This window comes from Bufo bufo, chromosome 5 (genome assembly GCF_905171765.1).
Source record: "Bufo bufo chromosome 5, aBufBuf1.1, whole genome shotgun sequence".
NCBI lineage: Eukaryota > Metazoa > Chordata > Amphibia > Anura > Bufonidae > Bufo > Bufo bufo.
This window is the reverse complement of record NC_053393.1, coordinates 96,450,411-96,522,499: the sequence shown is the minus strand read 5'-3', so window position 1 is coordinate 96,522,499 and position 72,089 is coordinate 96,450,411. Positions and strand designations below refer to the sequence as shown.

At 46.1% G+C, this 72,089-nt stretch overlaps 1 protein-coding gene across 1 annotated transcript; it reads right to left on the bottom strand.

The window, feature by feature from the left end:
* Positions 1-55,760: 55,760 nt before the first annotated feature.
* Positions 55,761-70,848, bottom strand: ZBTB10 (zinc finger and BTB domain containing 10). Its single transcript, XM_040432812.1, has 5 exons — positions 69,834-70,848; positions 66,994-67,885; positions 61,510-61,575; positions 59,486-59,658; positions 55,761-57,530 (listed from the first exon to the last, which is right to left on the bottom strand). The coding sequence occupies exons 1-5, from the start codon at positions 70,557-70,559 to the stop codon at positions 57,132-57,134; spliced, it is 2,256 nt and encodes a 751-aa protein (XP_040288746.1). The 5' UTR covers positions 70,560-70,848; the 3' UTR covers positions 55,761-57,131.
* Between the last annotated feature and the right edge of the window lie 1,241 nt (positions 70,849-72,089).

Here is a 72,089-nt window from a genome sequence, read left to right as displayed (position 1 = left end):
CATACATACATGCTACAGACATAATGTCACAACAATACTTAGTGCACCAATCAGTCATATGTAGTCAGACCTGCTAAAATGTGAAGTTGCACATATTGTGCAAAAATATGCGCATCATTAATTGCCGATAAGCGCAATCTCGAATATATTGGAGCACTCAATCTGCATATAAAGCTATTGTAGTGTTCTGCCGTGCCAGCCATTTTATCCAGTCTCAGGAAACTTCTAGCAGCTTGGAAAATGTAGCCACAGTGACCCACGGCTGTATTGCGCGCTCAATACGTGCATATTACATTGCCGATTTTCGCAATCAAGAAAATAATCGCAAATTCGCGAATATATGACGAATATTCGCCCAAATATTTGCAAAATATAACGAATTTGAATATTGCCCCTGCCGCTCATCACTATTAAGGAGGGATTTACCTTTTGTTTGAATAAACCCCATATTTTAAGTAATTAACAAAGGTTTTACTACCCACCCATAAATATCTACTGAATTTGGCCAAGACCACACAGAACATTGCAGATGTCAGCCCCTTGATTTCAGCAGCCTGTCACTTACATGTGAATATGTAGTAGTGGAGAACTTGTGTCCCCTTCATTACCAGGCCAGTTTTTCAGTTGTAGCAATGCGCCTATCTAACTGCAAATAATTGATTAATTTCTGAGCCAACCTACATGTATTTGATATTATTTTTCATGGGACACTTTAGACCTTTCTTTTGTGCCATTAGATGATGGATATAATATACATTTTTTTTTTCAATTTAAGTAAAAAATGAAAATTCTGAAAAATAATTTTTCTTTTCTTATCATTTTTTTTCATAAGCTCAGAGAACAGCTGTTGTACAGCGCCAAAACGTTACAAGCCCCTTCAAAGTGACGTTTTATGTTGTTTTCCTAAGGTATTCATCTTGGGGAAATTTGGACATTTTAAGTTGTTTTTTTTACATTTTCTTTTTAAATGAAAAATGTTAAATATGCCTGCATTTGTATATTTTAAGCCGAAAAAAAAATCTGCTATACAAAATATAGCTAAAACAAATATCTATATTTTTAAATTAAAAAAATTGTGTAGATTATTGCTAAAACTAATAAATATATATATAAATATAATCATTTTTTAATTTTTATTTTTTATGAACGGAAAATGGGGGCGGAGTTTGTATGGGCATGAATGTAGTCTTCTATACTATTGCTAATACTAGTAACTATTGCTATAACTTTTTTATTACTTATATTCTGTATTTCTCTTTTTATATATTTTTTTTAATTATTTTTATTAATAATTTTTTACTTTTTATTTAGGACAGGAAGGGGCTAATCCACAGCCTGCAGGCTGACTGTTAATTTTACAGCCACCAGGTGGTGCTCTTACATAAGAAAAAGCACTCCCTGGCGGCTTTTACATGTAATACTTTGATAGATCCTTGTAGCAGGGTGCTGCAGGGATCTGTCACAGCCTGACCGCTCGTGTCAACACTTCTCCCTGTGACTGCAGTTATCTAATGACAGCGCGGTCACAGCACGGCCTGGCAGCAGATCGTGATGTAACTGTCACGGATGTAGTAGGGGAGAACACCAAAAGACAACAAGAAGCAAGGGAAAAGACACTAGGCCTCACCGCTAGGGAAGGAAAAGGGTCACCACCTATAAAACCCTGATCCTGGCCCTAACTCCTATCCGTATGGGCACCTCCCGATGGTAGAGATGCCCATACACAGGAACCTAGAAAACCCTGGTGGCCCTCAGATACCCTAATGGTAATGACAGGGCAGAGACAACCCGCTCCTTCCCTGGTGAAGGAACCAGCGTCTCGCTGAGGCCTAGAAAACAACAAAGGTGGGGGGGAATACAAAATACAACAAGCGGAGCACTTAACTTCTGAGGCTGATGGATGATGGATGAACAGGACTTCAACTAGAACCACACTCCAGCTCTTTCAAAAACCAAATGAAGCTATCCAGAGCAAGGAGTGATGGGTAAAGTCAGACTAAATAGGGGGAGGTAAAGATCACATGATCCACACATGAACAGGAGGTGTGGACATACACTGCGTGCAGAATTATTAGGCAAATGAGTATTTTGACCACATCATCTTTATGCATGTTGTCTTACTCCAAGCTGTATAGGCTCGAAAGCCTACTACGAATTAAGCATATTAGGTGATGTGCATCTCTGTAATGAGAAGGGGTGTGGTCTAATGACATCAGCACCCTATATTAGGTGTGCATAATTATTAGGCAACTTCCTTTCCTTTGGCAAAATGGGTCAAAAGAAGGACTTGACAGGCTCAGAAAAGTCAAAAATAGTGAGATATCTTGCAGAGGGATGCAGCACTCTTAAAATTGCAAAGCTTCTGAAGCGTGATCATCGAACAATCAAGCGTTTCATTCAAAATAGTCAACAGGGTCGCAAGAAGCATGTGGAAAAACCAAGGCGCAAAATAACTGCCCATGAACTGAGAAAAGTCAAGCGTGCAGCTGCCAAGATGCCACTTGCCACCAGTTTGGCCATATTTCAGAGCTGCAACATCACTGGAGTGCCCAAAAGCACAGGGTGTGCAATACTCAGAGACATGGCCAAGGTAAGAAAGGCTGAAAGACGACCACCACTGAACAAGACACACAAGCTGAAACGTCAAGACTGGGCCAAGAAATATCTCAAGACTGATTTTTCTAAGGTTTTATGGACTGATGAAATGAGAGTGAGTCTTGATGGGCCAGATGGATGGGCCCGTGGCTGGATTGGTAAAGGGCAGAGAGCTCCAGTCCGACTCAGACGCCAGCAAGGTGGAGGTGGAGTACTGGTTTGGGCTGGTATCATTATAGATGAGCTTGTGGGGCCTTTTCGGGTTGAGGATGGAGTCAAGCTCAACTCCCAGTCCTACTGCCAGTTTCTGGAAGACACCTTCTTCAAGCAGTGGTACAGGAAGAAGTCTGCATCCTTCAAGAAAAACATGATTTTCATGCAGGACAATGCTCCATCACACGCGTCCAAGTACTCCACAGCGTGGCTGGCAAGAAAGGGTATAAAAGAAGAAAGTCTAATGACATGGCCTCCTTGTTCACCTGATCTGAACCCCATTGAGAACCTGTGGTCCATCATCAAATGTGAGATTTACAAGGAGGGAAAACAGTACACCTCTCTGAACAGTGTCTGGGAGGTTGTGGTTGCTGCTGCACGCAATGTTGATGGTGAACAGATCAAAACACTGACAGAATCCATGGATGGCAGGCTTTTGAGTGTCCTTGCAAAGAAAGGTGGCTATATTGGTCACTGATTTGTTTTTGTTTTGTTTTTGAATGTCAGAAATGTATATTTGTGAATGTTGAGATGCTATATTGGTTTCACTGGTAAAAATAAATAATTGAAATGGGTATATATTTGTTTTTTGTTAAGTTGCCTAATAATTATGCACAGTAATAGTCACCTGCACACACAGATATCCCCCTAAAATAGCTAAAACTAAAAACAAACTAAAAACTACTTCCAAAAATATTCAGCTTTGATATTAATGAGTTTTTTGGGTTCATTGAGAACATGGTTGTTGTTCAATAATAAAATTAATCCTCAAAAATACAACTTGCCTAATAATTCTGCACTCCCTGTACAAGCAACACACAGACAAAGTGAAACCAAAACCAAAAGAGGCTGTCAGATCACTAATGTGCAGATAATCTTTCAGACCTTCTAAAACCTGTCACCGGTGTGACAGTACCCCCCCCTTCCATGGGTGACCTCCGGGCACCCAGGACCGGCCTTATCAGGATGAGCTCTGTGGAATGCTCTCACCAGGCGACTAGCATTAACATCAGTCGCTGAAACCCACATCCTCTCCTCTGGTCCGTACCCTCTCCAATGAACGAGATACTGGAGGGATCTCCGGAGAACTCGGGAGTCCACAATCCTGCTGACGGCTAAACAGGTTCAACACATTTCTTTAACAGCGATTTATGAAAAACGTTATGGATTTTTAATGCCTGAGGAAGTTCAAGACGGAAGGCTACAGGGTTAACAATGGCAGTGATCTTATATGGACCAATAAATCTTGGTCCCAACTTCCAAGAAGGTACCTTAAGTTTAATGTTTCTTGTAGACAGCCACACAGAATCACCCACTCTCAGGTCCGGACCACTCATACGTTTCCTGTCAGCCGCACGCTTATACCTGTTGCCCATCTTTTCCAGGTTATTTTGGATTTTCTGCCAAATAGAAGACAAAGAAGAGCAAAATCGTTCCTCCTCAGGAATGCCAGAATTATGAGCACCAGAAAATGGACCAAACTGTGGATTGAACCCATATGCCCCAAAAAACTGCGACTTATCAGTGGATTCCTGTCTACGGTTATTTATAGCAAACTCAGCTAACGACAAAAATGAAGACCACTCTTCCTGATTCTCTGAAACAAAACATCTCAAGTAAGTCTCCAGATTCTGATTAGTGCGCTCCGTCTGTCCGTTCGACTGAGGAAGAAAGGCTGAAGAAAAGGACAATTGTACACCCAGACGAGTACAGAACGCTCTCCAGAATCTGGAAACAAACTGAGTCCCTCTATCGGACACCACATCAGAGGGAATGCCATGTAGTTTCACGATGTTGTCGACAAACACCTGCGCAAGAGTTTTAGCATTGGGTAGACTAGGTAATGCAATAAAGTGTGCCATTTTACTAAAACGATCGACAACCACCAGAATCATGGTCTTTCGGTAAATCCGTGATAAAATCCATGGACAAATGGGTCCAAGGTCTGGATGGGCAATGGAAGCAGAGATCCGGAAGGCCGAGTATGTGTCACCTTAGCACGTGCACAGGTACCACAGGCTGACACATAGTCCTCAATACACTTACGCAACCCCGGCCACCAGAATCTGCGAGAGATGAGATCGACAGTCGATCTACTCCCAGGGTGCCCAGCAAGCACCGTACAGTGATGTTCCTCGAACAACTTGTGACGTAATTCGGAGGGAACAAACAACTTCCCCTGAGGACAAGAGTCCGGAGCATCCTCCTGTGCCTCCAACACCCTGGCCTCGAGATCAGAATAAAGAGCGGATATAACCACCCCTTCAGATAAAATGGGACTAGGGTCATTAGACTCACCCCCCCCCAGGAAAGCTACGTGACAAAGCATCCGCCTTGACGTTCTTAACCCCAAGGCGGTAAGTGACGATTAAGTTAAATCTGGTGAAAAACAATGACCATCTGGCCTGCCTTGGGTTCAGTCGCTTAGCCGACTCCAAGTAGGCCAGATTCTTGTGATCCGTAATTACCGTAATAGGATGAATTGCTCCTTCCAACCAATGCTGCCATTCCTCGAACGCCAACTTAATGGCCAGCAATTCCCTATTCCCCACATCATAATTCTTTTGAGCAGTCGAGAGTTTTTTAGAGAAAAATGCACATAGGCGCCATTTACTGGGTGAAGGACCCTGCGACAATATTGCTCCTACCCCTAACTCAGACGCATCAACCTCAACAATAAATGGCTGAGGCACGTCCGGTTGCACCAGAATAGGAGCCGAAGCAAAACATTCTTTCACAGCAGAAAAGGCCTGTAATGCCGCATCAGACCAGACTAAAAATATCAGCACCCTTCCTAGTCATGTCTGTTAAAGGTTTAACCACCGATGAATAGTTCAAAATAAATTTACGGTAGTAGTTGTCAAACCCCAAAAACCGCATAAGCGCTTTCAGATTTTCGGGTCGATCCCAGTCCAACACGGCACAGACCTTCTAGGGATCCATACGAAAACCTGAGGATGAGAGCAGGTAACCCAGAAATTGCACTTTCTGTACAACAAATACACACTTAATCTCTCATAGGATCTCAAACACCTGTCTCACATGATCCTGATGAGTCTTCATATTACGCAAATAAATTAGTATGTCATCAAGGTATACAACGACAAACCTCCCCACCAGATGATGAAAGATGTTATTGACAAAGGGTTGAAAAACCGCAGGAGCATTGGTTGACCCAAAGGGCATGACCAGGTTTTCAAAAGACCCTCAGGGGTATTAAATGCGGTCTTCCACTCATCCCCCTCCTTGATCCTTACCAGATTATATGCCCCCCTCAGATCCAATTTAGAGAACACCTTGGCACCGACAATCTGAATAAACAAATCCAGAATCAAAGGAAGGGGGTAAGGATCACGGACGGTAATACGATTGAGCTCACGGAAGTCCAGACATGGTCTCAGGGTACCATCCTTTTTCTTTACAAAGAAATATCCAGCAGCCACTGGGGACTTGGATGGATTAATATGTCCCTTTGCCAAACTCTCTGTGATATATTCTTCTATAGCCTTTCTTTCGGGTTCCGAAAGATTATACAACCGAGATTTGGGCAATTTAGCTCCGGGAATAAGATTGACGGGACAGTCATACTCCCGGTGCGGAGGCAACTCCTGATTACCACTCTCAGAAAACACATCAGAAAATTCAGAAATGAACGAGGGTACAGTTTTAGTGGTAACCATAGAGAACGATGCATTAAGACAGTTGTCCATGCAAAAATCACTCCAATCGAGAATCTGTCTCGCTTGCCAATCGATGTTAGGGTTATGTTTGCTTAACCATGGTAAGCCCAATACAACAACGCAGCAGGCAGACCCTTCAACACATAACTGGAGATAGATTCCTGATGCAAATCACCCACTCTTAAATGAATGTCATTCACTACCTGCGACAGGAATTTTGGGGCGAGAGGTGCTGAGTCAATTGCAAAGACAAAATACTATTCTCTAATGCATTAGTAGTCAATCCGTAAATGCGTACAAACTGTCCATCAATCAAGTTAACTCCTGCCCCACTGTTGATAAATGCTTCGATTTTCACAGTTTTGGACTCTAGCGCCACCTCGGCAGACAGGAGAAAACGGGTACTACCAGTAAAAGACAAAAGTAGGTTTTCTTGCTCCCCACCCATACTACCAATAGTAATTTGGGAATTAAACTTTTTTTTCTTTTTGTTTACACCTTGATGCTGCAAGTACGGACAAATATTCACAAAATGTCCCTTCTTGCCACAACAAAAGCAGACTCCTTTCACATGACCCAAGCTTTTGCCAGTAGTTCCAGGAGTAGCTCCTCCTAACTGCATAGGCTCATCACAAGGCAAAACCACCCGTGTCTCTCCACCATAAGTGTCAAAGGAAGCAGTACCCTTATTGGACAGTACGTCCTGAAGGGGAGGACCCCTAGATCTCTCCCTCAGGCGTCTATCAAGACGTACAGCAAGGGACATAGCTGCTTCCAATGACTCAGGATTTTCATGAAAAGCCAATGCGTCCTGCAGTCTCTCAGAGAGACCCTGGCAGAATTGGCTACGGAGAGCAGAATCGTTCCACTCTGTATCCGTAGCCCATCTCCTAAATTCAGAGCAATAGGTCTCCGCAAAACGTTCTCCCTGCCGCCAATCCCGTAACTTGGTCTCGGCCTGAGAGATCCGATCCGGGTCATCATAGATAAGACACAAGGCTCTAAAGAATTAATCTACCGACCGGAGGGACAGTGATCCGGTCGGCAGAGAAAAAGCCCAAGATTGGGCGTCCTCTTTAAGCAATGAAATAATCATACCCACACGTTGACACTCATCACCAGAAGAGTATGGACGCAGCCTAAAGTATAATTTACATGACTCCTTGAACCGGATGAAATTGTCACTACCCCCGAAAAACCTGTCCGGGAGAGCTACCTTCGGTTCAGGGCAGGCCTGGAACCCACCACAGGAACCAGCAGCCTGTGGACTCTGAATCTGCAAAACCATCGCACGGAGGTCTGCTACCTCCAAAGTCAGATTCTGCAGCTGTTCGACCAGTGCAGTCATAGCATCCATAGCTGCACAGATCAGAACAAAAAATTGCGGTATGGGCTCTGGATAATGTCACGGATGTAGTAGGGGAGAACACCAAAAGTACATGTAATACTTTGATAGATCCTTGTAGCAGGGTGCTGCAGGGATCTGTCACAGCCTGACCGCTCGTGTCAACACTTCTCCCTGTGACTGCAGTTATCTAATGACAGCGCGGTCACAGCACGGCCTGGCAGCAGATCGTGATGTAACTGTCACGGATGTAGTAGGGGAGAACACCAAAAGACAACAAGAAGGAAGGGAAAAGACACTAGGCCTCACCGCTAGGGAAGGAAAAGGGTCGCCACCTATAAAACCCTGCTCCTGGCCCTAACTCCTATCCGTATGGGCACCTCCCGATGGTAGAGATGCCCATACACAGGAACCTAGAAAACCCTGGTGGCCCTCAGATGCCCTAATGGTAATGACAGGGCAGAGACAACCCGCTCCTTCCCTGGTGAAGGAACCGTCTCGCTGAGGCCTAGCAAACAACAAAGGTGGGGGGAATACAAAATACAACAAGCGGAACACTTAACTTATGAGGCTGATGGATGATGGATAAACAGGACTTCAAATAGAACCACACTCCAGCTCTTCCAAAAACCAAATTAAGCTATCCAGAGCAAGGAGTGATGGGTAAAGTCAGACTAAATAGGGGAGGTAAAGGTCACATGATAAGGGGGAGGTAAATAGGGGGAGGTAAAGGTCACAGGACATACAAGCAACACACAGACAAAGTGAAACCAAAACCAAAAGAGGCTGTCAGAACACTAATGTGCAGATAATCTTTCAGACCTTCTAAAACCTGTCACCGGTGTGACAGTAACCCATAGCTTTTATACGCCGGGTTACAGATACAAGTCTACCGCTGCAACGTATAAATAAAGTCATGCAGTGGTATGCAAAAGGTGCAGGATCCCACCTCACATTCTCCTGCTGCATAAAAAGAAAGCAGTCCTTGACTACTTTATGCTGCCTTTATAGTGACCCTGTGCTGAAAGAGGTTGTCACATCTGGATAGAAGTGACTAGAGAGCGGCACACATGCATGGCCACCTCTGCATTCATGGTGGCGTGAGACTGTGTCCCATTCACAAGAAAGGTGTATGTCCCACCTCTGGGACCCTCGTCTATCAAACATGTATGTTATATCCAGTGAATATGTCAGAAATGTCCAGATGGGAATATCCCTTTAAGATGCACCAGAATCTCATAAGTAATTCAAAGATTTCCTATAATAGAAGAGGTCACAGCTACTCTATAAATCCAGTGACTCACAGATTGTAACCTTCTTCTATTTCTTCTTCATCAGAGTGACGAGTTCTGCTGATGACTGAATAGTTTGCTGCTCCACAAATCCATGGACTCTCACTTCTGCATCCATCCCCAGCCTCTATAGCAACATAAACATATTCTGACCCCTGAGTAAATCCAGTATAACCAGTATACCAATGCCACCATCACGAATACTATGACTACTACTAGGGCCAGATAATACCACCACACAATGGCCACATATTAACTTAATCATACCACCATACTGTTACTTAATAAAAACTACTATACCAGGACCAATATTACCTCCATAGAGTGGTAAAATACCACGTCTACGCAGGCGCTCTTCAGACCATGTGAGAGATTACGTTACAGTTAAATCCAGTGACACACAGGTGAGTCGACATCTTTAATTGGAGTTGTTCAATTTTCCCATTCTTTTCCTTCTCGCCCAGACCACCGTGACAACTTCTCCCCAAGCTCCAGAATTTGCTGCACAGACATCTTTGGCACCTGACTTTTCCAACACCCTCAGCCATTTAAATAGAAGGACAATCCTTATACTTTTTTCTTTCCGCAGTTACACACATAACGTTACCTAAAATGAAATTAAGTTTGGTCATTGGCAGCTGGTTAACATGATGTTTTGTCTGTTAATGGTATTGGTATAATGGTAATGGTATAATACAATTGTCTATGTAGACATTTTCCAGTTAGTCTATACCTAACATTTCATTTTTTTGCTTGTCATATCAGGAGTCTTAGGGAATGTTCACACTAAGCAGATTTGGTACTGAAATTCCTGCAGTTGTTCCATACTTTTGGCAACAAATCTGCCAGGATCGTGCATGTGATACATAATCTGCATTGCCCTAAATGGGAAATTTAGGGTACGGCTACACAGAGACACTGGTCTCGTGACAGCCATTGCAGCCAAGTTCACTGAGTAGCAGCTATCCCATAGAAATGAATGAGATCGCCGCGCCTGTTGCATGAAATCCTGCAGTGTTGGATTTGTTGCGACTGGCGCGGTGATCCCATTCACACTGGGATCACCGCTACTCAACGAACCTGGCTGCTACCTGTAGCCGTACCCTTATGGCTGATTATTGGTGAACACTAGGACTATACAATATATGAGAATATTAGCCACTACCAAATCTGTGACCACCTTTTGATATCATGTAATGATGAAGAAATATACTCAGATACTGACGGTGGACTGGACAGACTGGGAAATAATGGTGAAATAACTGGTTTAAATCAGATAGTTTTTTGTTGTTATTTTAATATGTAAATATACATGACAAAGTCAATTGTACTTCTTAAAATAAACTTACATTCACAACATGAATGATGTTTCACATGAGTATTGTTGTATTACAAAGTGTTGGCATGAAATACTTTAACCCAATGCCCATAACTTCCCCCCTCTACCCCCTTTCCGGTATTAGCTTCTTTTCTAGACCACATTACTATTTGAACGCACATATGTCTGCCAAGGCTCCCATAACTTCTCATATTTGAGAGGATATCCTCTTATTTGAAAAACAGCCTTTTCATAGACAAGCATAGTATAAACTTTGTAAATTCTCCAAATGTGGGAGGTGTAGCCTGTATCCAATGCTGAGCAATTAGTTTCCTAGTAGCATATAGCAGGCGACCTGTAGCCACTTTAAGCAATTGTTCGGTCCCCAAATCTGACACCTATCCCAGAATGCACACTTTAGGATCCTGTGGTACACCCACTGAATAAGCTTTCTGTACAGCAGCGATCACCTCGTCCCAGTATGCATTCAAATCCGCACATTGCCAAAGCATGTGTATCCAATCTGCCGGTTCTCACACCGAGGACATTTAGCGTCTAACCTAATACCTATTTTTTGTAAAAATTGTGAATGATAAATAATTGCGAGAGCTTCCCACTTTCACTCAAGGAAGACCTTGGCACCGCTTCCAATATGTCTGCCCATTGCTCATTTGAGATTTCTCCTATATCTTGTTCCCATTTGATCATCCTGGTTAACGGGTGTGAATCTAAGTGTTTTTCAATCAGCCATCTGTATGTCGTAGATATCATCCCCCTTCTCACTCCTCCCATCACTATAAGGTGCAACGCTGTGTCTCGTTGTGACACCACAGTGCCTTTCTGAATCATGGTGGTATAAGTATCGCACACTTGTAGATATTGATAAAAGCTACGTCGGGGAATGCCATATTTCTCCTGAAAGCTGGTAAACGATTTGAAAACTCTGCCTTCTAAAAGGTGACCCAATCGCATTACCCCTCTATCTTTCCATTCATCAAACCCTGTTAGTAATCCAAATTCAGTCAAGGCTGGATTACGCCAGAGTGGGGTATACTCAGTGATCTCAGCGACTCCTCTCAGTCGTTTTATTTTTCCCCATACCAAGTACATTGTACGCCCTAAGGGAATTTCCGATCTCACTGATTTCACATCTAACCCCTCAAATAACATCATTAAGTCCCTTCCTTTCAGGTGTGACTGAAAAATCTGACTAGTCATCTCTGAGGACCCCAGGTCTAGCCATCCCTTGAAATGTTGACTTTGAGCCGCAAGGTAATATGCCCAAGGGTTAGGAACTGCAAGACCTCCTTCAGTTTTATAGTGCTGCAGCGTCTCAAGTTTTATTCTGGCCAAATCTGCCAATAAAATACATCACTGCAAGCAAGGAGTTAGATGTATCACCCAGAAACAACAGAGTGTCGCCTGCATACATCGCTACTTTATTTTGTACTGTGCCGTAGCAAAACCCCTCGAATCTCGGAGGATCTATGTACCGCAGCTGCTAATGGTTTATCGCCAATGCGAATAGCAATGGCGACAGTGGACATCCCTGTCGAGTACCGCGCTGCAGTTGAAATCTTTCAGATATCCCACCCGTTTGCCCTAGTGCTGGCCTTTGGACTAGAATATAAAACTTTTACCCATAAGATAAATCTTTGCCCATTAAGCGTGCACCACAGAAATTGCCATTCCACGCTATCAAAGGCCTTGGCCGCATCCAAAGAGAAAATGGCCCTGTCCCCCATATTATCTGATGAGAACTGTAAACTAGCGAAGACCCTGCGAATATTAACTAGCGAATATACAAGCGACCCTTGTATATTTCAACAGGTAATCCATCTAACCCTGGAGCCTTATCATTAGCCATTGTTCTCACTGCTTTCTCTAGCTGCTCCAATTTTAATGGGGCATCTAAAAGAGAACATATTTCAACTGGATCGAAACAGCCTTGCGTTAACAAGGGTGTACCTCCTTAATACATTTCAACAAAGAGAATCGGTACAACATGTTTACCTAATAAAGTTAAATTTTTATTATGACATAAAACAAACATACAAACATACATGTAGAGCCCATACAGTGTGCCTCTAGAGGCAGTTCACAATGCATTTACTAGTAGCAGATCTAAATTGTTTGGATGCCTGCATTCACATGGAGGGTGTTATGAGTGCAGGGCCTGGATCAGCATGTATTATTTAAAGCTATATCCAGCCCTGTGATCATTCCTTTCTCCAATTTAAAACAGGTATAAGTGTGTATGCAGGCAGGCATAGGTTGCATATGTATACTATGATCGTGACTATTCAAATCATTAATCATCAGGCACTAAAGCCGTGTATATCAGACCGATCTAAGTCCTTCACCTACCCGGTATCCAGTGGCGTGCGTGTGAGCTGTCTCTGTGCGGCGTACTCCCCGACGTACGTTTCGCTTAATGCTTCTTCAGCATTAGAAGAAGCATTAAGCGAAACGTACGTCGGGGAGTACGCCGCACAGAGACAGCTCACACGCACGCCACTGGATACCGGGTAGGTGAAGGACTTAGATCGGTCTGATATACACGGCTTTAGTGCCTGATGATTAATGATTTGAATAGTCACGATCATAGTATACATATGCAACCTATGCCTGCCTGCATACACACTTATACCTGTTTTAAATTGGAGAAAGGAATGATCACAGGGCTGGATATAGCTTTAAATAATACATGCTGATCCAGGCCCTGCACTCATAACACCCTCCATGTGAATGCAGGCATCCAAACAATTTAGATCTGCTACTAGTAAATGCATTGTGAACTGCCTCTAGAGGCACACTGTATGGGCTCTACATGTATGTTTGTATGTTTGTTTTATGTCATAATAAAAATTTAACTTTATTAGGTAAACATCTTAAAAGAGAACATGCCTCAGATGACAATCGCGGGATATCAGTCTCTCGCAAAAATTCTACAATATCTGAATCGGAGCATGATGTTTGTGACGAATATAGGGATGAATAAAAAATTTCCAGGATTCCCAATATGCTACCAATGTCCTGTCTAATTTGTCCCCCCGAGTCTGTTAACCCTGTAATACATATTGTACCTTGTTGAGCCTTAGATAACACAGAGAGCATACGCCCCACTTTCTCCCCCTCTTCAAAGAACTTCTGTTTATAAAAGAGACGTTTCCTCTCTGTGCACCACGCATTCTAGCGCCTTTTTCTACGGTTGGAGTTTGAGTAAAAGCTGCTTCCGCTATTTGCATTTCAGCATGTACTCGGGCGTCCATTTCCCTAGACTTAGATTTAATCCTACTAATGGATTTAATTAAAATCCCTCTCAAGTAAGCTTTCGAGGCCTCCCATACTGAATGGATAGAGGCCGTATTTCGGTTTAGTTCAAAATATTCAGTCAGTGCAGTTTTCACCTCCTCCATCTCTCCCATTAGTGTCAGCCAAAATGCGTTGAGACGACATACTCTAGGCCCCGGTCTGGCATTCCCGGACATGTCCAATTCAATACATAGTGGCGAATGATCAGACAGTGTTCTAGCTAAATATTCAAACTTGTTCACTAGCGGGTACATGTGTGAGTTTACCAACCCTAAATCGATCCTAGATAGAGACATATACGTGGATGAAGAGCAGGAATATTTTTTCTCCCTGGGGTGAGTTTCCCTCCATACATCCATAAGTCCCACCTCCCTTAACAGTCTACCGAAGGGGGTTTCAACTCTAGTTTCCACTCCCGTCATCACTCTACATTTATCCAGGGACTCATTCACTACGTTATTAAAATCCCCAATAATCAAACACGGGATATCCGAATATATATTGTCACCAGCACCATTCTCAGTCCATTGAGTACACAGTAAACACATACGAACTGACCCTCTGGGTCCACTGATTCCCTCAGGCATTCAAAACGCACATTTTTATTAATCAGTATGCTAACTCCCCTGGAATGTGCAGAGAAGACCGAGTGCACAGAGTAACCAATCCAAGATTTCTGAAGTATCTGCACTCTCGATTTGGTCATATGTGTCTCCTGTAGACAACAGATAGCTGGCTGGTATCGCATGAAATATTGAAAAATGCTATTTCTTTTGGTTACCTCCGCCATTCCCCGCACATTCTAACTAATTACCTTGGTCACTGGCGCCAGTGCATCTTTTAAGTTTATATAAATGTCTGCCACACAACCATACCCGCCTTCTACTGTAGCATATCACTATCCTTACTAGCAAGTCAATACCGGAAAGTGCCCACCCATCCCACCCCTACCCCCCTTAAAGAAACTAAAATATAATCAGAATAGTCAGTATTACTTCCATAACATAGGGCTAACAAAAAAGACCTAGCCCAACTTTTTCTGTAACATACTCCAGTCCAGAACATTAGTGCAGATAACCTTTATTACTCACGCTCCTGTATTAGGACGTCCCCGACAACGTGCTCGAGTAGTCCATATTTAGTACCCTTCAGGAGATTTTAGTCCTCGACTGTAGGGTTATTTGAGATACACACCACCGTTGACCGCTTCAAGTGTCCAGACTCTGGTTCCTAAGCTGCCGTTCATTTTTGTCTAGCCATTGCAGTGCCAAATCCGGGTCTTCAAAGAACGTTGTAGATCCTAAGGCTACCACCCGCAGCTTGGCTGGAAACATCATAGAATATTGTACTTGTAATCCACAAAGTTGTCTTTTTATATCCACAAAGCGAGCTCTTTTCTTCTGTACTTCGGATGAATAATCCAGAAAAATAGAGATCTTTGTCCCGTTGATTATAAGCTCCGGATGATCCCGGGACTGCTTTAGTATAGTGTCTCTGTCCTTATAATGTAATATTTTTGCAAAGATCAGACGAGTTGGGCGACCAGGTGGTAACGGTCTTGTGGGAACACGGTGAGCTCTCTCAATTGCATACAGAGAGGAGAGGCCTTTATCTTTAAACTTGTCGGCTAACCATTTTTCAAGGAATTATGTGGCATTTAAAGGGAACCTGTCACCAGGATTTTGTGTATAGAGCTGAGGACATGGGTTGCTAGATGGCCACTAGCACATCCGCAATACCCAGTCCCCATAGCTCTTTGTGCTGTTATTGTGTAAAAAAACGATTTGATACATATGCAAATTAACCTGAGATGAGTCCTGTCCCTGACTCATCTCTAAAGGACAGGACTCAAATCGTTTTTTTTACACAATAAAAGCACACAGTGCTATGAGGACTGGATATTGCGGATGTGCTAGCGGCGATCTAGCAACCCATGTCCTCAGCTCTATACCCAAAATCCCGGTGACAGGTTCCCTTTAAGCCTTTTGCTTTTTCTGGCACCCCAATCAGCCTAATATTGTTCCGGCATGACCGGTTTTCTAGATCGTCTGTTTTAGCATATAATGCACTGATATCTTTCGTGGTAACTTTGGCTGCCTTTTGCAGTGGTTTAGCGCCCTCCTCTAATTCTGACACCCTGCGCTCTACTTCAGTAGTACGTTCCGCAACTTTACGGAGGTCATGGCATATGTTGAGGAACGGTTGAGACATATGCATATATATCCATGCATGCCTGCAAACACGTGCGGGCATGTATGGTATATATGTGCATACATTAGACATAGCAGCATGGGACGATGTGCGCAGATGTGCCCAGCATCTGCGTACGTCTGCCCATGGTGATCCCCAGGGGCTCATGCTGGCCCCTGTGGGAAATATGTGTCCCCTGATAGTGTAGGGGCTTGTGCCCCCTGATAGTGTAGGGGCTTGTGCCCCCTGATAGTGTAGGGGCTTGTGCCCCCTGATAGTGTAGGGGCTTGTGCCCCCTGATAGTGTAGGGGCTTTGTATGTGCCCCTTATAATATGTGGCCCCTTATATAATCCCCCTTAGAATGTATGATTAATGTATACATGTGTATGGATGTGCCCCAAGCATCGATACACATGTATATTCATATTATGCCCCCTTGTCATATCCCCATACCATATAAATCCCCCCCCCCCCCCTTACATGGACACAGATGCATCAATGTAAATGTGCCCCAAGCATTTACATTGATGTAATCTGGGTGAAGGCGCCAGGATGACCGGACAAGGTCCGGTCATTCTGGTGACCTCAAAAGGATTCAAATTCAATAGAATTTGAATCCTTTTGTTCTAATTATCTGCAGTCCTGCTGGAGATAATTAGGCATAATAGAGAGAGAGGAGATACCTCCGCTCACTCTATTATGCGCATTCTGGCATCGCAATTACTATTGCGATGTCCGGAATGCTGAGAGCTACAGGCGGGAGATCAAAGGATCTCCCGCCTGTCAGCAAGTGCACGCGGCCCTGCGGCGCGCGTGCAGGGACGCGCGGGCAGGCGCGGTGACGTCATCTCACCGCGCCGGCCCACGTGTCCTGGACGGCAGTGCGCGCGCCTCCTGGTGCCGCGGGAGTGCGGGCCGCCGGGGGAATAAATATCCGGCGGCCCCGGCACTCTCAAGTTAGGAGAGGGCCCCCCCACCTTGAGAAGCGCATCGGCGCTTAGGACGCGGCCCCTTCCTCCGGCCCAAGGAAGTTAGGCTCTGGGCCCCCACTGGAGAGCGCATCGGCGCTCAGGACATCGGGAAGAGGCGATCCGGGAAAATGGACTTCTTCCAAGCAGCTGCGAGGTACGGCGCCAAGGAGAAGATGGACTCTCATCAAACGGTGAGTATTGACTTCCCCACACTGCAACACTTGAGCAGACACAGCACATTTAACCCCATCCTCCCCACTACATACAAGTCAGCAGAAATGCTGTGGTCCGATTTGTTAGCACAGGCTTGTACTTATGACAAGCTATGTGTTAACAAACGGATGGTTTTGAACAAGACCACCAAACGACTTCGGATGCTAGCCAAACTCGTTCATACGTTTGAGGCTAGCATCTGTAAGCCAAAGGAAGTGGCGCTGGTGTCTCAGTCAACGGAGACAATTCCTCCGGCCATTCACTGCCAGTGCTGTGCCAGTAATTCGGACCAGGTTTCGGCATTGCGGGCACGGCTGGCAGAGAATGTGCAGTCTACTGTTGACTGAGATGCGCAGGTGGCCAAGATAGAGTCACAGTTAGTAGAGCTGCAGAGGCAGAAGGAGGAAATTGAGGCTAAGTTGACTCAGTCTTATACTGAGGTCAAGGCCTTCAAGGAGCGGACTGCCTCTACTGACGTGACGGTAGCCAAATTGAAGGCGGAGGTTGCTGTAAGGTCCCAGCTAATGTCTGGCATGCAACAGGTTATCACCAAGTTGGTGCCGGCCCTTTCTTTTTCCGTAAAGCCAGGGTCGGAATCTCCCAAAATGTTGCCCTGTGCAGGGCCACAAGGGGGGAGAGTAGTCTGTGACCGGTCTGATCATCAGGTCAAGCCGGTCCAGACTAACAGAGATTTTTCCCTGACTTTGGGAAAAAGAACTGTGAAGAGTGCGTCCCTAATGATGGTACAATTCAGGAGAAGGGAGCATGGATGCAGTGTAGATGGACCTGGGCCATGCAGAGCAAACATCAGATGTTTTGCATGTGGTGGCCTAGGTCACATAGCGAGACACTGCAAAACACACAGGACAGGAAACCAAGTCACGTGTTTCAGGTGTGGGAACAAAGGACACATTGCAAGGAATTGCCCTTGTGCAAGTAATTGCAATGTGTCCAACAGTATCAGCCAGGTAACAAATTGTGCAGTGGGGTCTAGTCAGCCTGGCCATAACGGGGTTACCTCTGGGCAGCATCACCAGCTGCTGAGGGGTCAGAGTGGCCAAGCTAGGCTAGTCAACACTTGACACCCCTGTACCATTTGTTACACCGTTTGTTCCCAGTGTATGTCCATGTTGTGTGTTTTTGTTATCTGTTTGTACGTTCTTCTTGATGTTGATGGTGGTAGTCCTTGTCTACGGATGTGTTCCACCATGCTGATTTATGTAGTGTTGTAAGTCCCGTCTGCTGTCTTTGTTTCATTCTGTGTCCCCTTGGAGTGGAACAGTGTTACTGTGGATCGAGAACGTATAGGTTCGCGAGCAGATAATGTCACACGGGAAATCCTGCTGGTCGGGAGAAGGCATAAGGACCTTCTCCATGCAGCACACAAAGGATGATGTGATATTATTCTGGGCAACCAGGGTCTCAGATCGATACAGATGGCGCTGTTGTGCTCCAGGTTTTCGGTAGGGCTGTGTTGCGCTGGGGACTGGGGCGGACAGACAACATTGGTGTAATGTTGTGCTGCGCACTTAATTCTAGTCCGGTCAGGTAGCACAGCTCTGATAGGGATTGGACACAGAGTGTTTGGCAGCAGAGTGTGGACTGTGTTCTTGTGTTGTGGGGTCCTGGGGAGCCAGGGCATGACTATGCCATTGGTTCTGCGGGCCTCCACAAGACGGGATCACAGGGGGAAATCAGCCTGGGTACACATGAGTGGACAGGGATGCGGTGCCATCAATAACAAGATGGTGCTTTGTCCACAGAACTCCAGTTATCCTAACCTAGTAGGGTGGCCATCCTTATCTGTTGGTGCAGAGGGATGTGCAGCAGAGGACTCAATCCTCTGAAGGTAGGGTGTTCAGACACCAGTGTTGGGATAACGAGGGGTCCTGTGAGATAAAGGGCAGCTCAATACCTTTCTCTACCCATGGGTCAAAGGTATTGGTGCTGGAAATTTTCACATTAATTGCACTGTTAGGGGAGAAATTCCCCTGGGAGCGCCTGGTGTTTTCTTCTGCCATAGGATAGGGAGCGGAAGAAAAACTCAGGAGATGCCACAGAAGAGGCCAGCTATTCCCCCTGACACTTTTGTGAGGCTCCAGAGGATCCCACTGGATTTTGGCAACGAAGCGACCTCTACCTAGAGATGTTCTAGAGAAGACTGTGCCACAATCCAGCGGGAGCATTATTTAAGGCTCTGGAGGAAGACTTGGGAGACGTTCGGGTGGAAGAACTTATTCACTTGTTTCACCCAGTGAAACTTCTTCTGGTTCTGGTCATCGTAATATCGGAGGGTCAAGGGACTTATTGACCAAATACACCAGAACCAGACAGAACTTTACAGAACTATCCGGAGGAGGAGGCTCAGGACATAACGCTAACATTGTTCCTGAAGCCAAATATTGTATGGACACACTTTGTTTCCTATGAGGGTTCGGGATGTATAACTTGTACTACCCTGAAACCCCATAGCACATTGTATTGTACATTTATTGATTGTGTTTGTCGGTTGATTGTGTACCCATGGACACTCTAGGTGCAAATGTGTGACAGCCTATATTTGGCTGTACACATTTGCATCCTATAGTCGTTTCCCATTGACACAGGGGTCTGCGACCTACCTGTGTCTTTGGAGGTGTAAAGAGATGCCAGGTTGCATGAGTCTCTATGGGTACACACATTTAATGGAATTTGGTGGTGTTGGGAGGGATGTGACATGTATTTTGTGTGAATGGGGATAAGGTTAGGTCACGATAGGGACAGGCATCATTCATTTGCCACCTTGAACCCTGGAACGGTGAAGTTCTTAAGGCTGGAGGTGTAGTGTGACGGAGGTGTTCTCCGCAGTAGAATTTAGGTACTATGACATCACCGCTTGAGAGTCTGACCTGCCTTGTAAAGACCTATTAATCTGTCCACGGGAGAATCGCACCCATCAAGATGGAAACCGACGTTGGTTAGAAGAAAGTTGGGATAAAGACTGTAAGGGTGAACCCACTCCAGAATTGGGGAAGGGGGCGAAGATACCTGAAGATCGGCAGAATTACCGAGAGACTGTGGGGGTGTGGTCACTCCAAAGTTGGGGGTGGCCGACACCAAGAGACTGTTATAGAAAGGCCAGTTAAAGACTGTAAGGGTGAACCCACTCCAGAATTGGGGGGGGGCGAAGATACCTGAAGATCGGCAGAATAACCGAGAGACTGTGGGTGTGTGGTCAAGAAGAAGACGGTGTATCCTGTGGACGGAGGAGGAGGTTACGGTGAAGGGCAGGTCGGAGGAAGCTGGATGAGGGATGTCTAAGTACCTAAAGATCAGTGTGCACTACAGTTCTTCCTGAACTTCCACCAAAGATGGGGTTGAAGGGGGGCAAATATATCTCAACCCGTTCCCCCATTATATTGTCGTATTATATTCCGACAACAGGGGGATTGTTGAGGAACGGTTGAGACATATGCATATATATCCATGCATGCCTGCAAACACGTGCGGGCATGTATGGTATATATGTGCATACATTAGACATAGCAGCATGGGACGATGTGCGCAGATGTGCCCAGCATCTGCGCACGTCTGCCCATGGTGATCCCCAGGGGCTCATGCTGGCCCCTGTGGGAAATATGTGCCCCCTGATAGTGTAGGGGCTTGTGCCCCCTGATAGTGTAGGGGCTTGTGCCCCCTGATAGTGTAGGGGCTTGTGCCCCCTGATAGTGTAGGGGCTTGTGCCCCCTGATAGTGTAGGGGCTTGTGATGTGCCCCTTATAATATGTGGCCCCTTATATAATCGCCCTTAGAATGTATGATTAATGTATACATGTGTATGGATGTGCCCCAAGCATCGATACACATGTATATTCATATTATGCCCCCTTGTCATATCCCCATACCATATAAATCCCCCCCCTCCCCTTACATGGACACAGATGCATCAATGTAAATGTGCCCCAAGCATTTACATTGATGTAATCTGGGTGAAGGCGCCAGGATGACCGGACAAGGTCCGGTCATTCTGGTGACCTCAAAAGGATTCAAATTCAATAGAATTTGAATCCTTTTGTTCTAATTATCTGCAGTCCTGCTGGAGATAATTAGGCATAATAGAGAGAGAGGAGATACCTCCGCTCACTCTATTATGCGCATTCTGGCATCGCAATTACTATTGCGATGTCTGGAATGCTGAGAGCTACAGGCGGGAGATCAAAGGATCTCCCGCCTGTCAGCAAGTGCACGCGGCCCTGCGGCGCGCGTGCAGGGACGCGCGGGCAGGCGCGGTGACGTCATCTCACCGCGCCGGCCCACGTGTCCTGGACGGCAGTGCGCGCGCCCCCTGGTGCCGCGGGAGTGCGGGCCGCCGGGGGAATAAATATCCGGCGGCCCCGGCACTCTCAAGTTAGGAGAGGGCCCCCCCACCTTGAGAAGCGCATCGGCGCTTAGGACGCGGCCCCTTCCTCCGGCCCAAGGAAGTTAGGCTCTGGGCCCCCACTGGAGAGCGCATCGGCGCTCAGGACATCGGGACCCCCCCCCACCTTATAGAGGAGCGCGTCCTGCGCTGACCCGACCGGACCCAACCCCTGCAGCCCTTACCCCCCCTTCAGGAGGAGAGCGCATCCTGCGCTCAGGAAGAGGGACCCTGCCGGACATCTCCACCCCTGGACGGACGAGCAGGACCCTAAGTATCACCCCCTTTATCCTAACCCTGTTACCCCTGGCAACCCCATTACACCCCTGGTCCTCCCTATTACCCCTGGAACCCTCACCCCTAGGTTACATCCCCTGGTTCTCTGTGTGCCTGCTCTCCTGTTGTACCCCTAATCCTGTGAAACCCTTAATTCCCCTGTTGTACCCCTGATCCTGTGGCCCTATTTGTACCCCTGATGTCCCCTGTCCGGCGGAAATGTGCCTGCATTAACCCCTTTACCCTGGTGACCCTGATAAACCACTGGTGGTTACCCTGGTCCTGTAGAGCATGCTTCTGCTCTGCAAACAAATCCTTTTAACCCTTTGTTAACCCTGTAGGGACAGTGAGTACAGACGGGTGGGATTGTTAATATACTTGTATGTGTGAATTGTCTAGTTAGTTTATGGGTGGATGGGAATGTGTAGTGTAGTATAGGATTGTAGATTGTAGAGCCGTATTGTTAGTGTATTGCGTGCGTAGTGTATTAGGTTGTAATAAATACCGTATATTTGTACCCTTTGTGTAGCGTGTATTTATTGGAGATAGTTAGTTCAGTAAGGCGCATGCAGTTAGCATAAGTGATCAGTGTAAAGTATAGCGAAGATATTGTGTTATTATATAAAGGCATAAATGGGCGGAGTTATCACTAGATGGCTCCTCCCATTTATGAATATTAATTATCGATATTTGCATAAATATTGGTGATTAATATTCCCCCTTTACAGCGTATTATAGAAAGATCCTCTTTAAGGCTCCCAAATTGAGTGTTTAGGCTCTTAAGGGTGGAATTACAGCTTGCTATGGCTGCCATTATATCTTTTAATGTAGGCTCTGCAACCTCCTCCTCCTGATCTTGTACCTTATCTTTACCACGGACATGTTGACTGTGGGGTATTTGTGGCTCTTGCACATGTTGTTCCTCATCTGATGAGCTTTCATTGCCCTCTGAAGCAAAGTGAACCCCCTCTGCGTCCCCCTACCTCTCCTGCATGCTTCTCTGGGATTTATGTGCATATTTTCCTAGGCGCGCTGCTATCTCCTGGCACGCTGATACAGGCGCGCTGGCCTCCTCCTCCTCACCAGCTCCATCTTGGATTTGCGACTCCCGCTCTTATTTCAGCTGAATTTTTTTTCGCCATGCTGATGGCCGCGGCGCCGGTACCCTACCGGCTGTAGAATAATGCGGTCAGGCTGAATGTGCAGGATACTCGCAGGAGCCTCGAGACGTGCGTCCTACACCATGCTCCGTCAGGCCCCGTCCCCATACAATGTGCTCTTAATTTTCTGAAACCCCTTCATGATTTATCAAAAGGCAGCAATGTCTCTCTGTCCCTTAATATTAAGGGGTTTGTCCGGGCTACGGATATTGATGGCCTATCCTCGGGATAGCAAACAAAATATGGCAGCACACTGTTATACATTAAACAATAGAACTATGGATTAGGAATTATTCTGGATTACAGTGGTACTATACCTACTTTATGTGAAAAATTGAAGCTCTTTGCACACATTTTTGATCAAACGTGTGTTGGGCCCATCTACCGGCGTCAAGGTGGCTTCTGCAGATGGGCACCTAACACTAAACAGTGTGCTGCCATATTTTGTTTTCTGTTTGTTAGCTTTATGGATGTGCACCTGAGACTTTGGATGACCTAGTCTAAATTTTCTTACACTATCCTCAGTATAGGTCATCGGTATCAGATCGGTGGAAGCCGGACACCCGGCACCCCCACCGATCAGCTGTTTCAGGCAACCATAGCACTGGAAACTATACAGTGTACAGAGCTGAAAGCAGACGTGCCGGGGTAATGCAGCTCAGCTCCCATCCAAGTGATGCTGGAAACGACAGTGTCCACATCCTTCTGCTTCTGCTCCATACACTATATAATTTCCTAGAACAGCTGATCGTTGGTGGTGCTGGGAGTCGGACCCACACCAATCTGATATTGATGACCTATCCTGAGGATATCTGTAATAAAATGAATATCTGCATTTTTTGTATTTATTCCTGACACGCACATTTTTGCTTATTCCTGATACTATCAACCTATTCGTAGTTTGGAGCCTAAAACGAATACAAGGACATAATGGCTAACCAGAGCAGGACAGCCCGCCAGCGCATAGCCGTACACCAAGCAATTTCAGTAGATGTTATTTGCTCTAGGAGACTGTGGTAAGAAATTAGATTTAAGTTTAAGGGTTTAAATTATTCATCTAGTACAAGAAATATGCAAATAAATGGAAATGAAATGAATACCAATGCGTGATTTAAGCAGAGCTACATTGTTCTGTATTATACGATTGTCCTTGGCGCAAAAGTGGACAAAGAGGAAATATGGAGGGCTGTTCACTGCCAGGGCTAGATGTCCCTTTAGGTACAAGATGCCCATTTCAGGAAGGAGTGTCTGGTCCTTAGGGTCAGTTTATGCAGATTATAGCTCCCGCAGGGGGAGATGGTGCAGTCTTTTCATTTAATGCCTCTGCGGGACCCCAGAATAGGGTAACTGAAAAAAGGGTTATCATCATGTTATTTGGTTAATTAAAATGTTCTGATTTGTTATGTCAGACTACTTAATAGTACTGTATGGATAGGTCAGGGTTAACAACCTTAAAGGGGTTCTGTAGTTTGTTTAAACTGATAATCTATCCTCTGGATAGATCATCAGCATCTGATCGGCAGGGGTCCAACAACCGGGACCCCTGCCGATCAGCTGTTTGAGAAGGAATTGGCGCTCCAGCAGCGCCGCGGCCTTCTCACTGTTTACCGTTGGCCCAGTGACGTCACGACTAGTATCAACTGCCTGGGCGGGGCTATTCAAGTGAACGGAGCTTAGCCCCGCCCAGGCCAGTGATACTAGTCGTGATGTCACTGGGCCAGCGGTAAACAGTGAGAAGGCCGCGGCGCTGCTGGAGCGCCGCTGCCTTCTCAAACAGCTGATCGGCAGGGGTCCCGGGTGTCGGACCCCCGCCGATCAGATGCTGATGATCTATCCAGAGGATAGATCATCAGTTTAAACAAACTGCAGAACCCCTTTAACCAGCCCATTTAGGATCCTAGGATCCCATTTAGGAGCCTAGTCTAGTTGTGTTACAGAGAGGACAAATCTCTGCTTGCTCCTTAGGACTAGGCCTGAGTTCCAGAGAACCATCATCTCTGAGACAGTTACAGTTATCCAAAGTGCTCCAAAGAGAAAGAGCAGGAAGACTAGAAGGTCCAGAATCTGGCAGGCCGTGAATTGGCGTCAGCAAGGTATTGTGCACATTTAAGGCTGATAATTTGCCGTTGTGAGAGATACATCATGTGATTGCACACCAGCAGAAGTCAATAGTAAGGCTGGGTTCACACTGCTGCTGCGGTTTTGTTGCAGCTGCAGAAAACCGCAATATGTGAACCCAGCATAAATGTTGATTGGCCATTGTAGTTCCATGACATCTACTATCCTCTGATCAGTCTCCATTCTGCTTTGGAGACAGACACCAAAATGCTGCCTGCAGCGTTTTTCTGTCCGCTTGACGAAACTGAGCCAAACGGATCCGTCCTGGCACACAATGTAAGTCAATGGGGACGGATCCGTTTTCTCTGACACAATCTGGAACAATAGAAAACGGATCCGTCCCCCATTGACTTTCAATGGAGTTCATGACGGATCCGTCTTGGCTATGTTACAGATAATACAAACGGGTCCGTTCATGACGGATGCATGCAGTTGTATTATTGTAACGGAAGCGTTTTTCAGATCCATGACGGATCCGCAAAAATCGCTAGTGTGAAAGTAGCCTTAGTTGCTCATTACAACCAATCAGGTTCCACCTTTCATTTTCCAAAGGCACTCTGAAAAATGAAAGGTGGCATCTGATTGGTTGCTATGGGCAATTAAGCCAGTTCTGCTTTACACCAGTTTGATAAATCCCCACCTATGAGCTTAAAACAAGATCTTACATGTCCAAATTCACACCTAACATGGGCCCAAAACCATTTTTGATTAAAATTCCATTAATTATGCCCTTTAATAAGAACTTAAAGGGCTTGTCCACCTTTAAGCCTCTCGTTTTATATAAATATATGTAATCTTTATAAAAAGGTGATCAATTCTACTGGTCGTTATTGGAAACTGACGACCAGCTCGTTGTCAGACACACCTATAGCAGTTTAGCTATAGTCTTCTGTAATACAGGGGAACAGTTAGCGTATCTTACATCAGATTATTGCGCAGTGCTTGGTGTGAAGACTACACCTTCTGAAAGGCAAAAGAACTCCCAGTTTGTACAAGATTAAAGGTTTTGTCCCATCTGGACTTTTCTGGCATATTGATAGGATATGCCATAAATGTCTGATAGGATTGGGTCCCAAAGGTGGGACCTATCTCAAGACCAGAGACCTGCCATGAATGGAGAGCAAGCTATGGGACTTCCAAAATACCCGAATGCTGGCTCAGCTATTTTGGGAAGTCTCATAGTGGTGAATGGAGGGCTGACTGTGCATGTGCGACTTTCTCTCCATTTACTTCTTATGGGCCTCTGAAAATAGCAAAGCACAATCGCATGTGTGATGTGGTCTCCATTCAGGGCGGGACCCTATTCTTGATATAAGCACAGATGCCAGAGATGGGACAAAGGGGTTCACCCGCAGTTCACATCCCACCCATTACAAAATTACTGAAAGGGGTTGTCCACGTTTCCTGTATTGATGAACCAAGCCTTAAAAGGGTTATCCCATGATTAATGTAAAAAATGAAAATCGGACATAATATAGTACACGACAACCTCTTTCTAACAAAGCTAGAACCAGCCGTGTACCTCACGTGGATCCAGAGATCTCCTCATTCATTGCTCTGCTAGATTTACATCAAGCTGACAGCTCGAGGGGAGTGTCTTTTCTGCTGCAGCTCAGGGGGCGTGTCTATGCTCTTCCTATCACAACTCAGGAGGTGTGTCCAGGCTCTTCCTATCACAGCTCAGGAGGCAGAAGGATGAAACTGAGCATGTGCAGCCATCTCAATGAGCCAGACAAAGAAATAGGAAAAATAACAAACAGCAGGTGGCGCTATACAGATACATTTTATTGAATAACTCAGTGTCTATACAAAAATTTTAATTACATGCAATTGCAAAAGTTTTTAGATCCAGGTGCTGGTTTAAAAACTGTAGAATATTTTTCTTGGGACAACCCCTTTAACCTCCTCAGGACCGCCGTACGCAGGATTGCGTCTTTGCGGCGGCCCTGCTCTTCTGGGTGGACGCGCCGGCGCGTCCTCTCGCGAGACGCGAGATTTCCTGTGAACGCGCTCACACAGGCGCGCGCGTTCACAGGAACGGAAGGTAAGAGAGTGGATCTCCAGCCTGCCAGCGGCGATCGTTCGCTGGCAGGCTGGAGATGTGTTTTTTTTAACCCCTAACAGGTATATTAGACGCTGTTTTGATAACAGCGTCTAATATACCTGCTACCTGGTCCTCTGGTGGTCCCCTTTGTTTGGATCGACCACCTGAGGACACAGGTAGCTCAGTAAAGTAGCACCAAGCACCACTACACTACACTACACCCCCCCCCCCGTCACTTATTAACCCCTTATTAGCCCCTGATCACCCCTGATCACCCCATATAGACTCCCTGATCACCCCCCTGTCATTGATCAACCCCCTGGAAAGCTCCATTCAGATGTCCGCATGATTTTTACGGATCCACTGATAGATGGATCGGATCCGCAAAACGCATACGGACGTCTGAATGAAGCCTTACAGGGGCGTGATCAATGACTGTGGTGATCACCCCATATAGACTCCCTGATCACCCCCCTGTCATTGATTACACCCCTGTCATTGATCAACCCCCTGTAAAGCTCCATTCAGATGTTCGCATGATTTTTACGGATCCACTGATAGATGGATCGGATCCGCAAAACGCATACGGACGTCTGAATGAAGCCTTACAGGGGCGTGATCAATGACTGTGGTTATCACCCCATATAGACTCCCTGATCACCCCCCTGTCATTGATTACACCCCTGTCATTGATCAACCCCCTGTAAAGCTCCATTCAGACGTCCGCATGATTTTTACGGATCCACTGATAGATGGATCGGATCCGCAAAACACATACATGCGTCTCCCCGGAGCCTTCCAGGGGGGGTGATCACCCCATATAGACTCCCTGATCACCCCCCTGTCATTGATCACCCCCCCCCCCCTGTCATGCTGCATTCAGATGTCCGTATGATTTTTACGGATCCACGGATACATGGATCGGATCCGCAAAACACATACGGACATCTGAATGGAGCCTTACAGGGGGGTGATCAATGACAGGGGGGTGATCACCCCATATAGACTCCCTGATCACCCCCCTGTCATTGATCACCCCCCTGTAAGGCTCCATTCAGACATTTTTTTGGCCCAAGTTAGCGGACATTATTTTTTTTTTTCTTACAAAGTCTCATATTCCACTAACTTGTGTCAAAAAATAAAATCTCACATGAAGTCACCATACCCCTCACGGAATCCAAATGCGTAAAATTTTTAGACATTTATATTCCAGACTTCTTCTCACGCTTTAGGGCCCCTAGAATGCCAGGGCAGTATAAATACCCCACATGTGACCCCATTTCGGAAAGAAGACACCCCAAGGTATTCCGTGAGAGGCATATTGAGTCCATGAAAGATTGAAATTTTTGTCCCAAGTTAGCGGAAAGGGAGACTTTGTGAGAAAAAAAAAAAAATATCAATTTCTGCTAACTTGTGCCAAAAAAAAAATAAAAAATATTCTATGAACTCGCCATGCCCCTCATTGAATACCTTGGGGTGTCTTCTTTCCAAAATGGGGTCACATGTGGGGTATTTATACTGCCCTGGCATTCTAGGGGTCCTAAAGCGTGAGAAGAAGTCTGGGATCCAAATGTCTAAAAATGCCCTCATAAAATGAATGTGGGCCCCTTTGCGCATCTAGGCTGCAAAAAAGTGTCACACATGTGGTATCGCCGTACTCAGGAGAAGTTGGGGAATGTGTTTTGGGGTGTCATTTTACATATACCCATGCTGGGTGAGATAAATATCTTGGTCAAATGCCAACTTTGTATAAAAAAAATGGGAAAAGTTGTCTTTTGCCGAGATATTTCTTTCACCCAGCATGGGTATATGTAAAAAGACACCCCAAAACACATTCCCCAACGTCTCCTGAATACGGAGATACCAGATGTGTGACACTTTTTTGCAGCCTAGGTGGGCAAAGGGGCCCATATTCCAAAGAGCACCTTTAGGATTTCACAGGTCATTTACCTACTTACCACACATTAGGGCCCCTGGAAAATGCCAGGGCAGTATAACTATCCCACAAGTGACCCCATTTTGGAAAGAAGACACCCCAAGGTATTCCGTGAGGGGCATGGTGAGTTCCTAGAATTTTTTATTTTTTGTCACAAGTTAGTGGAAAATGATGATTTTTTTTTAATTTTTTTTTTCATACAAAGTCTCATATTCCACTAACTTGTGACAAAAAATAAAAACTTCCATGAACTCACTATGCCCATCAGCGAATACCGTGGGGTGTCTTCTTTCCAAAATGGGGTCACTTGTGGGGTAGTTATACTGCCCTGGCATTCTAGGGGCCCAAATGTGTGGTAAGGAGTTTGAAATCAAATTCTGTAAAAAATGACCAGTGAAATCCGAAAGGTGCTCTTTGGAATATGGGCCCCTTTGCCCACCTAGGCTGCATAAAAGTGTCACACATCTGGTATCTCCGTACTCAGGAGAAGTTGGGGAATGTGTTTTGGGGTGTCATTTTACATATACTCATGCTGGGTGAGAGAAATATCTTGGCAAAAGACAACTTTTCCCATTTTTTTATACAAAGTTGGCATTTGACCAAGATATTTATCTCACCCAGCTTGGGTATATGTAAAAAGACACCCCAAAACACATTCCTCAACTTCTCCTGAATACAGAGATACCAGATGTGTGACACTTTTTTGCAGCCTAGGTGGGCAAAGGGGCCCATATTCCAAAGAGCACCTTTCGGATTTCACAGGTCATTTTTTACAGAATTTGATTTCAAACTCCTTACCACACATTTGGGCCCCTAGAATGCCAGGGCAGTATAACTACCCCACAAGTGACCCCATTTTGGAAAGAAGAGACCCCAAGGTATTTCGTGATGGGCATAGTGAGTTCATAGAACTTTTTATTTTTTGTCACAAATTAGTGGAATATGAGACTTTGTAAGAAAAAAAAAAAAAATAAATCATCATTTTCCGCTAACTTGTGACAAAAAATAAAAAGTTCTATGAACTTACTATGCCCATCAGCGAATACCTTAGGGTGTGTACTTTCCGAAATGGGGTCATTTGTGGGGTGTTTGTACTGTCTGGGCATTGTAGAACCTCAGGAAACATGACAGGTGCTCAGAAAGTCAGAGCTGCTTCAAAAAGCGGAAATTCACATTTTTGTACCATAGTTTGTAAACGCTATAACTTTTACCCAAACCATTTTTTTTTACCCAAACATTTTTTTTTTATCAAAGACATGTAGAACAATAAATTTAGAGCAAAATTTATATATGGATCTCGTTTTTTTTCCAAAATTTTACAACTGAAAGTGAAAAATGTCATTTTTTTGCTAAAAAATCGTTAAATTTCAATTAATAACAAAAAAAGTAAAAATGTCAGCAGCAATGAAATACCACCAAATGAAAGCTCTAGTAGTGAGAAGAAAAGGAGGTAAAATTCATTTGGGTGGTAAGTTGCATGACCGAGCAATAAACGGTGAAAGTAGTGTAGTTCAGAAGTGTAAAAAGTGGCCTGGTCTTTCAGGGTGTTTAAGCTAGTGGGGCTGAGGTGGTTAATATCAAATGGAGCTGTGGTAATTACACTACTCTGCCGCTGCAATGTGGACGGTGAGCAGGTAAACACTGAATAGAATGCAGCGCTCGCAAACAGCTGATAGGCGGGGGTGACGGCAGTCGGACCCCCACCAATCTGATATTGATGACCTATCCTGAGAATTCTAAAAACTAAAATGATCTTCAGACTTGGATTTGGTTCCAGCAAGATGAATCCTATTGGATAATGAATGAAGGTTATTTTTAGTAGATTGTGAATCTGTTTTCCATTTGGCAGCTGGCAGTGAAATATCTGGCAAAAACACATTCCCCCGCATGGGGAGTTTTCACTCTTCTTCCTCATTCAGAACGCGGCTATAGCTCTTCACAATGATAAGGTGTTCTGGCTTCCGGACAATTGCATAACAAAATATTTCTTCAAACTTCTCGATTCTTCGAATCTATGAAACCATAATGCCAGGTATATTGCTGTCTGGCAAAATGAAGTGTGCATCAGCCGTATGTGGTAGTCGTCACTAATTACTTAAATTGATTGGCGATAAAAAAAAAATTCATTGTAACCTGTAACTTGATTGAAATCCCTGAACTTTCTATGCTTAGGAGTCCAGTGGGCGGTCTTATCAGTGATTGACAGCTATCTCTGTATGCATTCTGTGGGTTTACCATGTGCAAAGGGTTTACTCTAGCCGCAGAGGACATTTAAAGGTAAATCACACAAGTTTAATGGGCATGTCTTACATAGCTATGGAAATGAATGCATGGTAATTGGCTTTTGCTGCCAGCTTGCATTTAACATACTTGGCTTGCGGTTCCTCATGAGGTTCCCAGGTGTTACATTTCGAGCAGTACCTGTCAGGATAAATGAACTGTAGAGGATGCAGGTGACAGTCATCAGAAGTGACAGTCTGGAGGGGACCGCCGCTCTTGGTATAAAGGGGTTATTTCTGGATTAGTACAATAGCTGTGGAGACCTCCGCTCCGGGGTCTGATGGGAAAAAAAATCGCCTCATACTGTGAATAAATGTCCTTCTCTGGAGCAACAGTAGCATCAAGTGGACAGAAGTATAATTACATTGTTCATTCTGCCAGGAGATCAAGTCGGAAACATCAGCGAGAACGTTAACCCCTTCCTTGACATTTTTTTTTTTTCAAGATTCAAAAAGCTTCCATTGGGTTCATCATGCTGTAGTGTTTTTATTTTCTCTATTTAAAGGGCATCTGTCGGCAGATTTCAAACTCTTTGTTCCTGCTGAGTGCGCGCTTGGCAGCTGAAGGCATCTGTGTTGGTCCCATGTTCATATGTGCCCGGTGTCACATTATGTGGCTGTCATGGCCCATAAACAGGTAGGAACAAGTGTTAGGGACCACTCAAATGAGACGACCTTGACGCGGTGAGTGGCTTATTACGCTTTGGCCAAAATGTACACCAATGTCTCATCCAGCATGGAGGCAGGGCAGAATGCTGGATGTAGTGTGCGATCACATTTGCATTTCCCGGTGTCACAATATGAACGGAATTTCCCCTCTGTTCCCATTTTATTTTATACACTGTAATCCTCACGGTTGATCATGAGTATTGCGTCTTTTTTTTATTTTTTTAACCCCTTTAATGCCCATTTACAGTTGTTTCAGCCACATTTGAGGCTTAGGCAGGGAGTTGAATCTCCTTAAAGAGACCAGTCCTGTATGGAGACATACTGGGAGTACTCCAGGGTATGGAGACTTATTGGCAATACTCCATGGGAAATGAATATGCAAATTTGCCAATAAATCTCCATACCCTGGAGTACTTCCAGTAAGTTTCCATATAGAACCTGGTCTCTTTAAGTAGATTCAGTACCCTGCCTAAGCTGCTTCCAAGGCATCACACCGAGCCAGCCAAAATCCTACTCCATACTGACAAGGAACAAGCACCCCGAAACAGCTGTCTACAGATGGATATCTGGCTAGGCTATATTCCCTGGTTAAATCCCAAGCCTTGTTGGAAAGTCAGATCTTGACTCACAGGGATCCACTTCCAAGAGGTGGCACTGGTGAGATGGTTCTCTTTCTTGGGAGATACCTCTTTGCATGGTCAAATTTGAGAGATGCGTTGCACATTCTACAGTTGCTAGTAAGAGTGGTCCTGGACAATATTGTAGATTCAAGTAATGGTGGCAATCTAAGTGGTGGTCTTCTTTCCAGGGATGTTATCTGCTCCCACTTTAAGGCCCTTATGCCCTCTGAGACATACAGTCCATGAGCGGGCCATATCTCCCGGAGCGGCATTGATCATGTGCACGGGAGCACACAGCATCATAGATTACAATGATGCTGTGCATGTCAGGCCTTCCGCGGGACTATTGCCCCGCACCCATAAGATCTTATCAATAGTACCGCGGGCGGCCCGACGTGCACAGCATAATTGTAATCTATGATGCTGTGCGCTCCCGTGCGTACTATCAATGCCGCTCCGGGAGATATGGCCTGCTCACGGACCGTATATCTCGGAGGGCATACGTTCGTGTGCAAGAGGCCTAAATAAGTGAACAAACGGGCTAAGCCTATCCTGATGGGTGTAACCTGGTCATGGGAGCATTTTATTAGATGGTAACTAAATCAGTGTCATTTGAAGTGCTGATGTGGTAAGAGGTCACATTTGATAGAGGGATATTTTCCTGTTGTGGCCCCTTTAAGCTACAAATCAGTTGTCAGGCAACTACCCTCATACATAAACCATGGAATGTCCCAGACTGAACAGTAATCTTGCTGGATGAAATCTTGCCTCGTTTGCATGGCAGAAATTCTCTGCATAACTCACCTGAGGTCGTCCTATAAATGATAGATGAGGCAGCGTGACATGGGGACATGCTAATGTAATTTTAATACAACCGTGAACAATAATGAATTGTCATCAGTCCACATCTAAGCTGTGAGGATCATAAATATTAGAGATGTAGCGTCCCACTCAAGGGTAGCAGAACACTGCAAAGTGCAAAAGGAGAGAATTAAAAAATATATATATATATATTTTTTTTTTTTTGTTAATATGTACATTGCCTCTATCGTCTGTATTTGCACAAGGTATTGACAGGCTGTATTCACAGCCACCAGTAGATGGGGCTGGTGTCACCTTCATTATATAGGGAGGGAGGAACATTCTAGAATGGGTCTGAGAACTAGCCACTCTGAGCTTAGGCTCAGTAGAAAAAAAAAGGAGCACTTGCTGCCGACTCATGAGCCAGCCTGGACCCGGATACACCCAGACCTGGGCCAGAAGATCTATAAAAGAAGGCCAGATGTAGAGAAGGAGACGTAGCGAAAGTCCAGTAGAGATAACCAGTCTAAAAGGACTTATTGACTTAGAAGCATCTATGTTCAAATGTTCAGGAATCATCTCCGGTGCCTGAGCATACCAAATAAAAGTCTTGCCCACTGTGAAAATCTCAACATCCCAAAGTGGATTCTGTGGACGTGTACCGTAAGTACAGGAAACATTTATTAAAAAAAAAAAAAAGTTTTGGCCTGCCAAAATTGCCCTGTGGTTGTATTGTATTGCTTTACAAGAAGTATAACCCCCCCCCCCTCTTCCCCCCAATGCCTGGATGCTTACTGTATGTCAGAGTCAGCTACTCAAGAGTAGAGTAAGGAAGACTAATTTGACCTATCAACTACCTGTGCGGCTGTAAAACCTATAACATCTGTGTAAAGTGCATTTGGTAAATATCTGCCTGTCCACTGCATGATAAGAACTGAACTGATCTGTTTGCATTTGAATTCTACAGTAAAGATGGCTCATGTATAGCATATTACAGAACCCCAAAGTCAAGTGGGATTTGTCCAAGGCAGGGCAGGGGTTACTAATATTCGCAAGGTGTTGGGGGTCCTGGACGAGATAAAAATGCATCCGGGTGCGCATTCATCCCCAGCAATGGTAGAAATAGATGCTGAAAAAGCTTTCGATAACGTTGACTGGGGATGGATGGGCGGAGTAATGGAAAACATGGCAATAACAGACCCATTTTGTCAATACTTAAATGCCCTGTATACTGACCCGAAAGCCAGAATCCACACTCCGGGATTTGTTTCTCCTCCCTTTGCATTACGTAAAGGAACTAGGCAGGAGTGTCCGTTATCCCCCCTGCTATTCAAACTAGCCATTGAGCCGCTTTCACGAAAATTAGCTCAGACCAATGACATAGAGGGTATAAAAATTGGGAATATCACCATAAAGCATGCCCTTTTCGCTGATGACCTTTTATTATTTCTAGAAAATCCCAAGAGGGATCTGAAACGAGTCTTTCAGCTCTTGGAAGACTTTGGAACAGTTTCGGGCTACAAGGCCAACCCTACTAAGTCTGAACTTCTCTTATTATATAACCTGTCCAAAGACACTTCTTCTTTCCCGTTAGATGTTCCCATTCATATAGCCAGTACTTCAATAAAATACTTGGGAATTCACATAGGAAGGCGTCCAGAATCCCTGTATTTATTGAATTATCCCCCTCTTATTAAATCTATTCTGCCACATTTAGATAGATCGAAAAAGTTCCCGCTGTCATTGGGGGGGGAGATGTCAGCTACTAAAAATGATCAGCATCCTGAAGATACTCTATCATCTGCAGAGTATTCCTCTCTTGCTCAAACATTTAGACATGGCCAAACTGGAATCAGCTTTCCGATCCTTCTTATGGGTAGGGAAGAGGCCCAGAATAGCTTTACGTAAGCTTCATCTACCAAAACAAAAAGGTGGGCTGTCATTTCCATGTCTTCGGCTCTATAACCTGGCAGGATTGCTGAGACACTGTATTGACTGGATCTTTGACACCAGCTTCTACTCCAATTGTAGGTTGGAATCTCAATTGGTTAGGCCCTGGTCTTTGGGAGCGCTGCTTCATACTAAGCTGGCTGACATTCCTCCCCTAATTAAAAGCAGTCTTACGGTTCGGGATACCATAGCTACCTGGAAAGAGGTATATAAAGTCCTTAAACTGCCCTTCTTGCTCTCCAAACTCATGCCTATTTGGGGACATCCGGAGTTTGCGGCGGGAGTGGAATCTAGACACTTTGGGGAGTGGAGACCAAAGGGAATAAAAAGAATGGGGGATATCTGGAATGGCCAGGAGGGGCGCCTTAGCTCCTTTTTGGAAATTAAGGACAAGTATGGGCTTGCTCACTGCCAACACTTATTTGCATATATGCAAATTGTAAGTTTCCTTAAACATAGAACCCAAACTCCAGCAGCAATAATGCTCCCTAATGTCTTGGACAGGCTATTAGGTCAGGGAAAAGCTAAAAAATCCCTTTCAGATTTAGATTTGGAACTTAGGGAAATTAAACAAAAACCGTTGTCAGACACGGTTTTCGCACACTGGAAAAAAGATTTTCCTCTCATATCGGCGGAAAATACAATTATCCCAGGATTAGAAAAGGTTAGGAAAACAACTTGGAATGAAGGATGGAGAGAAACACACTTTAGGATATTACATAAAGCCATCTATGGCTTCAACTGTGCTGGGAAAGACCCAGATCAATCTAGAATCGTCGCTTGTCCAAAATGTCACCTTAGGGGGTCGGATATGATTCATGTTGTTCAATTATTTTATTTAGGCATAAAAAAACAATGTAACAACATGAATCAGTACAATGCGAGAAACACATCATATTTAAAATGACATCAGTAGGTTACAGAACTTAAGCAAGTAAACCTTGCATCTTCAGGATTCACAACAAAGAGTGTTTCCAAAAGCCTATGCATAAACATGAAACGAGACAAACGGGGGAGACAAACACAGACAACACAGATAGACACAAAAGGAAAAAGACAAACTACTAGGTATCTTCCATAAAAGCAAGCATCTACAGTCTTATACCACCGGAGACACACTGTACCGATTAATCCATTCAGAAAATCCCTGAGACCCTTTAAACAAAATCCATGGCATCCACACTTTCAAGTATTTCTGGTCTAGTCCCGCATCCTCTGCTATCAATTCCTCCATTCTACGTAAGTTCTCAAACGTCTCTAGCCATTCTGACATCTTCGGCGCGTCCTGTGACTTCCAATGTCTAGGCAACACCAAACGAGCCGCCTGCATGAAAAATCTCAGGAGGCCTTTTTTGACTACCAGAGTGGGACTGGCAAACATTGATAACAAAGCTTCCTCCGGGGTCCAAACAGATGTCGTACCCACCACACTGTTGTACAATTCATTCAGGGCCGACCAAAAGGGAACAATTTTCTTACACCGCCACCAGATATGGGACATTGTACCCACCTCCTCCAAACATCTCCAACACAGGTCAGAGCACTCCGGGAAAAAGGAATGCAAAATAGCAGGGGTCCTATACCATCTAGAAAGTATTTTAAAATTCTTTTCTTGCACCCCACAGCATATGGAGGACTTGTGAGATAATACAAATGATTTCTCCCATTGTTCCTTAGAGAACACTTTTCCCATTTCCTTCTCCCAAGCCCGAACATAAGGCAAGGAAGAGGCCGGCCCAGCATTCTCCTGTAGCAGCCCGTACACCAGAGACACCAAATGCGCAGGAGGAGATGACTGTGAACACACTGCTTCAAAGGGGGTCAGATCCCTAGCCAGGGCTTCCGTCGGACCTAAGGATAGTATGTAGTTTCTCAGTCCTCAATATAAAATCCACGCCCCTCTATTCCTACACCCCGGCAAGTCATCTAAAGTACGGATAGAGGTTCCCGAGATCAATTGTCGAACCCTAAGTCCATCCTCTCTACGATAACCCAGTATTTCTCTCCTACCCTTACACAGCGGAAAAGCTGGATTATCAAATATCGATGTCATAGGGCTCGGGAAAGATGAGCAACCGAGTGCAGCCGCACATCTGTCCCACACCTGTAGTACCCCAGCTGTAATGGTCGGGATTACCCTGCCACGCAAACTTTTTGGTATCCACAAAAGATTTTGCGGGGGGACTTCCATCTCGCTCCTCTCAAATCCAACCCATCTTTTGCTGGAGCTGTTGTGAAACCAGTCTAATATGTATGCCAGAACTGCCGCTCTATGGTATAATTTAATATCAGGGACCCCAACTCCGCCCCTATCCTTAGTCCTGAAGAGGAACTTGATCCCCAACCTAGGAGTAGAACCGGCCCAAATAAAGTTTATAAACAGGGATCTTATGGTCCTGAAGAACACGCCTGGCAACGGGATGGGAATAGTCCTGAGAACATAAAGAATCCTAGGGAGTACATTCATTTTTAACGCGTGTATTCTGCCAAACCATGACAGGGGTAATCCCTTCCAGACCGCCAGATCCTTCCTAATCTCCTCTATTAACGTAGAGAAATTTAGCTGATATAAGTCCTCTAAACGGGTAGGGATGGACACCCCCAGGTATGAAATGTGATCTGTCTTCCATTGAAATGGAAAGGCTTGTTTCAAAGCCTCCATTGTGGTGTGTGGAACCGTGACATTCAATATCTCAGATTTGTGGAAGTTCACCTTAAAATTACTCAAGTCTCCAAATATAGAGAATTCTTTAGTAATATTTGGTAAGCTAACAACTGGATCTGTACAGTATATCAGTAAGTCGTCTGCATATATTGCGATTTTAGATTCTAGTGCACCAAAACACAGACCTCTAATTGAAGCATTAGCTCTCAGTGCCCTTGCCAGAAACTCCATGACCAGAATATATAGTAATGGCGATAGCGGACACCCCTGGCGAGTCCCATTGTGTATCTCAAAAGAGGAAGACAATGCGCCATTTACTCTCACCTGAGCTCGTGGTTTATTGTAGAGCGCCATTATTCTGAGCAACATATTAGGGCCCAGCCCAAACGCCAACAAGGTCTCCCTGAGGAAATCCCAGTCGACGCGGTCAAATGCTTTTTCCGCGTCGACTGAGAGAAGGCACAAAGGCGATCTGTCAGCTCTAGCCTTTGCGATATGAGCCAAGGATCTGATGGTATTGTCCCTAGCTTCCCTGCCGGGCACAAACCCCACTTGATCTGCCGAAACCAGGGAAGGAATATGCCCCCTTAGCCTATTTGCCAGTATTTTCGCGTAGATTTTTACATCCACGTTGATTAAAGAAATCGGCCGGTAATTACAACAGGCCAGGGGGTCCCTCCCCGGCTTAGGGATGACACATATGTGTGCCGTAACTGCCTGCGCCGGAAACACATCCCCCTGATCCAGGGAATTGCACATATCCTTCAGAGGCCCTAATATCTCCGTCAAAAACTTTTTATAAAAACGAGGTGTGAACCCGTCGGGGCCTGGGCACTTGCCTACCTCCAATGACTTCACCACCCCCTTTATCTCCTGATCCGTCACCTCCCTCTCTAAGTCCAAACTATCTATAGATGAGAGTTTAGGTCCCTTTAGCTCATTCAGGTACTGTCTTATTTTTTGGGCTTTAAGTTCAGAGGCTAAATCAGCATATTTCCCTTTTAAGCTATAAAGCTCCTCATAATAGGCCCGAAACTCCCTCAGAATGTCCTCCGTAGCATGGACCTTCCCCCCTACTCTACAGTTGAGAGAGGGAATATACCCAGAAGCCGTGCGTGGTCTCAACGCCCTCGCCAGGAGTCTACCACTCTTATCACCTAAGCTGTAGAACAAACTCTTCAATTTGTCCCTGGCCCCCAAATATTTCTGGTCAATGAGTTTCCGCAACGCACTTCTAGTGTCGCAGAGCTCCTGAAACACTCCAAGATCCAGACTGCTCTTATGGGACTTCTCCAGATCCGCTACCTTCCTCAAAAGATCAATAATATTAGCGGCCCTCATTTTCTTGAGTCGGGACGCGTGGGAAATCAGACGACCTCTGATCACACACTTAAGCGCCTCCCATTTAATAGTGGACCTGGAGGAGTCCTCCTTGTGAACCTCCACAAATTCCTCAATTACTTTTTTAATGTCAGCCACACACACACTGTCTTTCAATACGTTATCATTCAATTTCCAAGAGCTCCTTGAACGAGTGGGATCCCCTAGGTCTAAAGCTACCCAGGTCATTGAATGGTCAGAGAAGAGGATAGGTTCTATCGCCGCAGTCGGATGTAGATCTAATAGTTCATGTGAAATGAACACGTAGTCCAGGCGGTGATATGAGTTATGTGTCACAGAAAAAAATGTGAAGTCCTTCCCTGACGGGTGCAGTATTCTCCACACATCAACTAAACGCAGTGCATGTAAGTGTCTCTGGAAACCACGGGCTGCCCCAGGAGAAGTAGAGGACTCACCTGAGGACGTATCCAATTTAGCCTCAAGAGGGAGATTAATGTCACCACCTAGGATAATCTTTACACCATCCGCAAAGTCCTCCAATGCGGCAAAGGCCAAATTCGCGAAGCCACTCTGACCTGTGTTGGGACAATATATATTAGCAATAATCAATACTCTAGAGGCAATATTAACTTTCAGGAACAAGTAACGACCTTGATCGTCTCGACGGGTATCCAGCACAGTGCATGGTACATTTTTATGTATAGCTATGGCAACCCCCCTTGATTTAGATTCAGCATATGTACTATGAGCCCATGTGGTGAAGTACCTGTTTTTACATGAGGGGATGTGACCTTCTTTAAAATGGGTCTCTTGCAGGAGGGCTATACCCACTTTCTGTTTATGTAGACTATATAGTACTTGGTTTCTCTTAACCGGTTCGTTTAGCCCGTTGACATTATAGGAGCAGGGCCGATCCAACACGGGGTGCAGTGGGTGCCCCGCACCCCAGCTCTGTCACCCGAAAGGCGCCGAGCGAGCCGCCGGGACTTTTTTTTTTTTTTAAGCCGAGCCGCCGATTCGCCGAAGAATCTGCGAGCCGAGCGGGATGTCAGTGACGACGTGACGTCAGAGCCCGCGGCGCGCCGCCTCTGCGGCTGGAGATCATATAGCTCCGCTCGGCTCCACCCACCTCTGCCATCTTCAGACAGCGTGGTAGCTAGGAGGCAGAGGAGGGACTGGAGCGAGCGGACAGCGGAGCATTTTAAAGCTGCTGCTGCCTGATTCAGCTGAGCTGATTGAGCCTGCCCAGTGCCTTGAATGCCTTCTGCCTGGTCTGGCTAGACAGACTGAGTGGCGTGCCATCGATCTGATCATCTGCCTGCTGGCTGCTGCAGTGCCTTGCGAAGTGGGTGCTGACTGCACCTGACCTGGCTGGCTTCCCTGGCTGCACCCTATGTGTAAGTAATACTGTTACTGTGTGCCATTAAATGCAACCATTGTGCCCATTAAACTGCAGCCACTGTGCCCATCAACATGCAGCCACTGTGCCCATCAAAATGCAGCTATTGTGCCCATCAAAACACATACTGTGGCCATAAAAACACAGCCACTGTGCTGTGCCTGTCAAACGCAGCCACTGTGCCCGTCCAAACGCAGCCACTGTGCCCGTCAAACGCAGCCACTGTGCCCGTCCAAACGCAGCCACTGTGCCCGTCCAAACGCAGCCACTGTGCATTTAGAAACATTGTAAAGGGGAGGAGTTAGTAAGATAACCAAGCCCATGTGGGGGCGCCAGAAATATTTCTGCACCCAGGCGCCTGTGACCCTAGGATCGGCCCTGTATAGGAGCATACTTTAATGGATGCCATAGCTATTGTATGATATGCTTATGAAAGTTACTGGATACCTAACATATAAAGGCAGAACCACTGCCCTAAGGGAGACAAGACACAACAGGGGGGACATACAAACATTACATATAACAAATAAGCCCCTACAATATGGAGCGACAAAAATGACATTTCTTGTAGTTAACATTAGGTAGTGGAATGAAACAAGCATCCACCACCCACACCTCTAAGGGAGAAGAGGAAGCCCAAGATGACAGAGCAGGCCCTCCCCCCCATCTCCATCTGATATTATCATCTGACAATTCAAAGAAAAGCTAAACATAGTAATAATGCTAAAATACATCCTGCATTATATGAACTATATAGGCCCTTACGGCCCCTCCAGTTCCTTGCTGGAACTCTCTGGAAAACATTGTATACCATAACATAATAACCTTCATCCCCCATACTATCCTGAACCAACTGCACAGAATATGTGCTAACTTAACAGGGAAGCCTATCGGCTATAACCACAGTAGTATGGGGCAGGTTATGATTCACATAAGTGGTCCACTATATGACTACTGTAAAAAGATAAGTGACCCCAAGGTTAGTCAGACTATCTTCATGGTGACTTTCTTTGCCTAGAAGCCCTTGGAGAGACCTCCGACCATCTTTCTCTTTGTGGCCTAGGCGCAGGCTCCATAACCATCGGCCAATCCGGTAATGAAACACGTGGGAGCGACAAAGTCTCCAGAAACTTGGGAAGGTCCTCCGGATCTCTGAAAATCGCTGATCTTCCATCTCTCCTAACATGCAGTTGGAAGGGGAAGCCCCATCTATATGGTATCTCTCTCTCTTTGAGTAAGGCGAGTAGAGGCTTCACCGCCCTTCTAAGTTGAAGAGTACGTCTAGAGAGGTCCGGCAAGATCTGTACCACAGAGCCTCCGAGTTCCAGAGTGTCCGCTTGCCTAGCTGCTTTTAATATCTCCTCTTTTACTTTAAAAAAATGCACACGGCACACAATGTCCCTTGGTCTGGAAACATCCATAGATTTAGGCCCCAAGGCCCTGTGCAGGCGATCCAACTCCACCGGTAGCTGCGCCGATTCCCCCAGCAGTTTGCTAAAAAAGGTCTGGATCGTTGCCTCTAATTCAGACGTGGATATTGATTCCGCCACTCCACGGATCCGCAGGTTATTCCTGCGATGGCGGTTCTCTAGATCATCCACATGTGAAAGAAGGTGGCTGATCTGCTGTGTATGCGCCGATAGTACCTTGTGCTGGTCATCCAGCTGGTCTTGAAAGGACTCCTGTGTCTTTTCAGCAGCCTCGACTCTGGTGCCCAAGTGTTTGATTTCCCCTTTCAGGGTCTCCATTTCTGAGCGATATGTCTGCTCTAGCCTCTGCACCGAGTGGGCTAAATCATCTTTGGTAGGGAGAGCCTGCAAAAACGTGCGGATATCCCATTCGCCGTCCGTAGTAACGGTCACCGGGCTTTCCGGCTCTCTGTCCTCATGTGGCGGGCTCGAGTTACCAGCGGTCGCAGGCACATTCTTACCGGTCGCCATCTTGGGCGCCTCTGCCGGCCCTGTGCCACTCGACTGGGATCCAAAAAACTTCTCAATTCCGGACCCCTCCGGCTGTTGTGCAGGCTCCTGTAACCCCTTGGCAGTCCTACGACCCATCAGGAGACGTGAGTAAGCAGGAATGTAGGTAAAAATAGCTTTTCAAACGGAGATGGCGGGAGAGCTTCACTGTCCTGCGTCCTACTCCGCCATGAGCAAGCCACGCCCCCCCGGATATGATTCATGGGCTCTGGTCCTGTCCAGACTCCATGCAATTTTGGAAGATGGTTAAGCATCATATCAAAGCACATCTGAAAATAACGATTCCAATCACACCAGAACTTATTATTTTCCACTCATCCCCAGAACGTAACCCCTTTGCTCCAGTAGTCCACATAGCAATTTTGGCGGCCAAGCGTTGTCTTCTGAGAAACTGGCTGCAACCTCAGGTTCCGACAGCTTCTGAGATATTCATACAATTCAAGAAGTGCTTTGATATGGAAAGAATGGAGGTGGAGCAGGCTGGAGGGTCATTAATCAGCTCGTTCTTTAAAAAATGGAAGACTTTCATGTCAACGGTATACTCAGACAAAGAATTGAAAACACTTATGAAACCCTTCTTGGGTTCAGAGTGGTACCTAAAGAATAAGATAGCAGGATCCTTGGGGAAGCTATTGGTCGATTAGGTTGTTAATCTTACTTGTGTTGAAGGAGGGACACCCCATTGTTTAGGGGGGGAGGGGCAAGGGGGTAAAAGTTGGAAAATTAGGATGACTTATGTGAGGTAACAGTAGGTCAACTTTATTCATATGACTGATTTAATTGATAATGGATGGTAATGATATTGTGTGCAAATCTCATTTGTATATGTTTCATGCTATTATATATGTGATTCTTTGAAACTGATTAACATTAATGGAAGCATTATGTGTGTACTTAAACCCATTACATGGCTATGTACTACTAAATATGAATGATCAATAAAAAATCCATATAAAAAAAAAAAAAAAAGAACCCCAAAGTAGACCAAATGGCCACACTGTACTTCAATTTCCCCCCCCCCCCCCCCCCCCTGTTTTATGTTCTATCAGAGATTCCCCAGAGTCTGTTATATTATGGAGGCATGTGGACCTAGATGTACGGTACTTCAGGGGAAGAATATCTCTGTTAGGGCTCTTTCACACTTGCGTTGTTGTGTTCCGGCATAGAGTTCCGTCGTCGGGGCTCTATGCCGGAAGAATCCTGATCAGGATTATCCCCATGCATTCTGAATGGAGAGAAATCCGTTCAGGATGCATCAGGATGTCTTCAGTTCCGGACCGGAAAGTTTTTTGGCCGGAGAAAATACCGCAGCATGCTGCGCTTTTTGCTCCGGCCAAAAATCCTGAACACTTGCCGCAAGGCCGGATCCGGAATTAATGCCCAATGAAAGGCATTAATCCGGCCTTAAGCTAAACGTCGTTTCGGCGCATTACCGGATCCGACGTTTAGCTTTTTTTGAATGGTTACCATGGCTGCAAGGACGCTAAAGTCCTGTTTGCCATGGTAAAGTGTAGTGGGGAGCGGGGGAGCAGTATACTTACCGTCCGTGCGGCTCCCGGGGCGCTTCAGAGTGACGTCAGGGCGCCCCACGCGCATGGATGACGTAATAGCATGGATCACGTCATCCATGCGCATGGGGCGCTCTGATGTCATTCTGGAGCGCCCCGGGAGCCGCACGGACTGTAAGTATACTGCTCCCCCGCTCCCCACTACTACTACAGCAACCAGGACTTTAATAGCGTCCTGGCTGCCATAGTAACACTGAACGCATTTTGAAAACGGATCCGTCTTCAAATGCTTTCAGTTCACTTGCGTTGTTACGGATCTGGCGGGCACCTCCGGCAAATGGAGTACACGACGGATCCGGACAACGCAAGTGTGAAAGAGGCCTAATATGGACAACACAATTCTACAGCTCCGCTGTGTGCATGGAGTCTATGACGTTTTTTTCCCTACATTTAACTATAAAAAAAACATAAGTACACTTTTTGGTGATGTGCGGATCTGGGCCTTTTAACCCTTTAGATGCCACAGTCAGTAGCAGCCACATCATCTAAGCAGTGAATAAAATGTATGTAGTCTGCATTTGGGGGGCCTAATGAAGGCCCCCAGGCCTTCTTGCAGTGTATGGCTATAAGGCTGTGTCAGTGTCAATATCTTACAGACAGTATAATACACTGTACTGCATAAGTAGTATAGTGTAATATAGAAATGATCAAAGGATTGAGTGTAATTGTACTGACCCAGAGAATAAAGTTATCATGTTATTTACAAAAATGTAGTGACAGTCAAGTAACCCACAACATAAATCTATTATACAGTCAGGTCCATAAATATTGGGACATCAACACAATTCTAACATTTTTGGCTCTATACACCACCACAATGGACTTGAAATGAAACAAACAAGATGCTTTAATTTGAGGGTATTTACATCCAAATCAGGTGAACGGTGTAGGAATTACAACAGTTTGCATATGTGCCTCCCACTTGTTAAGGGACCAAAAGTAATGGGACAGAATAATAATCATAAATCAAACTTTCACTTTTTAATACTTGGTTGCAAATCTTTTGCAGTCAATTACAGCCTGAAGTCTGGAACGCATAGACATCACCAGACGCTGGGTTTCATCCCTGGTGAAGCTCTGCCAGGCCTCTACTGCAACTGTCTTCAGTTCCTGCTTGTTCTTGGGGCATTTTCCCTTCAGTTTTGTCTTCAGCAAGTGAAATGCATGCTCAATAGGATTCAGGTCAGGCGATTGACTTGGCCATTGCATAACATTCCACTTCTTTCCCTTAAAAACTCTTTGGTTGCTTTTGCAGTATGCTTTGGGTCATTGTCCATCTGCACTGTGAAGCGCCGTCCAATGAGTTCTGAAGCATTTGGCTGAATATGAGCAGATAATATTGCCCAAAACACTTCAGAATTCATCCTGCTGCTCTTGTCAGCAGTCACATCATCAATAAATACAAGAGAACCAGTTCCATTGGCAGCCATACATGCCCCCGCCATGACACTACCACCACCATGCTTCACTGATGAGGTGGTATGCTTAGGATCATGAGCAGTTCCTTTCCTTCTATTCTCTTTCCATCACTCTGGTACAAGTTGATCTTGGTCTCATCTGTCCATAGGATGTTGTTCCAGAACTGTGAAGGCTTTTTAAGATGTCATTTGGCAAACTCTAATCTAGCCTTCCTGTTTTTGAGGCTCACCAATGGTTTCCATCTTGTGGTGAACCCTCTGTATTCACTGTGGTGAAGTATTCTCTTGATTGTTGACTTTGGCACACATACACCTACCTCCTGGAGAGTGTTCTTGATCTGGCCAACTGTTGTGAAGGGTGTTTTCTTCACCAGGGAAAGAATTCTTTGGTCATCCACCACAGTTGTTTTCCGTGGTCTTCCGGGTCTTTTGGTGTTGCTGAGCTCACCGATGCATTCCTTCTTTTTAAGAATATTCCAAACAGTTGTTTTGGCCACGCCTAATGTTTTTGCCATTTCTCTGATGGGTTTGTTTTGTTTTTTTCAGCCTAATGATGGCTTGCTTCACTGATAGTGACAGCTTTTTGGATCTCATCTTGATAGTTGACAGCAACAGATTCCAAATGCAAATAGCACACTTGAAATGAACTCTGGACCTTTTATCTGCTCATTGTAATTGGGATAATGAGGGAATAAGCTTATTTACATGTAGTCATAGACTACTGATTGCCTCATCTTGCCATGTGTTTATTTCTGACTAAGCCTAAAAGTTAGGAATAATAAAATAAAAGAAACAATAAAAGTTAAGTTTTAGGCTTAGTCAGAAATAAACACATGGCAAGATGAGGCAATCAGTAGTCTATGACTAAATGTAAATAAGCATATTAAAGCCTCTACATGTGTAGGGTACATATGTAAAGTAAATGAGGGAATAACACACACCTGGCCATGGAACAGCTGAGAAGCCAATTGTCCCATTACTTTTGGTTCCTTAACAAGTGGGAGGCACATATGCACATATGTTGTAATTCCTACACCGTTCACTTGATTTGGATGTAAATACCCTCAAATTATAGCTGACAGTCTGCAGTTAAAGCACATCTTGTTTGTTTAATTTCAAATCCATTGTGGTGGTGTATAGAGCCAAAAATTTTACAATTGTGTCGATGTCCCAATATTAATGGACCTGACTAATTAGGGATGTGTGAACTTCATATTTTAAAGTTCGAGTTGGGGTATATGCTGAATTGCATTACCATGGACCACAACTCAATTCCATGACGGAATGCATAAAGGAATGCCTTTAGAGCCAGCCAGTCATAATAGAAGTCTATGGCCTGTATAACGGATCCGTCCGGTTTACGTTATGCAGGAGAGGACTCCAGCATAATGAAAACCGGACGGATCCGTGATGCAGCCCATAGACTTCTATTATGACAGAATGAATAACGGAATGCCTCTAAAGTCATTCCGTTACGGAATTGAGTTATGGTCCATGGTAACGGAATCCATAACGCAATTCAGCATATACCCCAACCCAAACTTCAAATTATCCCTAATTATAACTAATTTATTATATTTAGTTTTATAGAGACTGGATACACTGTATCTTTGTTCCAACGAGTGAGCCACCCTTGTCCATTATTGTTATTTATGCCAAGTGAATCTCACAAATTTTACAACGTAAAAACTCATAGGCGGTATTGATGTTTTATTCCATCCCACTAAAAGAATAAATAAAAGTTAACCACTAAGCCATATGTACCCTAAAATGGTGTCATTAAAAATTACAACTTGTCCTGCAAAAAACTCATATGGATACGGTACATTGACAGAAAAATAAAAAAAGTTATTGCTCTTGGAATGCGACGATAAAAAAAAAAAAAAAAAAGTGAAAAAAATTGCTTGGTCACCAAGGTCCCAAATGCATTCAGGGGTTAAAGCTGTCAGCATGGCGAAAATAAATGAAAACTGGCATACTCACCTCAGCAATCCTCCATCGTTCCCATTCTGCAAATGCCCGTCTCCCCCCGTTTGCTGCTTGCGATGATGTCATTACACAGGGACATGTGACTGCTGCAACCAGTCACCGTAAGCAGCAGGACATTCAGAATGGCAGGGTAGCACGCATCCTTAGGCCTCATTCACAAAACAGTGTCCGCAAAACATGGACATCGGCTGTGTGATGCTGCATCGTGGTGTGGACCCATTGACTTCAAAGAGTCCGCCATCCACAAGATGCGGCCAAAGATAGGACATGTCCTATGTTTTGGACCTGGAAGCCCTTCTATGTGCTTCCGGATCCGTGCCGCGAAAGATAGGACATGTCCTATCTTTGGCCGCATCTTTCTTAAGCCTCATTCACACATCAGTGTTTGGTCAGTGTTTTCCATCAGTGATTGTGAGCTAAAACCAGGTGCGGCTCTAAACACAGAACAGGTGCAGATTTTTCCCATATAGCTTATGTCTGTGGAGGCTCCAATCCTGGTTTTGGCTCACAATCACTGATGGAAATCACTGACCGAACACTGACGTGTGAATGAGGCATTAGTCTCTGCCTTGAGAAACCCTTACAGGCATTGAAAATTAAGTTTTGAGTTTTCAGTCACTAACCAGATTTGAAGAGGTTTAGGTCCTCTAAAGAGCAGTGGCTTCAGATTTAGGGCTCACGCACACAAACGTGCGCCGGCCATTCCTTGCATTGGGGACCGCACTTTGCAGTCTCCAATGCACGGGCAACATCCGTGTGGCTGCCACTGTCGGATGCAGACCCATTCAGCTTGAATAGGTCAGTGATCCGTCAGCACCGCAAAAATATAGAGCATGTTCTATTTTTTTGCAGTGCAGAGGCACGGAGAGAAACCCCATAGTGCAGATTGCGGACCCATTCAAGTGACCTGCTGTTTGCGGGCCGCAATATAGGCACGGCTAGGCAACGGCCATATGCAGGAGCCCTTAGAAACGGACAGAGGTCTGCACACCAATGGGTGTTCTGTCAGTTCTGCCCCTTGATTTATTTGTTTTGCTCCAGTGGTGGTCATGGTTTTATAAAACAGTTCATGGAATATTTCCATAAAGTCAAGGGGGGGAAAATGACAACCTTTGGGTTATGCGGCAGTTGTGTTTTTGTGTGCGATTTCATGATATAACATTCTTTACATCTGGCAAAGAACTGTGGGTAAATCAATCAGGGCATTGAACTACTGAGGCTTGTCCCCGTGCAGTGTACCCTAATGCTATGGCTGCACATGGTGCAGATTTCACCCTCTGCATTGCGACCAGTGAAATTCGCTGCAGAAATCCGTAACATAGATTGACATGCTTTGGATTTAAAATCCATAACCACAGTTAAAGGTATGTGCAGATTCTGATGTAGAGATGTTCTGCAGTGTGGATGAGATAAGTGATGCAGATGCTCCACACATAATTCTGCTGAAGAAAACCTCTAACATCTACCCGGTGGAAACCCTAACATTGCAGATCAGCAAGGAGAGTCTTCTACATAAGCAGATTCTCTGGACATAACGAGCGTCTATCGACGATATTCATGCCGATTGGACTCATTAGGGTACACACACGGATAACACCACCATACAGTGACTGTATAACAGGGCATAAGGGGCCCAGTACATTATATGACAGTATAGAGTATGAGGGTGCAGTACAGGGTATAAGAGGACATGGTGCAGGTTAGCAGACACAGTACAGTGTATAAAGGGGCATAGTAGAGGTTAGGAGGCACAAATACAGTGGTATCCCCTTGTACCACTGTACTGTACCTCCTACAGCAGGGATCAGCAACCTCCAGCACTCCAGGTGTTGTGAAACTACATCTCCCATCATGCACACTTGCTTGGCTGTTCTCTGAAATCCCACAGAAGTGAAAGGAACATGCTGGAAGTTGTAGTTTCACGACAGCTGGAGTGCCGAAGGTTGCTGATCCCTGTCCTACAGGGTATAATAATGGGGCATTAGTGCAGGATATAAAAAGAGGCACGGGCACAGTACATTGTATCAGACTCCCCAATGTTGGTCTGGCTGGCCTCAAGGATCCATACAGCCACCTGTCAGGGGCACTGGCTAGCAGGCAGACAGCAGCAGTGCTCAGAGGCAGGTGGGCGGACGAGAGCTAAGACACAGCGCTGCTCAGGGGCGCACTCCTTGGGCAGTGTCTCTCACAGGGGCAGGAGGTCAGCAGCACTAACAGTAAGGCGGTGGGCTGGTGCATACAGGGTCCTCCTAGTGTTTCCTCTTGGATGGCCCTGTGTTATCACTGAAGTGACAAATGATTGGTGGAGCAGCAGCTTCTGCAATCTGCAATGCAGAGGAGAGGCAGGAGAATCCCTCTCCCCTTGTTATGTGTGGGCTGCACCGCCTCACCCCACCCCTTCCAGGTAACCAGTGCACCGCAAGAGGGGAATTATATAGTAAATCGACTCTCTGGTGCCCTGGGTGCATATACTTCCCTGCTAGGGCCTCGAAGCAGCTGCTTCCCCAATAGCTACGCCAGTGGTTGGCAGCACATTCTCTGCCCAGGGAGCTGTGCCGCCAACAAACAAGCATTTTCATATTCGATCATACAATAAAAGAGTGTTTGCTCAGTTGCCGACTGATCAGCAGGACATGTTTTAAAGGTCTGCAAAAGAAAATTCATAGGATGGAAAGTGCCAGGCTTGGAGGTCCTACAAACAGATAGGTAAACACATAGGCGTGCCTTACAGGACATTCCCCCTAATGTTACCGAGCAGACTTCAATTTACTAGGAGGAATAAAATCCACATTTTCATCAAAGAGCGTGCCAAAACTAAAATCTGTTGTTCACCATCACATGGTTAGAAACTCTGTTGAGCCATTTGTTAATCTCAGGACTCATCACTAAGCAGTCCGACTTCCCATTCAGTAGTCTACAAAAGCGAAGTGACAACTTCTATTGGAGCTGTAATTAGGACATGTTTTATTTCCTCCTTCCCCATCAAGAACGCATGCATGCTTGGATGAGCCCAGTGTGCAAGTGTATGGGGGGGGGAATAGCTGTCAGAGAGCCATGTTCCCTCTTAGGCTACTTTCACACTTGCGGCATCCGGCAATCTGCATGCAAACAGACAGCACTTGTAGATTTATCCGGATCCGTCTTACAAACGCATTGCAAGAACGAATCCGTCCCTCTGAATGTCACCCGGAGAAACGGATCCATTATATATTTTTTTCACATTTTTACCGGTCTGCGCATGGAAGGACGGATCCGGCATTTTTAATGCCGGATCTGGCACTAATACATTTCAATGTAAAATAATGCCAGATCCGGCAACTGAGCCGGAATTTTGGACGGAGATAATACCGCAGCATGCTGCGGTATTTCCTCCGTCCAAAACGCCGTTCAGTGACTGAACTAAAGACATCCTGAACGGATTGCGCTCCATTCAGAATGCATTAGGATAAAACTGATCAGTTATTTTCCAGTATTGAGCCCCTAGGACGGAACTCCGTGCCGGAAAAGAAAAACGCTAGTGTGAAAGTACCCTTACATGGAGTGACACTTGTTCTTGACCACTGCCTAGTTTAAACACGCCGACGATCAAACGTTTGCTTGACGAGAAAGAAAAGTTGTTTGTTAGCGGCATCCATTGTAAACAGGGCATGTGGTGCAGAAGAGGGAAATCTGTATGGGGATGAATGATCGTATTAACGTCTATAGTCACAATAATTGCAACATGTAAATGGGACTTAAAGGGATTCTGTCACCAGGTTTCACCCCCTCCAGATAAAAATATGGTTATGTTCAGGGAGCTTTCACGATTCCTAATGTGGTCTTATAAATGTAATCTGTAGGCTCATTTTGCTAAAAAAAAACGCTATTACTAACCTGTCATTCAACAAAATAAGGTGCCCAAGGGGATGTAAATGGATTGAAGCTGCCGCCCGCACCCGCCGCCGTTCGTGCCCAGCTCCGCCTTTCCCGACCTCAGCGCCGCCTCATAATCCTGTGTGACGCCTCCGGCTCTCCCTCCCTCCTTCTGCTCTAACATCTCGCGCGTGCGCACAGGGCTTTGCCTGATGCGCCCATGCGGACTTCTCCATTCGGCTTCATAGAGCGAAGTGCGCATTCACCGGCACTTCGCTCAACCTCTCGATGACCTGCACACTGGCAGAGCCCTGTGCGCATGCGCGATATGTTAGAGCAGAAGGAGGGGGGAGGGAGAGCCGGAGGAGTCACACAGGATTATAAGGCGGCGCTGAGGTCAGGAAAGGCAGAGCTGGGCACGAACGGCGGCGGGTGCGGGCGGCAGCTTCGGTCCATTTACATCCCCTTGGGCACCTTATTTTGTTGAATGACAGGTTAGCAATAGCGTTTTTTTAGCAAAATGAGCCTACAGATTACATTTATAAGACCACATTAGGAATCGTGAAAGCTCCCTGAACATAACCATATTTTTATCTGGAGGGGGTGAAACCTGGTGACAGAATCCCTTTAAAGGGCTTGTCGGGGCTCCTCTTCACACATTTAGCCAGTCTGAGCATTTCTTGCGCCAATGCTTCCCCCTTGCCCTGCATAGCCCAGGACAAGGGCTTTTTCTTTACTACCAGTGACGTACCAGGCTTCTCGTGGGAATGCTAGGAGGATTCCGCCTAGCAGTGAGCGCTGTGACGTCACCGGCACAAATGGGCTGTTTTACAGGCTAGGGCAGCACTAAAAACCTGCCATTAGTGCAGGTGACGTCACCGGGATCACCGCTAGGCGGAAGCCTCCGCCTAGCATACTGAAAAAAGCTGGGTACGTCACCAGCAGTAAACAAACAGCATGCTCTGATGCTGCACCGATACAGGCTAAATGGCCGTTTCGTTCAGGATTGTTGGTGCGGTCACTTGACTAGTTTATCAGTACAGATGGTGCTGTCTAAGGCTACATTCATATGACCGTGAAAACGGCCATGCAATTATTTTTTTCTCTCAGAACCGTTGCAGTCTATGGGACTATTCACATGGCCAGTGAATAGCGGCCGTCAAAACATGGGACATGTCCTATTTTTGGCCGTTTTCACAGCCAGATGGACCCCTTTGAAATCGATGAGACTGTTTTTAACGGCCGCTTAGACTTTTTATTCTGTTGGACCTGCACTCAAGTGTGATGACATCACCACAGGATCATGCTGGGATCACTGGTCTTTCAGAATCGAGGGGAGTGACTGCTTCAAACATACATTAGGAGGTGAGGACCACCATGGGGGACATTAAAAACGGACAGACTGGCAGAAAGTGGACACACAAATGGTTGAATAACGACCATGAAAACCTTACTGTGTGTCTGTTTTTAACAGTGTCTGTCTCTCTCCCCCCCCCCCCACTCTTGTGTGAACATAGCCTAAACAGGACTCTACTGCCAGCAAACAATGATTCTATACAGGGACGAGCGATGGCATAAGCGATCACTCCTCTCCATACTGTGGAGGGGATCTCTGTATGTAATTGCAGCTATCTCCTCCACTGAAGAGCAGGCAATTGTCAGGGAGGAACGTTTCCTTCGCGACAATAGTCTGCTCCATCGGGCCCTGTAAAAGGGCTTTTAGAAACCACTCTTGAATTTCTTCACAATTTTTTTTATTTTTATTTGGGTGAGCACGGTCTTCATTACAAGAACGTATGTGGGCAAATTCTCCAAACTGTGCATAGTCACCTTGTAGCTAGATTTGGGCCCCTCTAATACACACAAATTATTACCGTTAACCGCTAATGGCGAACAGGATCCTCACCCATCACTGAAAGGGAAATAAACGCCACAACAATGCTGTAGTGTACCAAGTGTATATTTCAATTTACTGTATGCAATCTAACATCACATTTGGTCATAATTTATCGAATATACATAAATGATTGAAGTAATAAAAGAACTCATTTTCAATAGAATAAGATTTTTGTGGGAAGAAAAAAAAATAAAAAAAAATATTAAAAAATAAAAACAATACAACAGAATTTAAAGCCAGGTCCAAGGTTCTCAGCTTCTGAGTGAGTTTGCTCCGAATAAAAATGCAGATTTTTGTGAAATGTATATATTATATATTTTTTTTTTTATATATATATATGTATATATTGACAGATCTATATGGAGCAAAATTCTACATGAGAAATAGAAAGGGGGAAAAAAAATTAAACATACACTACTTACATATTCACAAAGCAGAACATAAAACTTTCATGTTTAAAATTATCTTTTCTTCAGTAAACTAAATCTATTTTGGACCCCACCAGAGGGGGGGGGATAAAAAATAAAAATTAAAAAAAAAGGGACCAAATATTAACAAAGAAAGTAACACATTTAACGTTTAGGAGGTATTAGCTTTCCAATATATACTGAAAATATATTGACTGCAGAATCCCATTACAGGCCAGTGGCCATTACTCTAGGGGACTTTTAATAAATATATTCCGATTTAGACAGCAATATCGTTTCATAGTCATTGAAAGATGCAGCGACACTTTACAGTGAACATTGGCCACTTACAAAACATCTGTTGCCTGCCTAAATGCTTTTTAGTATTCTTTATACAGGGTTTATATAGTAGCTTATGAAATACGTTAAAAGGAAAGTCCCTCCAAAGTCTGGACTTGGGTGAAATTTCATATCGATTTCCACCTCTTCGGATGTATAGATAACTGGTACATATGGCTGCAGCAATAGGTACAGTAATATAGGACATGGTCATGGGTCTGGGACAGTCCTGGAGACACGAGCTAGAGCACCAAGGTACCCACCTTAATAGCAGCAAGGACCTTAGGCAAGTGGACAGTACACAGATGGGAGACTATTCTCCCGCTTGATCCGACCTAGGGCATGGAGAGATGCAAGTGCACTCTGGGTGGTTGTGATGGGACCCATGCGCTACACTTCCCTTGCCGGAAGGTTACCTCGCACAGTGCGGTGGCGCCTTTCCATGCCGGACGTCGGATCAAACAGGAGAATGCGCCTGGACAACCCCCTTAACGCCATTCCACCCAAAACCTGAGCTTGGCTAGAGTATTGGCATGAGGAACCTTTGTAAAGAACCTGCAAGCTGCTCGCCTGTACAGAAATACCTGATGTTCTGGTGTAAGAATCAAAGAATTAACACAAGATAGCATGTAAGAAAACCAACTTCATTGTTCTAGTAGATAGTCGATGCAATATTGCTCCCCAAAAAAATATATATATATGTAGAAAATAAATAACAGAATTGTAAAGTTCATTGCAGTTTGTACACATCTGAAATTTCGACCTGACGTGATATTCCTATTAACAGAAAAAGACAATCATAAAGCATTGATTTAACAAAAATCAGAAATTTCTCTGAGCAGCTAAGTACTGCCGGACGCTCTACATAAAAACTCCAAACAGCTATGACTAGTCAGCCCATTATAAAAACAGGAAATGTATACAGAGGAAACTTATGACCACATACAATTATTTCCGGGCAGGTCCGTAGCCGAAGTCTGCGGCACTTAACTACTAGGTGATCGTACGGACAGGATACACGATTGGGAGGGGGGGGGGGGGGGGAGTCAATGACACGACATGCACCCATTGAACTTATCCCCTTCTGCAGCTAGACTCTGTGAGGACATACAGTTTTAACCATTTATTTTTGGAGAAACAGAGCAGACAGGAAAGAGCGAGGGTCTCCATGGGTGAACTGGGGACACGGGAAAGAATCTAATTTCCAAAAAACACAAATGCAGATTGTAAAGGGCATCTGTCAGCAGATTTGTACCTATGAAAGTGGCTGACCTGAAGTCATCTGTGTTGGCCCCATGTTCATATGTGCCCGCATTGCTGCCTTGCCCTCTGACAGGACCAGGCATGCGTGATGAGGTTTTCACTGACTGGCCCTGTGCAGACAAAGCAGAGCCTCTAGGTGCAACGGCAACACCTTTGTTGCTCCTAGAGTCTCATTTGCATATATTAAAATATTTTTCTCAGCAATGCGGTCACATATGAACATGGGACCAACACAGATGTCTTCAGCTGCCAAGTGCACATGTAAAAGGTCAGACAGTGTCATAGGTACAAAACTGCTGACAGATGTTCTTTAAAGGGGTTGTCTGGATTCATGATATTGCCGAGGATAGGTCATCAATATCAGATCGGTGGGGTCTGACTCTCGGCACCCAGTGTCCATCAATTGTGTGAAGGGACTGCAGCACTTGCGCGAGCACTGCATCCCCTTTCAAACAGCTGATCAATGAGAGTGCCAGAAGCGAGACCCCCCCCCCCCCCCCCACCACCAGGTCAGCAATGTCAGGAAACCAGAAACCCCTTTAACGGTTGGAAAAGAGGGGAAGAAAAAAAAAAAAAGAATGGCCAAGTGCTAAAGTCAGGCATCTCATGGGAAAATATTGCCACGTTTTTTTTAATAGAGGAAGAATAAAAGAACCTGGAGCATCATTTTGCCGGAGCAGATACTGCCTTACTAGAAGAAGCCGTGTGTCCACTGAGAATAGAAAAATCAGCAATTCAGGAGCGAACACCGAAAACCACCTACGATCCAGAGTGACTCGCTGATCACTCCTGTTCGGTCGTCCCTCTATATGCACGCTGTCAAAAGCGTAGACCGTTCTTCCACCCCAACACAACTCATGACCTGAAGACGTGTGACTTCAGCACTCGACTTGAGAGCGCTAACAAAACTGGTGGGTTTTACAGGTAATAAATTAAACTTGAAGAAAATGTGAACACAGTTACAGTCAATTATAAAAAGAAAACCTATTTCTACGCGGCAGAAATGTGATCGAACACGAGCACGGCCTCCCAGTCAATATATTTATCACACATTTGCCAAAAAAAATTTAAAATAAAAATGTAAAAAAAATTGCCCAAGACCCAACAGATATGGACCTGTACTTCGCTTAGAGCGGTGCAGCTGGATCCTTACAGTGAAATACGGGTTAGCAATGCAAAAAAATAAAACAAAAATTATCAAGGTTAAAGTCACACCCTAGTAGTGTAAGGAACGTCACATTCATACCTCGACATCTCTCCTCATATTAACCAAAAATAATGAGACATGTATTAACATTACAATAGTAGTTTTAGGCTCTGATAGGACCAACATAGCTATATCCTATAAATAAAAATACATTTCTTTCATAACTGATTGGAGATGTTAGGACTCTGTAAATTTCAACCAAACGGTTGTATTCTGTACAGTCCTGTGCAAATAAAACTAAAAAAAAAAAAAAAAAAAAACACAAAACTTTTTTTGCTATAAGGCTTTGACCCTACAGTTTTCACAGCAACAACTATTGTCCAGCACAGTACCATGTTTTGTAAGCCTTCAAGCCCATGTTCCAACAATCCACGTGAACATCCCGTCCAGCTGCAGCACCCTTGAGTTTAAATGCCAATTGGCAGTCAGTCATCTATCGTCATACAAACATCTCCTGACTCATCCCACCGAGGCTGAGGTTTCGGTCGCTCCCAATGTGACGGATCGTTCTGTTCTCCCCAGCGTGATGGGTCATTATGTTCTGCCCACCGAGAATGGTCATTCTGATCTTCTCCTTCATCAACTAGGTCATCATCGGCATCAACCGCCTCCACAGCGTCATTATCGTCATATTCTTCATCCCTGGCGTAGTCTTGGTCTGTCCCTTGTTCTACACCAGCCTCTTGAAGCCCCGGCTGGGATTTATCCACACAGTCTACACACACTCCGTAGCGTCTAGAGCCATGCCGAATTCCAACGCTCGCTGCCAGCATGAAGATCTTTTTACATACCATGCACTTGTACTTCTTGTCCTTCTTATGCACCTAGAAAAATACCAAGGGAAACCTACTTTAGACACAGTTAAATAAAAGCACGAGAAAGCCACGTAAAACTCTATTTGAACAAAACTATGTTAGAGGTTTTTTGAGATTTTTATACTGATCAACTAGTTTTGAGAAAATCAAACTTTGGATCTTAGATTCAAAGTCAATTTGTTCAAACCGTTCGTTTTAATGCCGTACGGAGACCCGTTTCTGTACATCATTAATATATAAAAGGGTACTTTCACACTATAAGCAGGACGGATCCGACAGGCTGTTCACCCTGTCGGATCCGCCCTGCCGCTATTTCACCGTGCCGCCGGACTGCTGCTCCGTCCCAATTGACTATAATGGGGGCGGAACTCCAGCGCAGCTCGGCGAATGGCCGCCAGACTAAAAGTACTGCATGTCCAACTTTTAGTCCGGCAGCCTCTCACTGCGTACTGCGCCGGAGCTCCGCCCCCATTATTGTCAATGGGGACAGAGCAGCAGTCCGGCGAAATAGCGGCAGGACGGGTCGACAGGGTGAACAGCCTGTCAGATCCGTCCTGCCAATAGTGTGAAAGTATCCTAATGCCTCTGTGGGGGCAAAATTAGTTTCAGCCGAAGTAGCGGGAGACTTCGGCGAATGAATTTGGTAATCAATTCTGCGTCTTTACAAACCATTTTAAAATAGCAATCCAAAGTCGGGTTTGGTACCGAGAACCGAATACTTAATTCATTCACTTAAAGGGAACCTGTCACCGGGATTTTGTGTATAGAGAGGAGGACATGGGTTGCTAGATGGCCGCTAGCACATCCGCAATACCCAGTCCCCATAGCTCTGTGTGCTGTTATTGTGTGAAAAAAACCAAATTTGATACATATGCAAATTAACCTGAGATGAGTCCTGTACGTGAGATGAGTCAGGGACAGGACTCATCTCAGGTTAATTTGCATATGTATCAAATAGTTTTTTTACACAATAAAAGCACACAGAGCTATGGAGACTGGATATTGCGGATGTGCTAGCGGCCATCTAGCAACCCATGTCCTCAGCTCTGAACCCAAAATCTAGGTGACAGGTTCCCTTTAAGTCTCGCATGACTTCAGGTGAAACTAGTTTTGACTCCACAGACACAATACATTTTAATGCTGTAAGGAGACAGGTCTCCGGACAGCATTAAAACGAAGTGTGAGAACTAATAGACATCGGATCTATGATCCAAAGCTCGATTCGCTCAACACTACTGATGACAATAGATGCTCCAGAAAGGGTATTACAAGGGGAATGAAACTTACTAAAAAACAGTCAAGATGAGAGGTGATGGGTCCTTTTTAAAAGGGGCTTTCCGGGACTGCTGGGGGTCCAACTGCTGGCACCCCTACAAATAAGCTGTTTGTAGGGGCCCGAATACCACAGCCTGTGCTGTTCATTGTATAGTGGCGGTGCATGGTATTGCAGCTCAGTCACTTACACCATGTCACAGGCCAATGAAGAGGCCGCAGCACTCAGAGTGCCACAACCCCTACCACCAACAGCTGATCGATGGGGGTGCTGGGAGCTGGACCCCCACAGATCTCGAATCGATTACTTGAGCCCCAGACAATTCTTAACAATTTTTGTTCTGCATTATTATACAGGGTGGGCATAGCTTCACCCATATCAGTCTAGATCAGGGATGCCCAACCTGCGGTCCTCCAGCTGTTGCAAAACTACATTTCCCTGTATGCCCAGATAGCCTACAGCTATCAGCAGGGCATGGTGGGAGTTGGAGTTTTACAGCAGCTGGAGGGCAGCAGGTTGGCCATCCCTGGTCTAGATTGTAGAGCTTTACTGATAACTGTTGCATACACCATTTTTTGACCATCTGTGAAGCTGACCATAGACAACACAATCAGTAGCTTATCCGTTCTGATGTCCTTTGGTTATGCAAAAATGTCTAAGATGGGAATACTCCACCTAGAGAGTGACATACCAGGGAATGTCTCTTGACGTGCTCTCTTCGAGTGAACAGCTTTCCGCAGATATCACAGCTAAAAGATCTCACTCCTGTGTGAATAAGTAAGTGTCTTTTCAGTGTTCTTCTGTATTTGGCTACGTAGTTACAGTGAGGGCATTTTAATTTGTTGAGCCCAGCTGATGCATCACCTGAAAAATGGAAAAAAAAAAATACGTTAGGACTTTGCAGAGATGGTCCTCTGTGTGGAACCGGCATTAAATCCTAAGCCTGTACCTCACCCCGACACGAGCAGCAGGACAGAATTTATTTAAGTAATACATATTCATTGTCAAATATTTGCAACTTTCTGTCGTTCTGCACAAGGACTGCAGGGGTTTCAGTAGTTAAACACTCACTTACAGGAGAGGCGATATGCGGCTGATCACTGGGGGGGGAGAAACTGACTGCGGAGACCCTCACCAATCACAAGAACTGGGGTTCTATGTCCCCCCACTTGAATGGACACACTGGCATCAAACATGTAGTTCTGAACTACACACAAGCGTGGATACAGATCAGGCTTTCTCGCCATGGCCGACACCTCTGATGAGTTTTCCACAAGTGAAACCACCATCACAATCTGTTGTAAACTGATCAGCAGCAAAACCAAAGTAAAAAATGCACGTGGTTAATGACTGCATGCGGTTCTTCTAGTGGCTCCAAAAAACGCTTGTGAAGACCCAGCCTTAGGCCTCATTCACACCTGTGTGTCCATGAAGACATCTGTGATGAGATGGTCAACGTTCCACCTGTGAAGATGTCTGGGACGGATTTGTGTTTTTTTTTTTTTTTTTTCCATGCGTCATCCACGTACCATGCTAGGCTGAAAATGAACTTCCAGGGCATCTCCTACCCAAGGTCCGTAAAAATCAGACCAAGCAAAGATGGCATCCACGTTGTGTCTGTGGTTTTCATGGACAAAGTAGAACATGCTTCTGTGGTGTCACCATAGACCCCAAGTCCATGGAAAACCCACTTTAAAGGGGTTCTTTATTCTTGGGGAACTGATCTGATCTCTCACACTTGGGTATAATGGAGCAACGTTGCGATTATCAATGAATCCACGTAAAGGGAGCCTGTGACATTGAACATGGTATTTGAGCTGAAGGCAGCAAGTTATAGATCAGGAGGAGCCGATAGTTGTGTGGGGAAAAAAGATTCAGTATAACCTGGATTTTGTCCACTTAGATTCCTGCTCATTCTGGGCTTTAAAGTGAAGGAGGCGGAGCCATCAGTGATTGACAGCCCTTCCTCTATGACTATGTATACAGAGATAGCTGTCAATCACTTATAGGACCGCCTCCTGGACTTCAAAGCCCAATACCAGTGGGGGATTAAATAAATAACACATTTTACTGAATCTTTTCCCATAAACCAATCTCCTCAGCTGTATAACATGAGAACTTCGGCTCAGACACCATTTTCAATGTCACAGTTCCCCTTTAAGTGGATTCATTGATAATGGCCGGACCGCAGAGCTTACATGACGACAGGTTCCCTTTAATCAACGTGATACCTGTGCTGACTTCACTGAACGTCAGCACCTTTTTCTCCCGCAACGTGGCCTTTAGGCCTCATGCACACGACCGTTACGGACCTGAAAAACACAGATGGCGTCCGCATGTGTTCTGCCATTTGCGGAATGGCGCGGACAGCCAATAATATAACTGCATAATCTTGTTCGCAAAACGGACAATAGGACAAGTTATATTTTTTTGCGGACCACGGAACGGAGCAACGGATGCGGAAAGCACACGGAGTGCTGTCCGCATCTTTTGCGGCCCCATTGAAGTGAATGGGTCCGCATCCGAGATGCAAAAACTGCGGCTCGGATGTGGACAAAAACAACGGTCGTGTGCATGAGGCCTTATATGAAACATGACTACTAGCTGATCAGCTGAGCATCAAGCCCTGTTTCAGTAAGGAATTACCATCGGGGCTCATTTAAAAAAAACAAAGAACCAAATGTTAAGGAAATAAGATAAAAACGGATACTTTACCATTTTCCCACGTTTCCCTTTGCCACGTCTCGGGGAACATACTGAACTTAAACTCATTTGAGGTCCCTAAAAAACAAATAGTACAATGTTAATATTCTGCTCTCATGATTTGCCGCCAGCTAACTGGTTTGCTACTACAGAATTTGATGCAATAAGCCCAGTTATTACCATTTCTCGGATACGATGGTGGGCGCCGTGCCGCTCTCACCCCCTTGTATCTGCAGCATTATGCGGGGCTGCCATTAGACAAGGGCAAAAACAAACACTTTACGTAGACCAGACAGATCCTAAACAATGGAGGGCAAGGGGCGACCAAGCCTCACCCCGGGGTCACCGAGCCCCCAGGTGCGAGCGGCTTCATCCCACCTCATTATAACCGCCAACTGCAAACAAAGTGACTCGAACAATACAATCTCCAAGTCCAATTAAAGTGAAGGATCTGAACACCTCATACATAGGATAATGAACTACCACATCAAAAAGAAACGCATTCAATATATCAGGGTATAAAACCACAAAACATTGGCTAGATGTAAGGGTCCTCCCTGCGGTGCCTGTTTGCCAGTGTTAGCGGGTTTTCTTCTCTATACTGGTCCACAATTCTGGTCCCAATCATTTCATCCCATATGCACATGGCTGACAGACATTGGAGTCCGTTTCCTACATAGAGGGTGGCCACAGGAGGGGTTGTCCACTATATCAGATCGGGGGTCTGACATCCCCTGTTTGAAGAGAGGGCAGCACTCATACGAGCGCTGCCTTCTCTACTCGCCGCAGTAATTGCAGTAATGAGCAGATGTCATTACAAGAATGGCGCCCCCCTTCACTTCTATGGGACGGCTCTGCAGGATTCACTTCGTCCTATAGAGAAATGATGCTTGAAAAACGACTCATTAAAATGAATGGATTAGGATTCAGTCCGGATGCTATGAAAGAGGCCTAAAGATTCAGCAAAATGTGTAATTTATATGTTTACATCTCTGCTCTTTCTGAGCTCAACTGTACATGGGGGTGGAGTGGGGGAACGTCTTATCAGAGATTGAAAGCATTACCTGGGTAAAAGACCCTTTACATGGGCCAAGAATCCGACAGATAATCGCCAACGAGCGTTCATTGGGTAATCGCATGCGTTTGTGCTGTCTAAACAACAGAGTCTGTAGGGGGAGGGCGATGGCATTAGCAGTCGCTCCTCCTCATACTGTGGAGGAGATCGCTGCATTTAAATGGTCTCCTCCAACGACAGGCAGGTGATTGCCGGAAAGCAACACTTCCCTCCTGACAAGCTCTTACAAAACTGGCCCATGTAAAGGGTGTGTGTATACAGAGATGGCGGTCACTGATAATCCGCCCCCCTGGATGCAGAGATATAAATGTATACATTACAGGCTTTACTGAATCTTTTCCCCTCAGAACTATGTATCAATCTGCTCAGCTCCTCCTGCTCTATAACATGGGGCCTGCAGACTGGGCTGCATTTCATGGTGACAGGTCTTTCTTTAAGCTGGCCATATAGTTTAGACAGCTGTACCTCCAAAACACATGAAGTGGCTTATCTCAAAGAATGAGACATGCTGAAAGCCAACTGCCCAATCCTTCTCTCCTACAACATCTGCCGGAGAGGACATACAGATTAGAAGGTCAGACGCTAGTAGAAAGAACACATTCATGCCTCCCTCAACTTCCCCGGTAGCAACAGCCTTTCCCCAGAACTCCTTCAACAAGTGATAGCAGGACTTTACTCCCCCATCCCGCGCTTTGTCCCATGTATTCACCTGTGGCATGCTCCTGTTTGCACCGAGAGCCCGCCAGAGTGTCACAGGACACCTGCTATGTGCCGCGTATCCTTCAGAGGGACGGAGGCTACCACAAAGAATGAACAGCTCCGCCGATTGCCATGTGGGGGAGCCGTTGGGCCCAAGGAGTGCAGTGCTCCCAGGGAAAAGCCTCTCAGATTGACCATAGCATCTGAGGGGTTAAATGTCTGCGGTCGGCGTTTTTGCTAATCATAGACAATATCTCCAGGTGTCTGATGTGTAAAACTCCTACTCAACTCCTACGTGGGGGCCAAATTTAAAGGACATCTGTCAGCAGATTTGTCCCTATGACACCGGCTGACCTGTTACATGTGCACTTGGCAGCTGAAGGCATCTGTGTTGGTGCCATGTTCACATGTTAAACAGGTTTGTGGACTAAGTCCTATGGTAATGATCACTATCTATCAAATATCATATATTACAGGGTTAGTGATTTCTTAGTTGCATTAAAACATAACTTTTACTTTGGAATTTAAGGGAAAAAAAAGTCATATGTGCCCGCATTGCTGAGAATATTTTTTTTATATATGCAAATGAGCCTCTAGGAGCAATGGGGGCGTTGCTGTTACACCTAGAGGCTATGCTCTCTTTCTGCAATCAAGGAACTAGCAGAAATTCTAGCGGGTCCAGAAGTGCTGCGCTGCCTCCTACCACGTACACAAATATGTTTTCAAACTACATATAAAGCACAGATAACATGAGGGATCTACTATATGTGGGTTTAGACAAAAAGAGGGTCGCACCGGGTATCGAATTATCGATATCCAATCAATACTTTTGTTCCAGTATCGATTTGATACTGGGATTTGCCATTTATTGAACATGGAGCGCGCTGCTCTCAGTGCGCGCCATGTTCCCTCAGCAGCACAGGGGAGGAGTCGTCTCTCTCCCTCCCCCTGTGCCACCAATGAGAAGAGAGAGGGACGGAGGAGGGGCTGTGGCCATTGCGCCACCAATGAGAAGAGAGAGGGGCGGAGGAGGGGAGGGGCTGTGGCCATTGCGCCACCAATGATAAGTAACTCAATAAAATTTCTGACAGTCCCATAGCCATGCATGAGCGGTGCGCTCTCCTTCACTGCGTCTGGGAGACAGGAGTGGGTCTCACACATTGATGGCATATCCTAACCATATGCCAACAATGTCCCAGATGGGAGTACCCCTTTAAAATTGGCAGTTGTGACAACCCACTGGCACCTAAAAACATCCTTTTAAGGGTCCATTCAGACGTCTGTAGTGTATTGCGGATCCGCAATACACCCGGCCGGCACCCCCATAGAACTGCCCATTCTTGTCCGCAATTGCAGACAAGAATAGGACATGTTTTTTTTCTTTGCAGAGCCGCGGCCCAGAAGTTCGGGACCGCGCTCCGGAAATGCGAAAAGCACATAGTGTGCTCTCCACATCTCTTCCGGCCCCATAGAGAATTAATGGGTCCGCACCGGTCCCGATCTTGCGGAACAGATGCGGACGTGTGAATGGACCCAAATAAATATTCATACTAATCAATTTAGGGACGCACATTTTTAAATACTGACAAACCCCAACATATAAAAAGGGGGCTGAGGACATATCTGGGGGTCTTGTCTCCATTCCTGTTCAGTCATCCTCTCGCCACCCAAAAAAAAATAAGACTGCAGTAAGGGAGTGACGAGACGACCCTGGCCGCAATCAGCAGCATCAGAGATAACGTCTCAGGTGACATTCACACCAGCGTGGAAAAAAAACGCCATTAAAAACCAGACACAATTAGGGACACCTATCAAGACCGGAGTTCTTTATCCCTGGAGACGTCCCTAATTTGTTAAGAGACGGGGGCTGGCGGACACCTCAACTATAACTTATTCCACATTCTGGGGTGTTCTAGTAAACCCAGTGGACCGCGCTAAGCCCCGCCTCCTTTTCCATCCACATTACAATAGTGGCGAGAATCTTCAAAAGTCGCAAACTATTGTGGACATATGCCGTGGGTGACTTTTTATGCCAATATTATGGAGTAAAGTCAGTAGTAAATTTACTACTGACTTTACTCCATAATATTGGCATAAAAAGTCACACACGGCGGCATATGTCCACAATAGTTTGCGACCCATCCACCATGTTCCCTGAGCACAGAGCACTCCCAGCCGGGCCCCAGTCACTATGTATGGATACTGGTCGCTCACTGGCCACTTGCCATAAGCATACACCTAATGTATAGGTCCCTTGTCATGGCCATTACAGTTATGGCAATGTATCCCGCCGAGTTCTGCTCTTCTCTTCAGTATCAGGGCCATCTCAGCAGATCGCTCTAGAACTAGTGATCTCCATGCCTAGAAATAACATCTGGTCAGATAAGCCACGCTGGCATGGTGGAGCCATCTTGTGTCTCTGGCACAATCTACAGCAGTAACCAGTTCATGAGGGCCGCTGTACTTCAGGCACTAAATATCCAAATATCCTGCTGGAGACTGAGTCCTCACAGTGGTTATCCTAGAAATTATCTATCTACATGATTAGGAGTATCTGATCAAAGGGGGGTGAAGCTGCAGGAACCCCCACTGATGACAAGGAGGTGGTGCCAGAGATAATGGAGCAGTGTTGCGCATGCGCTGCCTCTTCATTCAATCCTATAGGACTGCCATAGAGAAGCAGAGTACATTGCTCGGCAATCTCCGGCAGCGCATGCACGACTGTGCTCGATTATCTCCAGCACCTCCTTCTTCTGATCAGTTGAGGTACCAGCGGTCATACCACCACTGATCGGATACTATCACCTCTCCGTGGATAGGGGAAAATTTCTTCTGCTGGGACAGCACCTACAAAATGGCTATTTCAGGGCTTAAGCCCTTAATTGCATTTTACTCATTTTGGGCTAAAAATCATTTTTTCAATTGGTCTCTATCAAAAATACTGAGCCGTTCTGTCACAAAAGGGTTAACCGTTTGTCTAGCTGTGCGAACCTTACTTTTGACTTTCACTTTGTTCCGGTCATCTAATAACCCTCATCTCTAATTTACTAAGAGGCCATAAACCCTTATACAAGCCACCTTCTTATCAGTAATATAAGAACTGAGCTATAATGAGTGCTTATAACGTCAGAGAGCAGAGATAAGGAGTCCGTCAGCTCCTGGTCCGACGGAAAAGAGAAAACATTCAGATCCCTCTATTAGAGCATCTCAACCCTGTACAGAGAAAAGAGCTCCATAGTTGTAATAAAGACCAATTTAAAAAATGATTTTTTAGATCAAAATGAGTACAATGCAATAATAACAAAAAAAAAATGCCCCCAAAGGTGTACATGACATTTAGACACTGACAACCTGTCTTGAAGATAACATCAAATCTGCTGGGTTCGGGATGTCAGACCTCGCCGTTTTCAAGAGCTGTGCCGCCACCAGAACTACACAGCTCTGCACACCTTCAAGTGGCCGTGCCTAGGTACTGCAGCACTGCCCCCCCCATTTACTTGTATGTAGCTGTGGGATCGCAGCTAAGGAAAAACACATGATTGACAGCGGCGCCAGGAGCTGGACCCCACTGATTGGATACTGATAACCTATCCTAAGGATAGATCATCAGTAATTATGTTCTGGAAAACCACTAACTCTTCTCGATTTGATAAATCTCTCCCAATTTACCATACAAGTTCATGCAGACAGTGGTATTGTACATACAGGTGACCGGGACCTACCTGCTCCATCCTGGTAGCACTGCACGTCCTCCTCTTGGTAAGGGACAGGTTGCTGCAGCATGGTGTTACCATCCACCTGAAGTTCATTGTTCGGAGGGATGTTATACACAAATCTCTTTGTGGTTTGGTTTTTCCTCCGTGGCTTATTAGCCTCTTGCATGTTCAATGAATTCGAAGCCATATCGTTCCATACAAACACCTTTCCCTGAGCAGGGGGCTCAATTTCCGTAACCTCGGGAGAACTATCCTGAATCCACGTCGAGTCGTTGGCCTGGAAATTTTCGCCCGAGGTATCTTCGACACTGAACCCGTCCGGATCGAGCTTGACATTGCTTGCCAAACTGGTGAGGTTGCGGGTTGCCCAGAAGCTGGCGGATTTCTGCTCCCGGGAGGAGTTCGCCTCACTGTTCTTTCGTTTGTTATAGTTGACCACGACAGAATCCGGAGCTTCAGACTTTATGCTTATGTTCAAGGCATCTTTGATGAAATTACGACACGTGTGGACCACCTCGGTCATCTGGAGATAGCTGGCCACCGTCATCACCTCTATGGCGTTTTGGCTTGTGAGTACAAGATTACCGGAGTACATGAAGTCCAAGATGACCGAAAACCCGTGAACGGCGACAATGTCCAAGTGCGTAACAGTGGTTTGGTCGCGGCTGTCTTTGTTTGTGAAACAGTATAAGGTTTTAAAAAAGCGGCTGCCTGCAACCAGGATGTTCTTGTGGGCGCGGAAAACCTTGCTGTTCACCACGATGTTGACGTCACAGAGAATGCCCTTCTTCCTCTGGTCGTTCAGCTCCTGCAGAAGCTGGTAGCAGTAGGAGTTCTCGTTTGGCTTTATACTGTAGTCGCTGTACGTGTCTGGCGCTTCCCGCTTTATCTCCAGCTCCTGCAAAGAGAAAAAAATAATCACTTATGGTGACAACACCACGTCATTACTCTGACAACCGTGCCGACAAAAAAAAAAAACTTTACGCCACCCACTACAGCAGGGTCTGCACAGGACCCTCATCTAGGACAGGGATCAGCAACCTGGTCCCAAACTACAACTCCCAGCATGCACCATTCACTTCTATACAAGTTACAAGAATGGCCACGCAACGGTGCATGCTGAGAGTTGTAGTTTCATAGCACTGCTGAAGGTGGCCGACCCCTGGTCTAGGAGGACAGCGTGATGGTATCAGGTTAGTTTGCCATTCTGCCCGTACATTATTTTTAGGCCTTGTGCACGTGACTGTATCAGTTTTGTAGTCCGCGGTGTGCGTCCTGCACCGATGGAAAAATGCCTATTCTGGCTCGCAAAACAAACAAGAGTGGGACACGATTATCACTTTGGCAAGACGGACATACAGGTGTGCGGAGGGGGACGTCTGTGTGCTGTCCGCAGTGTTGGCAGACCCAAAGAAATAAATGGGTCCAAGTGCGATCCACAAAAACTGGACGTGGACCGAACATAGTCGTGTGCATGAGGCCTAAGGCGAAGTGTGCGTCTGGACTGGGGGGAGGGGGGGTTTACACAGGACACTGACCCCACACGTGACAAGTCGCCGGCCGCCCTCCAATAAGCACTGACAAACCCTGCCTGACACCTCGGGGTATATATGAAAGACACAGCAAGCTAATTAGAGGGCATTCATGTAAATAAAGGCCAAGGTTGTTTCTATTCACTTAAAGCAAGCAGACGTGTCCCGGATCACTGTAAAGCATAAAAACAAAACTGCGCAGCGGCTACAGAACTTCTTCTCCTAAAGGGAAACTCTGAGGTCACCGCGACTTGTGGGCAACCAAATCTTCCTGTGGGGCTCAGAGGTCAACCCTGCGATCACGAGAGGAGAGATCACTGGGACTTACTGACACTATGATCGGCAGGACGACCCCTAATCGTCAGGAGAACGAAGGGGCCACAGCGCTCCCTGCTCCGCAGTCCAGCGCAGCTCCTTAGTTCCTCTAAGTCAGTCCCCTGCCGTTCGTAGCGAGGGCACGTCCTGGCTATACGCCATCACATAGGCCCTGCACCTGCAGGATGCTGTCAGAAGCTGGGGAGTGATTGCTTTCAGTGAATGGAAGTAACTATTAAAATGGGCAGCGTTATAGAACTCTGCTCCCTGTGCACGCCTATAGTCATGTCTAGGGATGAGCCATGAAACATCCGAAGTCAATTTGCACAAAACTTTGTTCTAATACTGGAGCTCTGTACAGTGGTAGAATGTATGGGCTCTGATGAGCCGAAGTCTCCCAATAACTTCAGAAATGAGTTTGTAGTGTAAAAAACCATTTCTGGAACTGGGGTCCAGCAGCACTTACTGCAATCACTGAGGTCACGGCCTGTCAGAAAACAGCACACATCAGGGGATGCAGCCTGTCACCAGTCAGGTAAGGAGCACGTGACGTCATCCCCAGGCAGGAGGGGGGGGGGAGCTGTAACCCCGACCCATTGGGGAGCAGCCACGTCGCCACATGTCCCGCCTCACCCGGGAGCGCCCACCTGAGGGGAGTCAGGGAGGGGGGGTGCGCAGGAAGGGGAGACCAGAGGGCGGGGAGCACACTTCCGGCCCCCTATTGGAGAATGTAGGTCACCCCCTCCCCCCCTGTAATCGGCTTACCCTCGGGGTGGGGTGCAGATCAGCTCTCCCACCGCCAAGGACGTGCCGCGCACACGTGACCACAATGTTTGGTGTCGGAGAGCCGCCATTACCGGGTCATTCGTCAGGACTACAAGTCCCAGGCAGGCACGAGGACAAAGAGGAGGGGGTGACCCTCCCGGGCCTTGGCATGCTGGGAGTTGTAGTTCTCACAGGTGACCCCCCACACAGTGTAAAGCAGTACATGACACTTACCTGAGCGGCGGGGTCGTTGAGGCGGTGCTCCGCGGACTGGCAGTGCCGCACCAGCAGCGCCCTCTTGTAGGTGTGGGTGCCCTTGGCCAGCTCGTCGTGGCCGCCCGCCTCCTTGTGGCACCAGGCGCAGGACATGAGGCCGGTCTCCTGGCAGAAGCGCAGCCAGGCGAACTCCTGCAGCCAGGAGCCCTGGAAGGAGCAGTGCAGGCTGGGCAGCAGGGACTGGCTGCGGGCGGCGGGGAGGAGGCCGAAGCGCCGGGGCCCCTCGCCCTGGATGGTGCAGTCCTCGTCCTCCGGGGCCGCAGCCTCTCCCCGAGCCGCCGCCGCCGCCTCTTCGTCCTCCTCGTCGTCGTCGTCCTCTTCCTCCTCGTCGTCGCTGCTCTCCCCGCTGACTGACGCCCCGGCCACCCCGCTGCCCCCGGCCACGTTCTGCCGGCTCTCCGCCCGGCCGCCCAGCACGACTCCCGGGTAGGCCTCGCTCTCCTCCTCCTCGTCGTCCAGCAGGCCCTCGGGCTCCAGTTCCACCTCCACTTCCTCATCGTCCCTGGCAGGAGCTCCGTTCCCCCCGCCATTCAGATGTCGGCTTATCGACCAGGCCGAGGCCTCCTCCGCAGACAGCAGCCCGGAGCCGACGCCATTGTTGTTATTGTTCACAGGGGCCCCCGAGACGGCCGGGAGGCCTCCACCCCCCCGGAAGGCCAAGGTCCTGCGGTTCATCTCCGCCATGTCCGCGTCTCTCACAAACAGTCCGACCGGGGCCCGGCAGCTCCGGTGGGGGACCTGCTACCTCCCCCCGGTAGAAGACGTGACGTGCCCGCTGTGTGAGGTGGTGCCGCCGCCGCGGGGGATTCTGGGTACCGCTGCCTCAGCACACCTCACTCAGGCCCCTCAAATGCTCCGGCTTCCTGCGTCTCCTCCGCCGCCGCCGCCCGGGATAGATGGCGCCCACAAACCGCCGCGTCTCCCTCCAGCACGGCCGAGGTCGAATGGCAAATGAACAACGGACTGCGCCCACAATGCACCGGGGCGCTGTCCGGAGAGGGGGAGTCAGGGGGGCGGGTGAGGTGGGGGTGGGGGAGCAGCTGAGGGAGGGGAGGCCTCCTCCACACAGCACACAGGCCTCACCCCACTCTCCCCAGCCTGAGGCCAGGGCTCTGCTGCCAGGGGCACCCCGCACCCCTGCTGTCACTGCTCCCTGCATTACCTGCAGCAGGTGCTGCCCCAGTCACCTCCAGCACATGGCTGATGCCAGGGAGCAGTAGACTGCACAGCCAGAGACATGGCAGAGGAGGGGGGGGGGGAGATAATATTTGGGTCTCATGCACAGGACTGACTGCAGATCTGCAAAATACAGGAGCGCTCCGCGTCCCGATCCGCGCTTACCGGTCCCACATGTGCCGCCCTATCGTTAAATGACTATTATTGTCTTCAAAACATACACAATTAGGACATGTTCTATTTTTATTTTTTGCGGGGCGGACGACCCATAGATGACCATGCTGTCCTCATTGTTTTGCGTCCGTATGCGATCAGACGGGGACCGAACTACGCTGGTGTGAATGAGGCCTTATGCAGAGCGTGGACGGACCCTGACCGCAGCACTCTGATCTATCAGCTGATGACCGCTGCTTTATTTCGGTGGATTTCGAGATTTAAATACTGATGACCTGTCCAGAGGATAGGGACCCCCACCGACCGACTGTTTGAGAAGGCACCGGATGTCGCAGTAGCATTGCACCCGCATGGAAAAAAACTGAACGCAATCGCAGACAAAACTGACAGAACTTGCTTGCAAAATGGTGCGAGTTTCACTGAACGCATCCGGAGCCAATCCGTCACGCTCGTGTGAAAGAGGCCTAAGACCTATGTCCTGACCCTCAGCATAGATCTATAATACTCATATATTAAAAAGACCAAATCACTGAGACCATCATCCCAATAAACACCACAATCAAATACTAGATATAAAATCCCACTTCTGAATAGTATGGTTTAAACTGGTCAATGAATAGGTATATTGTGTGCCGTCGGGCACTGCCATGCACACTAAACCTCCGTTCACACCTGATGTGTTTGTGTCCAGCCTGTGGGGAGTTACTGCTGTTCTATAGATCAGGTCTGTATGTGATGACACAGAAGCAAACTGCATAGGCGGCAGCACGGTGGTTCAGTGGGGAGCACTGGAGTTTGTATGTTCTCCCAGTGTTTGCGTGAGTTTCCTCCAGGTACTCTGGTTTTCTCCCACACTCCAAAGAC

Excerpts from the sequence above, each read along its gene's own strand:
- ZBTB10 (XM_040432812.1), bottom strand. The coding sequence starts at position 70,559 with ATGGCGGAGATGAACCGCAGGACCTTGGCCTTCCGGGGGGGTGGAGGC. Across the intron at positions 59,659-61,509 it reads AAGGGAAACGTGGGAAAATG|GTGATGCATCAGCTGGGCTC; the intron begins GTAAAGTATCCG and ends TCCATTTTTCAG. Across the intron at positions 57,531-59,485 it reads ACGTCAAGAGACATTCCCTG|GTGCATAAGAAGGACAAGAA; the intron begins GTATGTCACTCT and ends GTATTTTTCTAG.